Below are 69976 nucleotides of genomic sequence, written 5' to 3' on the forward strand. Positions count from 1 at the left end.
GAGCAAGACCTGGGGACATGGCCCCGTGGGCTTCTCCGATGTCCACCGTGGGGCTGTGGGGCTCTGGCTTGGGGAAGGAGAGCTGTTAACCTCAGCCTGGCGCCTTTTCTCCACATCTTTGTCCTGTTCTTTCGTTAAAGCCCAAAGTGATGCTGAAGGGGCATCAAAGCTAATGGGAGGAGGTGGCAACTGGGGCGCACCTGCAGCAGGAGCGGGGTCAATCTGAAACCCACATCATGGGCTTTAGTCACAACCTGCCTTTTCCCTTATCCTACGGCAAATCACTTGTCTGTGCCTTGGTTTCCCTCAGAGTAAAATAATGGTATGAAGGGGACACAACGAGACATAAATAACTTGGTTTTCTGGTAAGAGGCTTGGGGAGGGGTCAGGGACAAGGTGGCCCCCTCTGACCTGGGCTCCCCCAGCTCCCCCCCTGCATCGCCAGCACTCTGTCCACCCAAAATCAACTCTAACCCTGGCCAGGAGGCAGGAAAGCATCTTCCATCAGCCAAAATCAGATCAGCACTTGGCTCCCAGTGGCAGGAGCACGAGCCGTATGGATGAAGCAATTCCCCCCATCCCTTGATTAATAACAAGGCAGGCCTGCGGAGCGAGGGTGGGGGGGATGCTGTTTAATTGACTCTTGTGTTTTTGAAACAGCAGCTTAATGACTAGGTTCAAATTAGCCACAATCACCTTTTCATCCTGGGGAATTGAAATGAAACGTGGATTGCTCCAGCACTGCCTCCCCCCATGCCAGCCTCTTAAAAATACATCTCCAACTAAAACAGTTGCCTTTCTCACGCTTGGATTTTTCATCTTTATTAAGCAGATAAATTGTTGTTGTTTAAAGCAGCAATGAAATTCCTTCACACCCATGTAAATCTCCTTGTTTTAACTGCAGATCCAAGGATGAGGCTGGGGATGAAACTCAAATGGGAAAGCCTGAGACGCTTGTGCCTGCAATGAAATTATAAATCCACATCCCGGAGCAAACGAGCAGTAGGAGGCAGCCAGAAATCTCCATCGGCAGAAGCGCTGGGCTGCAGCAAGGGATGGAAGTTGCAAGTGGAACCGATAAGGCACCCAAGCCGGGAGAGCTGTTGGCATTTCTGGCAGCATCCTGCACAAATGGAGCTAATTTAGGCGAGAACATCTACTAGGGGAGCCCGTGACACTAAATCAGCCTGGGTTTCAGTGCTGTGCCCTACTCCTTACCCCCGATTTCTTCCCTCAGTTTCCCTATCTGTAAAATGGAGGACATGCTGCCAAACCCTGCTTGAAAACAGCTGTCAGGTGCAGAAAATGTAACTGAATCGCTCAGGTGATGCTCGTCGGCTGTCACATAACACATCAAGGGCACAGGACATTCTGCTTCAGCAGCCCACGTCCCCTAAGCTCTGTGACCTGTAAGGCCAATGCCAGCCTGGACCAAGCAGTGATGAATGGAGAGGAGCAACAATTCTGCCCCGGAAGGAAGTCAGCCCTGATGAGGTAATTGGCCTCTCTCCTCCTCAAAGCCTAATTAACCAAATCAGCTGCATTTGTGGGAGGCTTTAGTGGGAGAGGAGAGGAGCAAGAAGAGACCTCCAAGGAGGAACGGTGAGTGGTAAGCACTGTCTCCACGTGGGATGTGGGTGCTGGTAGGGTGTGCCACGTTACCGCCCTGTGAGCTGGGCATCTTCCCAGCCCTGCTGCGGCTGCTCACGAGTTTGGCATTGCTGTGAGGGACAGCGGAGCCCACTGTGGAGGCACGAACGCAGGAGCCCTGGCTGGGTTGGGGGCTGTGCCCATTCCTGGTGTCAGGGTGCTGTTTGTCCCAGTTTCCCTGTTGGATGGGGGGAAATGGCTGTGTGGGTACATACTCACTTCCATGGGGTAAGCCTCAAGCGCAGAGAGGGGAGCTCGCAGTGAGGTGGGCAGCTGGACCCTGTCCCAGGGCAGGCAGGCAGGGTGATATGGGGGGTGTGGGGGGGTGTGTGCAAGCAGGCTGGTGTGGAACTGGGGGAGCCCAGGCAGGGTGATGTGGGGGTACCCGGGCACACAGGCATGGGGTCGGGGGCCCCAGGCAGGGTAGCCCGGGGCTGGGGGACCCCAGGCTGTCCGGGGGGACCCCTCCCCTCTGGGCATGCAAAGCGGGGAGGGGACCCCCGTGCCCTTCCCTGCCTTTTGGGGGGAGCCCAGGCAGGGTGATGTGGGGGTACCCAGGCACACAGACATGGGGTCGGGGACCCCAGGCAGGGTGGCCCGAGGCTGGGGGACCCCAGGCTGTCCGGGGGGACCCCTCCCCTCTGGGCATGCAAAGCGGGGAGGAGACCCCCGTGCCCTTCCCCGCGTTTCGCCGCGGGCTCTGCCCATTCCCCGCCCGCAGCGCAGCCCGGGGCCGCGCATCGTCCCTGTCCCCGTCCCTCCCCCGCGCTGCCGGGGCGGCGCGGCCCGGCGGGGGGGCGTGGGGGGCGGCTCCCACGCCCGCTCCGCCGCACGGCCAGGCGGGCAGCGGGGAGAGGCGCCGCCGCCGCCCCCGGGGACGCGCCGGGGCCGGGCCGGGGTCCGTCCGGAGCCGCCGCCGCGCCGCCCCCGGGGCTGCGGCTCTGCCCGCGCCATGGGCAGCCCGGGAGCCGGAGCCGAGCGGTGAGTGTGCGGGGTCCCGGGGCGGGGGGAGGCAGAGCCCGGCGGGGCGCACACGTGGGTGCGGGGGGCGGCTGCGGAGCGCCCGCCGCCCCTGGACCACCCTCCTCCACCTACCCCCGGCACCCCGAAACCGGCTCCCCGGGGTCTGCGCGGCCGGTGCCCACCGCCCGGGGCTGCAAGGCCCCTCCGCTCCCCGCAGCCTCCGGCTGGTGCCGGGGGAGAGGGGGCTCAGCCCCGGCCGGGGGGGCTTGGCAGAAAGGGCGGTGGCGGGCGGGGCTGTTGCCCCCGCTGCTGGGTTGGCCCCGGGGGTTTAAATGGCCTCGAGCAGGCGGAGAGCTGCGCCGGGAGGTCCAGCCTGAACCTGCCCGGCTCCATCCTCCAGCGCTCGGCCCCACTCTGCCCCCGGCCCCGGCGCGCCGGAGCGGCTGGTCCCTGCAGCCTCCCCGCCGTCAGCGCCGGGGCCGCTGCTCGCAGCCCCGCGGAGCCCTTCCCTGGCTGACCTGAGCGGCTCTGAACATCGCCAGGCGTCGGGAAGGGTCTTCCCCATCTCATATCGCTCCTGTTTCCCCCCCAGCCCTGCAGGTTCTCGCTCCTCGCCACCCCAGGGCCCTGCCTGCCCTCTTCTCTCAGCATCCTTGATTTTTAGGGCTAGGCGGATTCTCCTGTCAAAAATCCCAGGGTTGATTTAAATGCAAATGTTAGCGGGGTTGTGTTTCTCGGGGAAATGGAGCAGGCAGCAATCGCAGCATACACGGCTCCTATCGCTGTTCTGGAATAGCAGCCTGCCTCTTCCCACTCCAGATCCAGAGTACTTTTGTGCCAGTTTCTTAATCCACTTGCAAAGCGGATTGAGCTAAAACCTGACAAAAGGTGCTCTAATTCCTATGGCATTCGCGCAAGGGAGCTATTGCAGAAGAGCAGCTGCTCTTTAAATTTGTGCCCAGCCTCACCCTGAGATGAGGTTTTGGGAAGGAGAAAAGAGCAGACAGGAGGAGAGAGGATAACAGAAGCAGGCAGAGCGCCTGCAAAATAGATCGAGAGCTGCTCGCTGCGTGGATCCGCAGCCTGGCAGCACCCAGAGCGCGAGCCCGTCCCTTCGGAGCGAAGAGCATCTCCCGCGGCAGCTGGAGAGGCTGGATCCCGGGGATGGGACGGGGTTGGGGACGCTCGGTGGCCTGCTGAGGACCAGCCTGGGCCTTCCAAAGAGCTCCCACTTGCTGCTTAGTTTCGTGGCTTGGTCTAGGCTGCCTGTTCTCGCCCTGGCTGGGGATGCGCTGCCTGCGGGCAGGAGGCTGTCCTGCCTGGAGCAGACCGCCCCGGCAGGCGCTGGTTTACCCAGCTCCAGCCCCACTACTGGGGAGACACCATGAGAAAAGCCGCATCCAGAGAGGGAAAGTTCTTACAAACATCACTCTCAATCAGAGAGAATTTCTTTCATTAAGAAATTAAAAAAAAACACCCTGAAAAAGCAGAGTTGCCCAGCAGCCTCCAGCAAGCTTGGCGCGATATATTCACGCGTGGCTTTAAAGCCGGGGCCAGGTTCTGTTGCTGGCCTTAAAAATGCAGACATGCAGGTGGTGAACCCCGCGATAACCCCTTGGTAAAGGGGGTGGCTTGGGGCTTTGCACCCCAAAGCCCTGCTCTTTGCTGCTGCTTCATCATCCCTTACACTGCAGGATGGAGACTGGGGGTAAGGTACCTGCTGCCTGCACCCCCGGGGCATGGCAAGAAACGTGGTGCGTGTCCTTTAAACGGGAGAATAATTCAAGATGTGTTGGGGAGCTGCCAGTTTGACAGCCTGTGATTGATCTGGTTTAATTTGAGCTAATGTATTTATCATTGGCGTTTCTGTGACGCTTGTTAAGGCAGAGGGGAGAGCAGGGTTACTGCCTCTTGCTGCTGGGGGACTGGTAGTGCCGGGTGAGTTTTGGTCAGAGCGGCTGGGAGAGACGGCTTCTGATCCCCCCCCAACGTTTCTCATGGTTTGCAGAGGTTGCAAAAATCCCGCTTGGACGTCTGCAGCCTTTCCCAAAGCCTCCGGTCCTTGGCTGAACTGAGCTTGGGGGAAGATGCTCTCAAACACAGCAATGCCCAGCCTGCAAAACAGCCGGAGAAGCGCCCCGAGAGCAGGGAGCAAACATTCCCACTGTCGCGGGGAAGCAGGAGGCAAAGCAGCTTCATGAAAGAGTTGAGGTTTGGCTTAAACATCAGCAGATTTTGCTTTTATCCTGCCCTGTTGGGAGGAGGGAGCTGGAGAACCAGAGAAACGGGGGCTGAGTTGCGCTTCACCCCTCTTGGGTTGCCCTTCAGAGCTGCCCCTTGGCATCGATGCCACGGGGTGGGAAGCGGCTGTGCCAGGCTGAGTGAGGGACTCGCTGTGGTGGCAGAGCCAGGGCACCTCCCAGGCATGGCCGGATCCTGCACCGCCTCCTGCTGCTGCCAGGCTCGGCCCTTCCCAGGGGATGCGCTTGTACCGATCCCTCGCTGAAGATAGCAGGGCCGGGGGCTTTTTTTCCTATTTTTTTTTTTTAGTGTTTTGAGCTCAGGAATGTCTGCTTTTATTAGCTGTGTTAATCCTGCATCACACGATAACGCATCCCTCGCTCCAAGGCCCTGAGCTAATCGCTGAGCTTTCCCTCCGAGCAACAGCACGGGCTGAATTAAACATGGAATTTGAAGCCCGATGGTACGGATGGACAAGAGCGCTCAGCTGTATTTGTGCTTAGCATTTAAAGGCTTTAAATTGATGTTGGAATTGACTTTTTTTTTTTTCCCCCCAACTGCTCATTGTCGGCTCGCCACTGTTTTCCCCCCTAAGCATCCCGCCAGGGAGCGGGCAGCCCCTCTCCCCTCTTCGGGGAACCGAAGCTGCCATAAGGCAGAAGGAGCAGGCGGTCACAGAGGAGCTGGGCTGCTCCAGCAGATACGAGCCACGTTGCTGCTATGCTCGCATCCCCAGGATGGGAGCAAGCTGTTGCTCTACCCCTGGAAATAACGTTGGGAATGTAAAGCACGTGGTCGGATGCGTTTCACGTGGGCAGCGATAATTCCCACGCCACCGGCTCACTGCAGTGTGGGCAGCCTGGGTGGGACACCCATCACTGGCAGCGCCTCCCCAAGAGCCAAATCCCACATCTCAGAGTGACGGGACCTGGGGACCGAGCGAGGCCGTCCTTGAGCTTGTCCCCTGCCGTGCTGAATCACCAGGTGGCTATAAAACATGCATCCCGTGCCTCAGTTTCCCTGTCTGTAAATGGATGTAGTCCAGAGGCCTGGCTTTGTAGGTTCATATTTTCTCTCAGACAGCCAAAATCCTGCTGCCTGTCTGTGTCTGCAGCTGTAAAGCGATGATTGAATTGTCTGAGAAGGGTGGAGGGGGCATCATGCAGCATCTCCCGTCCCCAGGCAGGGGCTGCAGCGCGGGGGCAGAAGGTGCTGCCAATGGAGGTGGTGCTGGAGCCCGAAGGGTTGTTTTGTGAGTGCTGGAAAAACACCAAAATGAACAGGCGAGGGCAGAAATGTTCAGAACAGAGATTTGAGAGAAGATGAAGGAAAACAAGAAAACCCGCGAGAGCATTTGGAAAAGATGCTGAGAGCCGCTCCGGCTTGCCGTGGTAGGGAGACAGATTAGGCTTCAGGCATTATTGGTTGACTTTTCTGGGAGGCTATTTTTGAAGTTTATGTAGGGTTTACCTTGAAAGACAAAGCAAATGCTTCCAGGAGGGTTGGCTCAGGGGCGCAGGAGCAAGGGGGGCTGGACCACAGCATCGCTCGGCCATTGGCAGCGAGTACTGGGCAGCCGTCGGCAATGACATGTGCTGGTTGTTTCTTCTTTTGATCCCTTTGCTTTAAGTTATGATACTTTGGGGCTGTAGCCAGACCCCCATGTTGGCCTGGGGGTGCCCCAGGCCCACAGGGTGTCGGAGGTGGGGGCTGAGGCTGGGCAGGATGTGGGGTCAGGGCTGGTGTGGGTGAGCAGAACGGGGAAATGGCACTTGTCATGGGGGAGCAGAGCCTTCCCGGGTCCTCCCTGGCCCCGAGCGGGGGCTGCCCTTCCCTCTTCTTCATAGAAAATGGGCAAAGTGAGGACAGGCACGAACTCAGCCCAGCGCAGTCAAATAGCAGGGACTTGGGTGGATAATTTGGGCAAGCTGCAAGGAATGGCTTCCCTGTGGATGAGCTTAAAAAAAAAAAAAAAAGCTAACCATGAAGGGTCCTGGGCTGAGATCCCCAGGCTCTTCCCTTGCCTTCCTCCCCCTGAATTTTTCATGCCACCATGAGCTTTGCTGCAGTTCGCAGCCCCATCCATCATATGGGTTTATTTTTTAAAGCTGCGTCCCAGCTCTTCCCGGCTCGGACCTGGAGCGCTGGAGCTTCTTGTTCAGCTCCCGATGTGCCAGCCAAAATAGCAGCGGCCACATACCATAGTGGAGAGGAACAAGTGTCACTGAGAATTCAAAATGACAGATCCCAGCATCAAGGTCTCCGAGGGTTTGTGCTTTATTAAGCAACAGTGAGTTCATGGGAAAGGACTTTCACCCGGAGCACTGGTTGTGTCTAGAAGAAAGGAGAACCAGGGACTATATTTAGGTTCAGCCGTGTGATGGGGAGGCAAGGCCAGGCATCGCGGGGGGTGAGCTGGGCATCCTCGGCCCCGCGAGGGTGAGCCCTGTCCCTGCAGAGCCCGGGGGGGATGTGGGGACCAAGTGATGGGAACAGCTCAGCTTTGGGATGCTGCAGAGGGACAACCCACGGTGCTGCAGGGCAGGAGAGCTGGAGAGTTCCCCTCGCCTGTGCAATGGCCAGTTTGGGGTCTTGCATGTCCAGACCCACCTCAGCTGTGGCCAAGTGCATGTGGCATAGCCAGAAAGCCACTCCGAGCAGGATTCATCCTGTCCGCAACTTGCCTGTGTGCAGCATCTGTCCTGCCACCAGCTTAGGAGAAAAGGGGGGGCTGCGACCCTGAGCACGAGCTGATGTTCGCACCCATGGGTCCCTGCCCGATGCTGCGTGGTCCCTCACGCAGTTCCCTCTCCCTAAAACATGGTTTCGTGATGATGGGGGTGATTTAATAGATGAATGTTTCATCTCTTTGCCTTAGGGTCTCCCTCTTCCCACCGCCCCCTCCTATTAAAAATTCATTGTTTCTCCCAGATACTGTTGCTAGAGGGAGACGGGGAGAAATAAAGGAGGTTCTTGGAAAGGAGGAGGGAAAATATTTAGTAGGAAGAGAATAGAAGAAACACTTGAAACAAATATTGTCCCTCTCTCCCTCTCGCTGCCCTGGGCTCATTCGAGCCCAAGCGCTGCCCCTGTCACATCGCAGGACCCCGATGCTCCCAGCAGACTCGAGGAGGTTGTGTGGGACCTGGGGTGAGCCCGGGCGGTGGGGATGGTCCTGTGCCTGCCTGGGGCCGAGGAACCCATCACCTGGGAGGTGGCAAAGCCCCCGCCAGCTTCAGAGCCAGGAGCGTGGGCACATCGTGGCTGTTTCACACAGCAAATGCAAGCAGATGTGGGAGGGAAGAAGCAGCGATAACGTGGACCTGCAGCGGGGCAGGGGGATGCGCCTGACCTCCGGCTCATCTCCTGTCCTCGGCATCTCCCGAAAAGTCCCCCCGAGGCCTCACTCGCTTTTCCTGCTCGATTTGGATGCTGTTTTAGTCCAGGCAGACGAGAGGGTACATTTGCAGGCTGAAATAATTTAGAGGGGTGTTGATGGGCCGCACGCTGCGGGGCCAACTTACCCGGCCCTGCGACACGAGGAGGTTTGGCTGTAACGCGGAGCCACCGGTCGGCTGTAAAGTAACTGAAGTCAGAGGAACGGCGGCATGCCGCCCGTGGGGATGGACCATGGCTGGACCCGGTAGGACCCTGGTGGGCTCGGGAAGGTGCTTTCCATCTTCAAAAGGCCGCATGAGCACGGTCCTCGCGATGCTCCTCACGGGTCAGTAAGCAGCAGAGGTTTGCAGAGCACTGTCCCGCAGCGCGGAGCAGGGTAACTAAAGCAGCTCTGGCAGAGAATCCCATCCAAACTCCATCAGCCGAGTCTCTGTGGTGACTCTGGTTTATGGATACTATCATAACTCAAATTAGGCGAGTGGTTTTGTTTCCCCTCGGGGGGAGCAGGAGGTATTGCGCTCTGTGCTCGGAGCCGGGCTCTGGCTGCTGTTTTGGACCCGGTCCTGGCGGCGCAGCCAGAGGAGCAAACCGTGAGGGTGGCTGGTGCTTCTGTCCTCTTTTTCCAGAGGGTCACCCGGTCTGACCTTCCCCGTGCTCGAGACAGCTGGGCACCAACTCTTCAATATTGCCAGAATGAGCTATTTTGTATCTTTCCATTTAAATCTCATTTGAAAGAAAGTCCATCTGGTTCCCTTCGTGCTGCCAGAGGAAAAAGGCTGCTCTCAGGTCAGCTTTCTACAAGCACCTCCTCGCTGGAGACCCAGGGGAGGTCGCATGGCCAGGACCTCCACCTCTTCTCCTTTCCATCGCAGCAACAGGGAGGGTGGAGCGGGGCCCCTGTAATTGAACACTAATTGGGGATGGAAAATGAGCAGGACCCTGCAATTGCAAACCGAAGATGAACTGATATGAATGAGATCTAAACTGTGACCTTTTTCCATAAGCAGGAGTATTAACTAAGTGTGACAAACAGAGGGGAAAAAAAATAATCCTGCCTTCATTAGTCCTTGTGCCCAGGGCCGATGTGGAGCTGGAGCCTTTGGTCCGCTCCCGGGGAAGCGCAGCTGATGATGCCGGACATCCCCGCTAGCTGTGCCCGATGCCCCAGCGGCATGTTGCTCCCCGAGTTATTTTGGAGGCTGGACCCTTTCCGTCGTAAGTTCAGGAAGCGGCTTCTCTTCTTGTCTTCAGGGTCACATTTTTGCATCAAGCACCAGCCCCTGGATGGGGATGTCCTTGTGGCAAAGCAATTTCCAGCTTAGGGAGTGTCCCAGGACTGGGGGAGCGCCCACCGCAGCACGCAGTCGTGCCATTGCTGGGGTTTGGCACTGCTGCCTTTCCCCTGCCTTGCTCAGCCTCACACCAACATCTGGCAGCCTCTGGAAATTCAGGCCCAAGTTGTTGGCTGTGGCAGTAGCAAATGGGGTTGTGAATCTGATGGATCAGTCACATCCATTACCAGACGCGCTCCTGTCACGGCCACCAGGTTTTTTTCCCATGAATTTGGCCTGAGGTTCTCTCTGGGTCGCGGCTGTTGCTGGCCTGTGCGTTACGGTTCACGCCGGGACACGGGCAGAGCCGTCCCTGGTGCAGGGACCGCTCGATGCAGGGCTGGGCTCTGACAGTGCTGTTGAGGTCCGGCTCAGCTGTCTCCAGCTTGGTGACTTCCCGCTTTTCCAAGACTCTTAAGAAACAGGTCTTTTTTCCTTTGTTTCATTTCTTAAAAGCTCTGCCCCATCTCTCCATTTCTGTCCCTGGGGTTGTTTCTGGCTGTGCCCCTGCAGAAGCTGGGAGACGCCGTGTCCGTGCTGGGCTGCTACTGTGGATGGGTGGGGCTGAATTTTTCCTGTTTCCCTGATGGTTTTCCAAATTTTCCCATTTACTTTTGCAGAAAGATGCTCTTTGGGGGCACGTCGCTAAGAGAGAGGATTTCAAATGAACAGCCTGTGACACCCCCTCCGCAATAATGTGTTATTTTTGTTGTTCATATTTCAATAACTAAAGGTCAGATGGAAGCCCGGCCGGCTGGGAAGTCTGATGTTAATTACACCAATGAGCAAAAGTCTCTGGCTTACTGCTCCGTGCCCTGCTCTCCGGGATGCTGGGGTGGCGCGAGGCTGGCTGGCCAGACCCTGGGCATCGTCGGGTGTCCTGTGGCCATGAGCGGCAGCGTGGGGGTGTTGAGGGGCTCCTGGGGTTCAGGTCTGATGTGGGTTGGGGGGGGCTGCAGGTCTCTCGTGGGCTGGGATGAGCTGCAGCTTCACTGCTGTGCGGGTCTGCAGGCTCCGGCTGGAAGAGTTGGTATGCGCATCCCAAGGGATGCTCCTGCCCTAGAAGAGCTTGACTCGGGCATCCTGGTCTGGTCGTCTGGAGGTACAAGTGTCTCTGCTGATTTCACAGGACCCCGGGGTCCCATTTGGCCTTTGGCTTTGCTGCCAAATTTCTTCTTCAAGCAGTTCCTATGCGCAGGACTTGCACCGGAGCCTCCTCGATGGAGAGGCAGATCCTGCGTGGTACCCAGGGAGAGGAAAGTCATCCCCCGGCTCCTCCACCGAGTTGCTCTAGAAGAGAGTTGTATAAAATAAAAGTTTTAAGTATATGTGCCTTAAAATACAAGGCACAGGGGCTAGATGGTTGTAAGTGTTCCAGTGGTACGAACCCACGGAGAGAGGGGGAGTTATGCTGGTGGCGTGTGGGACCAGAGGAGGTTTTAGGCCACTTCACCCACGTGCTGGTAGGTCCCATTTCATGGGGATTAAAATGTATTTGCAGACAAAAAACCTGAAGTAACCTGAAACGGAGGTTGCTAAGAGATGCAGGAGCTGCCAAAAACAAATGCCAAGACCATCAGCTGAGACCCTAATTGTTCAGAGGGCTGGGAATGACGGGCTCGTGTAACACGTGCGGGGGTTTGATAAGCCAAGCCCAGCCAGGCTCTAAAGCAAGCTTAGACGACGCGTTCACACCGCACAGGCAGGTCCGGAGGCAAAGCCGCGCCGTGCTTCGCTGCCTGCAAGGAGGGCAGGAGAGGGGCTGGTAAGTGCAGGGAGTTGAGCAGATTTTGGTTACTGCAATTTGGTTTCAGCAGGTTTGCAGTAAACACATGGGCACGTCCAGCTTGCTGGAATTTCTATTAGATTTTGCTTTATTCATCCCCGGTAACCGGAGCCTGGCCTTCAGGATCAGCAAGCCAAGCTGCTCTGTTACAGTTGTACTTAACTTCTGGATGGCGATGCCTCCGAGCATCACCTCCTCCGCCCCTGCCGAAGCGCATGGAGGTGCTGGAGCGTGCGGGGTCGCGCATACATCGCTGCAGCGCAAAACAAATTTGCTTCCCTCCCAATTATCACGTCGCTTGGGCATTAGAGGAGCCCCACCTGCTCTGCAGCTGCCAGCGCTGGGTAGCTGAAACAGATATTTGTGCATCGACACTGTGGAGGCTGTGATCCCTCCAAGCACTTGCACTGGATTGACTCTCTAGACAAAATCCTTGCTGAATGGCACCGCATCATAGTTGCTGGTGGTGCCGCAAACTTCCCCTGTGGGCACTGAGGGAAGGCTGAGGTGTTTCTGGATCGTTTCCCCATAGCAGGGCTTGGTTTGGGTTACTCTCCCCGTTATTTTAAGGATTGTGTCTGAGTGGCTTCCACACACGTGCGCGCATCAGCCACCCATGCTGCCAGGTCCTGCATGGGGATATTCCCCGGCTGAGGAGATGCGATCATGCCTGGGATCTGTGCTGGGCTTGGAGCCAGCCTTGGAGCATGTTCCCTGTCCCTGTTGTCCCAGCCCCGCTGTGCTGCCGTGGCCTCGGGCCAGCCCAGAGAGGCTGGTGCATCCCCTGGCTCTACCAGCAAACCCCGGCACATCCATGACAGGAGATTTCCTTGCTGCATTTGCTAATGGGGCGGATTTTTAGTGCTGCTCCTTCTTTGCTGGCATGCAATCCTGCCGGGGCCCTGTGCAAAGCACAAATTGAATTGTGTGCGTGTGCATCCCTGCCATTGACTGCAGAACGGGAGCAGGGGGAGGATGGGGTGAAGGGCTGGCCGGGGACACGGAGCCCCCGCGCAGCGCCTGCACGGCTGAGCCTGAGCCGGCAGGTTATAGGGGAATCCCTCCATCTTTAGCTTTGGGGTAGTGATGTTTTGCTGGAGGAATTTTAGCTTTTCTGAAGTGCTGTGTGCTGTCAGTTCTCCAGGGACCCCAAAAGTGTGATTTTGCCCACCCACAAGCAGCACCCGGACGGTGCCAGGACTCTCAGGAGTACGTGGGAAGGCTGCAGTGTCCCCACCCTCCTGGGGTCAGCTCTTGGCTCCCTGGTATCACCTGAGCACTTAAGGAGGTGCAAGCCATGTGCCGTCAGGTCCGGCTGCCGCTGCTCCAGCAAATCCAGCTGGTGAGGGGTCGGGAGCACAAGTCTGATGAGGAGCGGCTGAGGGAGCTGGGGGTGTTCAGTCTGGAGAAGAGGAGGCTGAGGGGAGACCTCATCGCTCTCTACAACTGCCTGAAAGGGGGTTGTGGTGAGGTGGGTGTTGGTCTCTTCTCCCAAGTGACAAGTGATAGGACAAGAGGAAATGGCCTCAAGTTGTGCCAGGGGAGGTTCAGGCTGGATATTAGGAAAAATTTCTTTACTGAGAGAGTGGTGAAGCATTGGAACAGGCTGCCCAGGGAGGTGGTGGAGTCACCATCCCTGGAGGTGTTCAAGGAACGTGTGGACGTGGCGCTGCGGGACATGGTTTAGTGGGCATGGTGGGGTTGGGTTGGTGGTTGGATTTGATGGTGTTACAGGTCTTTTCCAACCTTAATGGTTCTGTGATTCTGTGAAATCCCTGCGAGGGAAAGCTCCTTTGGCTAAGGCTCCCCAGCTGCTGCTCCTGCCCTTGGGCAGCCCTGGGGGAGCTCGGCCGGGCAGGAGCCAGGGGCAGAGACAAGTCGGGGTCTGAGCGGGGTCTTGAGCAGAGGTCAGAGCAGCTGCCAAGCTGTAACAGCAGCATCTCTGTGCAGGTGTAGCTGAATAGGACCTGAGTCTGAGACCATTTGTGGTCTGTTAACCAAGGGGAGCTGGATTTCCTCTCAAAAAGGAGCTATTTAAATTCCCTCTTTTCTGTTACAGGCAAATTAAACTTGATCCAGAGAACTCAAAACACTTTAGCAAAACCGTAGCAAATGATTTGTTTGCAGGTCGGTGTCCTGCGTCCCATGCACTGGCCGTCAGGGCTGGGAGCATGTCCCTCAACCTCGTAAAGTACCCATGGGGAGGGGTACAGGACAGGGGGGTCTGGCCAGCAGCACTTCTGCTTCCAAATTTGGGTCGAATCTCCCCAAATGAGACGACTCCTGGAGAGCTGGCCGTGAGCACCCGCTGTGTGGGTGCTGTCTCCTCCTGAAATCCCCCCACGTGATTGCCAGGGAGCGTTGCTGCGTCTCCCCTTGCTCCACCCCAGAGCTGGCCATGGTGGTGCTGGGCTCGGACGCTCTCCTGTTTGTAAGAGGATCCTTCAGGGTGCAAAGTGCTATATAATTTTGTGTATATATATAACCAGGCAAGCTGCCATGGTCAGGTCACACGTCAGGCAGGAGCAAGACTAAGGATGCTTCCCCTCTCTGGGAGGTGCCTGTGTGCCATGTCCTGGGGCTTTCGGGGACATTTATTTGGTATTTCTGTGTTCGACGCTGTGGAAAGGTGATTTACAGTTGTTTCCTTGTGCTGTTTTGTCCAGAAGAGCCGAGGCTGGCTGTGCCGGACACTTTGCCATTTAAATATCCCCGGTCTCAGATGCCACAGCAGACCCAGATGTCGGTGCAGCCCCAGACCTGCAGAACGGTGAGCGCTCCCCAGGCTCGAGCGGGATGAGGGGGGGTCAGCATCATCACCGCCCTTGGACCTGATGGGATTTGTGCACTGGGACGCTTGAAATCCAGCTCATTTTTAGCTCATGGCTATCCCTGCTTGGTGGCATTAGCTCCCTCCTCATCCCCACCCTCCTTTTGCAGTGTGGAGCGTTCCGTACTGGCAAGCCGGAGGTTTATCCCACATAATGGCTGAGAAATCTCTTGCCCATTGCCACGACCCCAAAATGAGCAATAAGTAACTCAAGTGGGGACGTGATGCAAAGCTCAGGGGTGTTAAGCTCTGGTACTCACTCCGAGGTTGCTGGCAGACAGCAGCGGGGACGCCAGCCTTGGCCGCACTGGGATGTGTGCGCAGCGTCGGTTTGAAGAGCGGTGGTTCGGGGTTCAGACAGGTTTCACTGGGAGGGGATGGGGATTCAGGAGTCCACCAGCTCAGCCCTGGGAGAGGGGCTCTGGAGGCTTTGCCCTTGCTCTGCTGTCACGATGCCGGACAGGGAGTTAAGCGATATGGCCCTGCTGTCCCCTTCCCCTCCCGCCACAGAGACTTCTGACTTTCAGGAGCCTTTTTGGGGCTGCGTATGGGAAAGGAGATGCTCTCCTGGTTCCACAGCCACAGCTGATGCCCTGAAGCTGTAGATCTGAGGACTGACGCCAGCATGTCTCGCTCCAAATGTCACCGCTTGCTGCAATCTCCAGCCTGGAGGAGGTGTGGGGGCGGCACAGCTGGACCCCCCCGAGGCCCGGCTGGTCCCCTCCAAAATCTGAGCAGCGAGGCTGGGAAGGATCTGCGCTCCGTAGGGCTCGGGCAGGGCTGGGACTAGTCCCCCGTCCCCCTCCCCTCTAAGAGGCTTATTACAGCGGGGTGGTTTGGTCTCACTCCCGCCTGGCACAACCAGGTATAGATTGCAATGTCAAGCGTTATTTCACCCTGTAATGGCATTTTGCTTTCTTTGCTCGCTGCTCCCATGATCATAATTGGGATGGCAATAAAATTTCCAATGCAGCAGCTGTAGACAGGTCTTAAAAAATGCATTCAGCCCAGGATTGACGCTGAGCAGAGCTGAAAGGCGGAGGGAAGGCTGTTGCTCTGCACTCCCCTTGCCTGGGATTCCCGCTCCGAGCAGGGTTTCCAGCAGATCGGGGGCTCCATATCTGCACCTCTCACCCCTCTGCACCCGCAGTTTTGCTTGCAGAGCTACGAGTTTGTTTTCCTACAGAAAGCCAACAGTCCTGCTGGGACCGGCTTGTTTTCCACCCATGGCTGCCTCTCCCGCCCTGCCCTCGGAGCAGACATCTGTCTGTCAGTCTGGCCTGTCAGTCTGTTCATCCTGCCCAGGAGTCCAGCTGTCCAGTCGAATTAAAGCCTCCCAAATGATGCGTCGCCCTCCCGAGGTGCGGTGCCCATGTGCTGGCAGCAGCCTGGCCCGGGGCTCCAGGCTCCCTCTCCGGAGGGAAGCTGGGCTTGCCGGCATGCCGGGGACCCCTGCACTCCCCCGCCATTGGTGAAGGCACCCCATGGGGCTGAGCCCTCAGGAACAGGGTCCTTTCTGAGGGTCAAGTCTGGAAATGGCTGGCATTTTATCCATGAGCCTCGGGGAGGTGGCCAGGGACTACCTTGCCTTCTTCATTTTGTGCAGCACCTGGCATCAGGGCGCTGCTGGCAGCAGGGCTGGTGGGTGCCACTGCGGTCCAGGTAAGGGATTAAGAGTAGACTTTGCCATCAAAGTCCGGTGCTGGCAGTTATAGGCATCGATCACGGTGTGATTTATGTGCCAGTCCCTCGAGGGGCTCATGCCAGCATCACCGAGATGCTGAGCTTAATGAACATCCTAATCTAACGGGAGCTGGCGTGCTGTACCAGGTGGACAAATGAGGTCGTTTGCTGGGGCAAAGCCTGCGGGGAAGCAGCTGGCACTCAGGCTGCTGCGAAGTCCTCGGCCAGCGGCGCGGGGAGGGCTCTGCCAGGCGCTGCTGGCTGGACGGGGGCTGAGGCCGGGGGGCGGCTGCGCATGTGTCAGCCCGAGTGCTCCGCACGCCCCCGAGCAGCGTCATCAATCAGCTTTCTGAAAGGTGGCTAATTACAGCATATGCTTTTTTTTTATGATTATTAATCATCCTGCTCCTGTACTTCATTTATTACGGAGCTGCCTGGGTTAGAGGAGCAAAGACGCAGGGTCCCTTCATGTGACGAGGTGGCACATTCTCCCTGCTGCTTGGGAGCCCCTTTGGGTGATGCGTCTGCAGGACATGGGTGCTCCCAGCATAGGGGGACAGCGTGGGGTGTCCCCACCACCAGCCCCAGCACAGCCTGTGCTCTGCCTGGGGACGTCCTGCTTGGCTGAGCTCCGGCGAGCTCCCTCCATCCCCTTCCACGTGGCTCCAGCCAAGCATGGCACGCTGGCTTCGGTGCTCTCCTCTGCCGAGGTTTTGCTACAGGGGTGTTCCTCCCAGGCTGTGTTTTGGCAGCCCTGGTGCAGAAGGTAAGTGATGAGCTCGTAAAGCTGCCGCGCGCCCCGGGAGGCAGGAGGAGAAGCAGCTGCAGGAGAAGGAGCAAATTCCCCTCTCTCATTTAATGATCTTTATTTGTGTCTCCGTGGGGGCAGGAGCCATTGCCAGGAGCGTAGCCCTGTTTTCCGAGATGCTTTGCTCATAGCCAGGATATGTGCGCGCCTGACTGTCACGTCTGTGCCAGCTGGGGCTGTTACGGGCTTGTGTTTTGTAAATCTCTCGGCAACATCGTGGCGTGGGCTTTAAAACTGACAGATGCCGGGAGGAGATTTCCCGGGGGCTCAGGTTCCCCGTCCCCGGTGCTTGGCCAGGAAGAAACCTAAGCACGAGCAAACCTTGGGCCTCAGGTTGGTTCAGATGGGATAGATCTGGTTCATATGGAGAGCTTTGCAAAGCCCGGAGCCCCTGGGCTGTATCCTGCCCTTTGGTGGGAGAGGAGGAAGGTAGTTTTACAGGGGGAGCCTCCTAGACCCGGGCTGCCTCTGAGCTCATTGCTGGGTCCTTTCCCAGCTGGGTGGGTGCTCAGGGACAGGGACACCATGGGGGATGTGGCCAGTGGATGATGATGCAGATGGTGACAGATAGTGATGGCAAAACACCTGGGGAAAGTCCTGGGGATGTGGGCTGTCAGCCTGCATTTGCCTTCCAGACCCTCATTGTCCTGCCCGCAACGTTAACGGGCTTTTCTGTACATTGAAAGTTCTCACTGCACAGCAGAAACTTGCTGGCAATCCTCAAAAAGTAACCCCCTGTGCCCATCCAGGGAGCACTGCCAGAGCCTAAAGCCAAGTTCAACTCAAGTGTTTCTGACGGGTGCTAGCGGAACAGCTCGCTTGCAACAAGGCGTCTTTGGGCACAGTTGAAGACGGGGAGTCAAGCTCAGCCTTAGTTCCTGTGTGGTCCAGCAGGTACTGAAGTTGTTGAGGTCTGGGTCAGGTTTCCCCTCAGCCAACGTTTCCCAGCAGCAGCTGAAATTCAGATCTGGCTGGAGGAAAAGGTGGTTCGGTCCAACTGCTTGAGTCGAATTAAGAGTATAGCACCCACTTGTCCTGCTCCCCTTTCCCTTGTTTTAGAGGAGTTATTCACCTTGGTAGAGAAATAAAGATGCTCGTGGAATATTAAATACCTCCCCAAAGTCCCTGTTGCTGATGAGTGGCTTCTGCGCGTCGTTCCCCAGTACATGCAGTGACCTTTTAGAAATGTTGTACATTGTGGTCATATCTAAATGTCTTCTCTCCTGGGAGCATCTTGTGGAGATAGAGATTCAGACATGATGTCTATCAAGAAGAAAAGCAGATTGCGGCCAATCTGTGGCTGCCTGCGCAGTATTGCCTGGGCCACGTGCTCAAGAATCATAAGGTTGTCTCTAAAAATAAGCAGTGGCTTTTTTCAAGTTGTCTCCTTGGCATCTTAGCTCATTAGGGAATCCTCATTTCTGGGTTTTTACAGCATTTGCGAGGGCTGGGAGTTTCCATGTGGGAGTAAAGTGGAGAGTGCTGTGGTCGTGGCTGTTGAGGACTCGGCTAGGACTTAGGATAGGATCACGGAATGGGAAGATGGCTCCATGAAGATATCAGTCATGGCTTTTGCTAGGTAGAAAGGGTAAATCTTGCCTCTACTGAAAGCTCGCGCTGTCTTGCTGCTCCAGCATCATCTTGGCTGGCCCCAAGACCTGGGGCTGTTGAGCAGGGGGAGACGCGTGAGATGCAGCATCTGCCAGTCACCAAAATAACTCCCTTCTATATAAGGTTTTCATGTTTTTCAAGCAGTCCCTTTAAGTCATGCTTCGGGACATTTTCTGCAGTGACCTGGCAGGAGCCTGTCTCCTTGCACAGGCATCTCTCCTTTCACGCCTGCTCTCCCCATTTCTGCGAGTCATCAGGAAAATTTCCTTCTGTTTGAGCAGACTCAAGAGGGACACAAGGGTGACTGTTGGGAGCACAGCGGACGCAGGTCCCAGCTCTGCTGCTGGGCTCTGCCGTTGGCTGTTGGGTGCAGTCACTCACCTGCCCAGTGCCCCGGGGACCCTTGGCCACCAGGTCCTGCAGGCACGAGCCACCGCAGTGTGGGGGAACCTACCGTACAGAGCCTGCTGGGTGCCCTCCGGCTGCTGGGGCTGCCCCATCGCCCACCCAGCCGCTCAGTTCTCCCCTCCGCTCCTGCAGCTCTGCCCTCCTGCCTGCCCCAGCCCAGCTTTGCTGGGAAATAAACTGACCCAGAAAAACGTGCTCTGGGTGCACCGAGAGTGGCAGAGCCAGGAGAATTTGTTTCCCAGACAGACTCTGATGGGATTAGGAATAACTCCCTGCTAGATAATTCTCCATTAGGTCTGGTGATTGATTTTCTTCCTTCCTACCCCCAGCTCTCTCCTCCTCTCCCTGTTTCAGCTGGATTATTCTTATGCTTGGTTTGCTAATTGCCTGATCACTAGAGCCTCGTCGGAGCGAGGCACGGGGACATCACTGGCCTCCTCTGACCCTCCGAGTTTTATGTCTCTTTGTTTATGCCTCAGCTCTGATTTAATCTCCCCCACTCCCCAGCATAAACTGGGTTGTTTCCGCTGCCCTAATCAGAAGGAGAAACCTGCTGGTGTCACTCCTGGAGCCAGGGAGGGTCCTGGAGGTGCCCCTTCAGCTCCACCCCATCACCTCCATCCTCCCAGTGTCCCTCTGGTCTTTTCTGGGGCTTTTCCAAGCTCAGTGTGGCCACAAACCCGCTGGTCTTGCAAACTTGAGACAATGGATAAAATAAAGCCACAGGAGCCACAGGTTTATTTTCGGGTGGTGGCATGAGAAACCCCAGAGACACTGAGCAGCACAGGTCACCTTCGGTCCTCATTTCAGTGCCCCCAAAAAATGTCCCCGGTAACTACGCTCTGCTGTGAGCAAAGCCACCCATAGCAGCGGCTGGAAAAACACAGTTCAAATCCCTGACTTCACATTTGGGTGTGGAATTTTGCTCTGTCAGCTCTGAAAAATGCCTAAAACTGTGGGCCAGAGACCCACATCAGCCCGTGGGTGCTGCAGGTCGATGCCAGCGGTACCACCAGCAAGAGCTGAGCACAAAGCAGACTTCCCAGGGACCCTGTTTTCTCCCTTTGCAGCCCAAAAACCATACGGGGGGGGTTGGTTTTGGTAGTTGTTGCAAGGCGTAATTGAGGGCTCGGGGTTTTCCGGTGGGGATGAAAGAGCAGACATCTGGACGGGCTTTGGCACAGGACTGGGGAGCTGGGCTTGTTTTCTGGTCTTGAAGAGCTCTGTCCCCCAGCGGCTCTGGCTCTGGGCTTCCCTGGAGACCTGGGCCAAGGCTTCCAGCCCAGGGGTAGAGCTTGGGGCCAGGGCTCAGCCTGGCACCCACCTGTGGGAGTTGTTGGCATCTGCATTCAGGGCGCCCGTCCTCTGCTCCAAGCCCATGCCAGCAGCTCTGGATGGTTTGAGTCCCAGATGAGCCATTGAGGCTGCTTGATGCAGCCATATTCCCATTCCTCGTAATCGAGATCTCATCTAGTTGATACCCCGGGACCAGGGAGCGCACAGAGCTTGTGCCGACGGCAAGTCCGGCATTCTCCCCTGAGCAATCCTGGCAACCTGTAAATGCCAGGGAAAATATCGCTCCACTTCGGCACAGGATGCTCAGCCCCTCCGTCCGCCTCCCAAATCCAGCCCAAGCACCAGCGCAGGGGTTGAACGAGGCAATGGTGTCTGCGAGGACACTGGCACGGCCCCCGGCGAGCGCAGAGGTGCTGCCATCTGTGTGGCAGAGCCATGGTTAGCACTGCCTTCTCTGTAGAGCCGCTGGCACGGAGCCTGGTGCAGGCTGGGGAGAGCAGCCAGGGAGCGAGGGCAGCCGTGGGCAGGCAGCTGGGATGCCTCACTGCCAGGGCAGGGCTGGCTGCCGGCTCTCAGGCGGGCAGCAGCAAACGGGCATCACTCGGGGTGTTTCCAGCAGCGTTTGGCTGACGTTGGAGGTGAATGTTTGTAGGAGCCCTCTCCTGTCTTGTGCCAAGTTTGGGACATGCTGGCACTGGCACGAGTCGCTGGCACTGCCACCTCCCTGTCACGTCTGCGTCGGGGTGCTGGTATTACCCCCCAGTCGGTGTTTTGAGCACAAGCCTTTCCAAAATGCATGGGGGTCCCAGCATCACTTTCTGCCCCCTTTGCTCCCTCCCTACCTGGGGGTCCCCACCCTCCCCTGCGGTCCCCTGCGGTCCCCTGCATCCCATGGAAAGGTGGAGCAGCATCCCGTATCCCGAGCACGCGACCTTCCCTGGGTGCTCCTGGCCTCCCAAGGCAGGGCCTGTGAACGAGAGAGAACGCGGGTTTGCCTCGAGCAGCAGCGGTGGGGTTCTTGAAGGAAAAGGTCTCAGCAGGACCATTTTGCATCCTGCAAGTCAATGGAAGAATAAAACAAGATGTTGCTTTGACTGAAGCATTTGTGCTTGTGCAATGCCAAAACAGGGGAACCTAGAAATGTCAACCTTGGCTTATTTTCTGGTCTTTACTCAGAAAAAGGGAGAAATGCCAGCTGAGGAGCAATTGCTCTCGGAGGAGCTGACGGTGCCGAGCATGTGCCACCAAAGCAGGAGCCGTTCAAAGGGGGTGGAAGAGACTTTGCTACCTCCTTTTCTCTAAGAAGTGGTGGTGTGAGGGAGTGAAAACCCACCTACAAGCCGGGTTGGCCAGCAGCTGAGCATCCGAGAGCCGGGCGGTCGGAGAACACTAATTCCTCCACGCTCTGACCTCTGCCCACCGGGAAGCAGCGTCCTGCCGGTGGCTGGGACAAAAGGGGCTTGGTGGCCACATGTCCTGGTGGGGAGGGAGGGAAGGAGGGGGCTGCTCCCAGGGGCTCAGAAGTGGCCAAAGGTGGTCTGCTCTGCTTCCCCCCACCGTGCCGCAGCCTCTCAGCCTAGGGCTTTCCTGGCTCCGTTCCTCAGCCCTGCATGCGGCAGGCGTGTTATTTTTGAAAATAAATTAAATGCGAAGAGCAGCCTCTATCTAGGCCTTCAACTAGAGTCCTAATTGGCCTCGCTCCTCAGGGGCCGGGCAAGCCCCGGAGAACGCCGCGCTATCGGAGTAATGAGCTATTAATAAACGGCGCTGCTCCGTGTGGCTCTGCCCAGGCCAGACAGGGACCGCGGGGCCCCGGTTGTCACTGCAGGGGACACGGGGTCTCCGCAGCTGGGGTGGCTTCTGCGGGATGTCCCAGGGCTGGCAGAGACCCACAGGGGCAGAGCCGGCCTCGGCCACTTCTGCTCCCTGCTCCGGAGCTCCGCCTGGGTTTGCTGGGAGGGGGCTCATCCAGCACCCATTAATCCCCCAGCACGGGGTTTGCGGACGGTGTCGGAGCCGTGCCCAGCTCCACTGAGGCACCCATGGGTGGGGACCTTGGGGCAGCGGGGACAGCCGATGCTCTGCTCCGGCTGCGGAGGGGGAAGGAGAGCCCAAGGCTGCGGCTCCCGCTCCCCGACTGCCAGGTAAAACAACGCCAGCGGGTTCGTACCTTTGCTTAGAGGATCAGGTGGCCAAAGTAGTAACCAAAAGTGGAGTACGGTTACCCTGGGCTCATTCATAATGAACACAGCGGAGAGCCGGCTTGCTCGTGGGCTGCCTCGGCAGGGGAAGGGAAGAGGCCAGATCCCCCCCGCCTCTGTGGGGGAAGGCGATGGTGGGCACAGGGTGCAGCCAAGCATGGGAGACCATTAGCCTGGCAGCGGTGCCTGGGTGTATTTATTTAGTGTAGAGACACTAAATTAAGTGTCACAATAAATTGGGAGGGTTTTTTCCTGCAGGTTTGCAGGTCATACCTGGGCGCATCCTTCCCATCCAGCCCTGCGGCAGAGCAGGAGCGGAGCCTTCTGAACCAGGGGGACCAAGCGAAACTGTCCCCCCCTCACCCTACAGCCGGCTCGCGTTCCGGAGGCCGGCAGCCAGGCAGAGCCGATCGCAAAATGGCTCTTGGCACAGCTGTGAGCAGCCTTCTTGAAGGCAGAGGCTGCCAAGCAGCTCCAGCCGCATCCCCCCTCCGGTGCCCAGGTGGCATTTGGGGACCCCCGGTCACTGGACATGGCAGGGTTGGGACGTGGCAGGGGACGGGTACAATGGGTGGAGCTTGAGCAGTGCTGGAGAGAGGGGCTGTGTGGCTGGTGAGGGGGGAGGAAGGGGCTGGGATTCTTGGCGAGGGCAGCAGTGGGGTCTCCGGTCCCACGCTGCTGCCGTCGGCAAAGAGAGACGATGCTGCATCCTGCCCGGCTGTTAATCCCCTCCCTGCGGCTGTGTGAAAAATGATAACGCTTCCCTCTCAGTTTGATTTGTTGGAAGAAAAAGGGAAATGTGGCAAAATTAAGACACGCATCAAACAAAAAAAAGAAGTCTGTAAAAGATAATCTCCTGCAGCTCTTAAATTGCACCGAGCAATGGGTTTATTGCCAGAGTATTGCTCAGCTTGTATAATAGGATCAGGGCAGGAAATTATCCGTGGAGATTGCATCCTTCCCCACGATGTGAGCACAGAGAGGGTCTGGAGCCCCCCCAGCCCCCTGAGGCCATTCCCACATGCTGCCAGCCCCTCGGGGCTGGGAGAGAGGGTGACGCTGGCCTTTGGTGTCCTTCATGAGCACAGTGGTGCTGGAGACGCTGGGCAGAAGCGCTGGGATGGGCCAGCTCCTGCTGTCCCCGCTCCATCAGTGTCACCTCTCCAGGGGGGATCCGGGGGCCCCGTCACTCATGCCGGCAGTGCTGACCCCACTGCAGGGCTGCTCTGAGCCAAGCGCTCGGAGAGTGCAAAGAAGGATGGGGAAGGGGGTGACAGGGAACGGGAGCACGGCAAAACCTTCAGGCTCCTTCTGGTCTGTCCCACCGAGCCTCCCTGGGGCTGGGGTGCGACCGCTGCAGGAGGGACGGAGCCAGCCGGGACGGGCTCGGGGAACGGGGTGCAGCTGGGGGAGGAAAGGGGGCTGCGGTGCTGCAGGAGAGAGGGGTTTGGGAGGAGAGGGGCTGGCAGGTTTGGGCAAAGGGCAGCAGCTTGGTAGGAAGCAGGGGATGGCTCAGCACCCCGGCATGGGGACCCACGTATCCTGCCCCACCGTCCCCGTGGCACTGGGTGCTCTTTCCTCTGTGGTGCCCCTTAGCAAAGGGGCAGGGATGGGGAATGCAAGGGGACGTGGTGGCTCGTCCTCTCCCCGCTGCGAGCCTGCCCCAGTCCCGGCAGCTCCTACCATCTCTCCTGGTGATGAGCAGCAGCTCCTCCTTTCTTCCTCCATCACCCCCTAAACCAAGCACCAGCCACCTTAAGTCCGGCCTTTTCAGAAGCTTTTGGGCAATGAGGACATGCGGTGGCACCACGATGGACTTGAGCAGCCACAGACATCGTGTCCTGCCGGCCCATCTCATCCCCTTACCCTACACCCTGCCAGGCTCTGACGGACACATTTGGGGTCCCCAATGCACCCAGAGGGACAGAAGGGAGCGTGCGCAGGGGGCTTAGGCAAAAAAAACCCTGAAGCGAGGTCCAGCGCTCCCCAGAGCCACGGCTTGGGCTTCCCCGAAGGCAGAAGGGCTGGAGCCAGCCTGGCTGCCCCTCGAGTAGTGCATGCCAGTTTGCCCTGGTGCTGTGGGGATGATGGGACATGGCCCCCCACGCTGGAGGGGTCAGTGCCCCTCTGCCCCTTCAAGCCATCGGTCTGGCTGTGCTGGGCTGTTGAAAATTTGGAAAACAGTGAAGGCAAGGGTCCGAAGTCTGTGCGAATGGAGATGTCCCATGGACAAGCGGGTTTTCCCGTGAGAAGCAGGGCTGGCGCAGTGAGAGCAGCCGGAGCACAGATAAATGCTGTCGATAGAGAGCAGATGGGGAGATGGATGCTCTTGCCTCCTGCCCATGAGGTGTAGCAGCCAGGAGACACCTGGGAAGGCACAAAGCAAATAAATCCTGGCAGCGAGGAGGTGAAGGACTCGGAGGTGGAAGAGGAGGAGGAGGGCGAGGAGAAAGAGGGGGCTGCCAAGACATGGTGAGCATCTCCCCGTGGAGGCAGGTGTGCCAGGTTGGTGCCCCACGTTTCTTCGGTGGGCACCCTGCTACGCCGCTGGTGGTGATGCTCTGCCCAGCCTCTCGCCCCCGTGCTGCGTCGGGGACTGGGGGTGAGGACCCAACAGCAGGAGATGTTGAACCACTTCGGGTCACATCAGTCAACTCATTTGGGATGTTTTCTCTTTGGGCCTTTCCCCCCCAGCGCAGAACTGAGACCTGCCCCACTCGTTCCACCTCCACAGGGGTGGCTGGAGGGGCTGACTCTGATCTCAGTACCCCCCAAATTGCCTGTGTTCCCTCTCCGGGCCCAGAAACACCCTGCAGTGCCCCTACCGAGCAGCTCTGCCACTTAATTAGGTTAATGACAGTGCTTCATTACAGAGAGGCGGCTGATGAGTTTGCACCGGTGGTGGGAGGTGCGTTTCCAGGCGTGGTGGCAGCCCGGCAGATTTGGGGCGCAGAAGGGGACAGGGAGCAGGGAAGGGGAAGTAGGGAAAAGGGAAAGCGGCAGCGAAGTGCTAATCCCTGGAAAGGAGGGCAGCCAGGGCACCATGTCGTGCAAGGTCGGTGTTAATCCCTCAGCTGCGAAGATTGTGCCTGCAGCCGCCTTAATCTCTGCTCCGAGAGGGAGACGCTGGGGAGGGGGACAGGAGGACTGGTCCCTACGTGCAGTGCCCAGCGTCCCTCGGACTGCGGGACCTCACCAAGCCCGGGGCCTGGGAAGGATTTGTGCCACTGGACGAGACCTCACCGAAGCAGCACAGGGAGCAGAGGGGCTGCAGCGCCCCACCTGTGTCATGAGTTTGCAGGGCCTCTGGCTGCATCTCTTTGCCCCTACGCTGCCCGGGGCCGGGTCTGTGTCCCTCATTATCCCACGGTGCTCGCGCTCACAGTCCCCTACGCCACTGTCAGTGACACGGAGCAGGTGTGAGCCAGCGGGCGGGGGGCAGAAGCTGAGATGTGGGTCTGCAGCCGTGTCTCCTCTCACAAGTATCTCCCCCTGCCTCAGTTTCTCTGCTTTCCTAATGGTGCATGCAGACGGTAAGGCTTGTTTAGCCCAGGTATGCATAAGCACAGTCACCGAGTCACATGTTAGGGGCTGAGAAAGGAGTTCGGAGAGTTTCCTGGGGCAGTGGGGACCTTATCAGGGCCATGGGCCATGGTTTGGGGAGCGTTTTCCAGTCTCAACCCATAGATGGGTGATCTGGTGCTGGGTAGGACTTTGTTAGCCTCTCCTAGGCTTGCCACTGACTCCACATCTCTCGCCCTTCCAGGCGCATGGGAGAATGGTAGTGAGCCCATAAGACCATGCTCTACACAATGACATGTTGGCTCCCGGTCCTGGTCCTCCACCTGGTCCTCCTGAGCCCCCCGCGGGTGGCAGCCTGCCCTGCCCGCTGCGAGTGCGCCCCGCAGATCAAGTCGGTGGTGTGTCACCGCAAGCGGCTCACCTCCATCCCCGAGGGCATCCCCACCGAGACCAAGATCCTGGAGCTCAACAAGAACCGCATCCGCTGCCTGAACCCGGGGGACCTCTCCCCGTACCCGCTGCTGGAGGAGCTGGATTTCAGCGAGAACATCATCTCCAATGTGGAGCCGGGCGCCTTCAGCAACCTGTTCAACCTGCAGACCTTGCGGCTGCGGGGGAACCAGCTCAAGCTCATCCCCCCGGGAGTCTTCACCAAGCTGACCAACCTCACCCTCCTGGACATCAGCGAGAACAAACTCGTCATCCTGCTGGACTACATGTTCCAGGACCTGCGAAACCTGAAGAGCCTGGAGGTGGGTGATAACGACTTGGTGTACATCTCCCAACGGGCCTTCTCGGGGCTGCTCGGCCTGGAGCAGCTGACCATCGAGAAGTGCAACCTGACCTCCATCTCGGCCGAGTCGCTCTCCTACCTCCAGAACCTGGAGGTGCTGCGGCTCCGACACCTCAGCATCTCCGCACTGGAGGACCAAAACTTCAAGAAGCTCTACAACCTCCTGCAGCTGGAGATCGACAACTGGCCGCTGCTGGAAGACGTCTCCCCCACTAGCTTCCAGGGCCTGAACCTCACCTCACTCTCCATCACCTACACCAACATCACAGCCGTGCCCGCCGCTGCCTTGAGGAACCTTGTGTACCTCCGGTACCTGAACCTGTCCTACAACCCCATTAGCACTGTGCTGAAGGGCTCCTTTAAAGACCTCATCCGGCTCCAGGAGCTCCACATCGTGGGCGCTCTCTTGGCGTCCGTGGAGCCACAGGCTTTCTCTGGCCTGAGACAAATCCGTCTGCTCAACCTCTCCAGCAACTTTCTCTCCACACTGGAGGAGAGCACCTTCCACTCCGTCAACACACTGGAGACGCTGCGGGTGGACAGGAACCCCCTGGCTTGCGACTGCCGCCTCCTCTGGATCCTGCAGCGACGGAAGACACTCAACTTCGACGGGCAGCAGCCCATGTGCTCCTCACCACCCGAAATCCAGGGCAACGCCCTGCGTGACTTCCCGGACTCCGTGCTCTTCGAGTACTTCACCTGCCAGAAGCCCAAGATAAGGGATCGGAAGCTGCAGCATGTGACAGCCCGGGAAGGGCAGTCTGTGTCCTTCCTTTGCCGGGCAGATGGGGAGCCGGACCCCTCCATCGCCTGGGTGTCTCCCCAGCACCGCATGATCACCACCCGCAGCACAGGGCGGGCGACCGTGCTGCCCGGGGGCACCCTGGAGATCCGCTTCGCCCAGGTGCAGGACAGCGGCACCTACATCTGCATCGCCAGCAACGCAGGGGGCAACGACACCTACTTCGCCACCCTGACGGTCAAGGGCCGCCCGGGCGATGGATCTCACTACGCGAACCGGACTTTGTACCTCAGTGAGTTCAATGACACCTCCCACAACGACACGCAAGTCTTCTTGAAGTTTACGTTGGACCTCAAGACCATCCTGGTCTCCACGGCCATGGGCTGCATCACCTTCCTGGGCGTGGTGCTCTTCTGCTTCCTCCTCCTCTTCGTCTGGAGCCGGGGCCGAGGGCAGCACAAGAACAACTTCTCGGTGGAGTACTCCTTCCGCAAGGTGGATGGTCCCACCACCACCACAGGCCAAGGAGGAGCCAGGAAGTTCAACATGAAGATGATCTGAGCCTCTCCTGGAGGAGAACAGTTGTCTGCTGCCCGGCCCCGGGCACGGCTGCGGCGGGACGGGGCCAGGGGAGGTGTGGGAGCATCGGCGACGTCCCGGGGCTGGCGGCAGGACCTCGCTGTGCTGGGACGTGGCCAGAGACATGCCGGAGGCTAGCAGGGTCGGCACCGCATGGACCTCGGGGTCGGGGAGCGATGACCCTGGCTGTCCCAGCCCTGCGGTGAGCCCTCGGGATGCAATGGCTCAGGGGTTGTCCGGGCTCCAGGGGCTCCCGATGTAGCCGACTTTTTTGCTACCAACTATGCATTTCTCTAGCCAAGAGATCAGCAGCGTTTAGGCCTGGGAAAAAAACTGCTTCCTTTTTTTCTTCCTCTTTCCCTTTTTTTTTTAAGAGACTCTCTGGTAAACTTTCCTGGTGGTTGTTTGTGGTTCTTCTCTTTTCTTGTTGGTTTTTTTTTTGGTCCAACGATTATTTTTTTTAACAAATTTCCAAGAGAAAAGTCTTCCGGGGCAATGCGGGACTGGGGTGCTGGGGGAGGCTGTGCCGAGCCGGGGGTCTCCCCCAGCCCTTTGGCAAAGCCGGACCCCCGGGGCACAGCCGTGCCTTGAGAGCTTCCCATCGGTGGATTTAAGAAGCAGCAGCTGCAAACGCGGGTGCCTGGGGACACTCCTGCACAAGCAATAATAACCTGCCCAAGGCCGGGCTCTGAGGAGGTGTCAGCAAGAAAAAAAGGGGAAAAAAGGGCAAAATGAGGCCAAGGTCTTTAAAATCAGGAGGAGCACCCCCAGGGCGATGCAAGACCTTGTCTTTGCATCTGCCCCATCCACCACGGCAGCGGTGGTGGGGAAGGGTTGAGGTTTGTACGGGTGAAAAAGGCACTTTTGGGTCCATTTTCGTTGGCTTGGGAAGTCAAAGTCTGTGGGACAGCAGGAGCTGGCTCATCCTGCACGGGGAGGCCGTACAGCCCAGGAAAGAAGAGGAGAGAAAGGCTTGGAACAAGCAGCTCTGGAACCGACGGCAAAAGCAAACACCGGGAGAAGGTCCTGGCTGGCATCACATCCACCCGGATCCTGCACCCTCTGACACTGGGGACCGCGGATCGGTGTCCCGGGCTCCGCTCCCTGCTGCTGCGGGGATGGTCCCCGGCTTCCCCTCCCACCTCTGCCCAGGGCACCGCTGGCTTCGGCTCGGGGCGTAGGTTTTTGGGTGGGAGAAGGAGCAAAGCTGGCACAGCCTAGATGGGACCTAGGCAGGCCAGGGAGCCCATTGCTTCCTCCTCCTCCTCCTCCTCCTCCTCCTCCTCCTCCTCCTCCTCCTCCTCCTCCTCCTCCTCCTCCTCCTCCTCCTCTTTCTCTTCCTCCTGTGTGCACCCCTGGGGGCTGCTGCAGGTCCCATCTCTGCCCCCATTCCTGCGGGCACGTCCCACCATCTGGATGTCCCTTCAGGCTGGGCACACTCGCTTCGGGAGCTGGAGAAGGCAGCTGCCCGCCTCCTGCCAGGCATCCCCCGGCCTTCGGGGCTGCACTGGAGGCTGGAGGTCCCGAGGGGTCGAGGCTGTGCCCCCCCACACCGTGAGAGGCTCCTCGGGTCATCCCCTGCGCCCCGTCCCACTGCCACCATCCTGCTCTTGCACCCATGGGTGCTGGGCGCCCCCTCACCCCCAGCTGAGTCATGGGGGGGAGAAGGACGAAGGAGTTGGCGGGCTCAGCACCCAGCCCTCCTCGCCAGGGTGCTCCCCAGGGTGCAGCAGGTCACTGCCAGGATCTGTCCCCCGACCCTGGGGGGGCATTGCCCATCTCTCCCCATCCATCCCCTGCCATGGGTCCGGCCATCGCCCACGTCCCCTTCGCATGCCCGGTGCCCCCTCGCTCCCCGAGCCATGCATGCTGTGTCGTACTGGGGGGCCCACCGGCCTCACCCGCGCGCCCTTGTTTGGTGTCTGGGTTTTTTACCTGGGGGGTGGCGGGAGGGTGGGGAGGGGGTCAGGCACGGACCCTTGCAGCTGGGAGCAAAGGCAGGTTTGGGCAGTGCAGACCTGGTGCAGTTTTATATGTAATGAGCATGTGAAATGTGTTTGCGGGGGAAAAAGAAAAAAAAAAAAAAGGGACTGTTGTGGCTCATTTGATTTTTTTTCCCCCTTTCCTTCTCCATGTGCCTCAAATAAGAAAAGCCAAAATCAGCGGAGAAAGCCCGAGCAGGGCTGAGTGCGAGCGTGGAGCTGGGCAGGACCCCGAAAGAGCGGTCGGAGCCGCTTGCACCACGTGCAGGATTCGTGCCTTGGGGCTCTCCAGACCTGCTGCAGCCTGCTGCAAGTCTGGGGGTGTCCTGGGGTTCAGGCAGGTGTTAACCCTCGCCCTGAGCTCAGCTGGGATTTGCAGCCCATCAGCCGATCATCACCACCGGCAGCCCTGCAACGCCCTTAATAAACAATGCTAAACCAACTTTGAGAGGGTACTAAAGTCCATATTAATAATTAATAAATTATTAATGTGCATGTGTTAACAAACTGCCACTGCTATTAATCTACTATTAACTATTAATAGAGTGTTTATAAGTATGCCCTTAAGCTGAAGGGTGCAAAGTCAGCACCTCACCTCCTGCTTGCAGAGAAATTGGGGTTGCGGGGGTGGGTGTTAAAAGGATTCACATAACACACAAGAGTGCGCACACACGTGCATGTACACACGTGTGCACACACAGGGCCAAACCCCTCCGATGAGACTGGAGAACCGGGCACTGGGGGTCTGCATTGCAGCTCTCTGGCTGGGGAAACTGAGGCACGGAGGGGCACTGCAGTAGGGCCAAAAGGCAGGAGCTGGTGGTGCTGTGGGGGTGTCCCTCTTCAAGGAAAACTGAAGCGTCCCTCTAAGTCCCCTCTATTGTCCTGCCAGCCCCAGGGGACACCCTGGCCGCACATGAGGCCATCCCTGCCCTTGGCCCAGCTGCTGTCACCATCCCCACGGGGTGCTCGGCCATCCCGGTGTCCCCTTGCCCAGCTGGCTGGGGACCATCTGTCCTTGTGTCCCCAGCAAAGGGGCTGCTACATCTCCCCGAACCCCCCCCCCCGCCCCGTCTCCCTCCTTCCAGGCTCAGTGGCTGGCCTGCCCCCATGCCAGCCGAGAGTTCCAGCTTTCCCAGTATGGGACTGGGATGGGGACTGGGATGGGGACTGGGAGCCTGGTGGGGGTGGAAGCAAAGCAATGCCTCCATCTGCTGGAGAAAAGGGCCCGGGGCCAGTTCCCAGCCTCTGCACCCCAAAACTCCACATCCCGCTGCTCCCCAGGGACCCAGGGAGGCTCCCGGTCCCCACCTCACGGCACGAAGGAGGGTGGCCCTGGTTGCAAAATAACGCGGGTGCTGCCGGCGCCCTGGGCCTCCTGCAGCCCCCGCAGCTGGGGCAAAAGCTCTCATGGGCCTAAAAGAGGAAATTGGGGGTTTTCTCTCATTTCCTGCATGAAAAAAATACTGCATGGCACAAGAGCGCCCGGGAGGTTAAGGGTCGGGGTTACGGTTCGTGCCAGTGCCGAAGGGCCTGGGCGCACCGTGGCCTTGGGGACACCCGTGGGAGCCAGGGCTGAGCCCACCCACTCCTTCGGCAGCTTTTGGGGGATGAGAGCTGCTGGGACCAAAGACGCTGAGAAACCAGCTCAGGTGGTTTCAGTGCCCGCTGTGCCCAGCCAGTGTGCCCACGCCAGCCAAACAGCTACCGCCCCGACCTGTCCTGAGCCAAGAGTCCCCACAGCAGTGATATATTGACAATAACGACAAAAAACCCCATCAAAAAATAAAGACAATTAGAAAAATGCAATTTTCCAGCAGGTACGTTTAAAGATCGTATCTCCTGCTGGGAAGAGAAACCAATTTCCTTGCAAATTAAAAAGACTTTGGCTAAGTAAAACTTCCACGCAGTCCCCAAATCCCACCCATGTGCAGCTCGGGGTGGGGCAAAGGGCTCGGCACCCCCTGGACCAGAGACTGCAATTGCCATCGGTGTCCTGCAGCCGCTTTATCAGCCTGGGACAGGCAGAGGAACCCACCGATGGATTCAGGGGTGCCCCGTAGCTTGGACAAGCATCAGCATTTGCTTACTAGCCCTGGAAAGCTTAGCAGTATAAAATCACAGTCCTTCTTAAGGGCTCAGGTTGCTTTTAGATTTGGCCTTGTCCCCTTTATTGTAATAAGAGGCATCAGGAAATTTGCAGCTAATGCTTCTGCAAAAGGCAACTCCTACCTGCCCCGCTCGTGCCACCTCTCTCTAGCTTGATAGGGTCACATTCATTGCATTAATTCTGTAATTTTATTCTCCTAATGATCTCTGGTTAATGTTGAAGGTAACATTAATCATTAGGGAAAGTATTGATGCTTCTAATAGATTTACTGTTGCTTAAAACAGTTTGTTATACAGTCATTAACATAAATGACTTACTGGGATGAGCTACATGCACTGACCCCATTGCTGAACACCATCAATAAGCCCAGGATCTCACTGAATCTTAAATGCTCCGTTTATATTCTTTATTTTTAAATTATAGCATTATAGTGCTAGGTGATGTGTTGAGGGAGCAACACCAAGCCAAGCCTCGCTGCCGGGCAGGGATGGGCTGCAGTCCCGGCCGGGGCTGGGGCACAGGGACGAGCAGCCCCGGCAGCAAAGCGGGCAGCAGCGTGGGAAGGACCGTGTGGGTACCAATGCAGGTTGCCTCCTCCCAAAGTCTTGCACATCCTCGCTGAGCTAGTGCCGGATTCAAACATGACTCAGCCCCAACACATATTTTTATCAGCTCTAGCATACGGCCTCGGCACGGCAGAAACGGCCCTTGGCAAGCGCCGCGGGCAAGCAGCCACAAACCTACCGGCTTGCTCGGTGTTGGTTGGGAAATACTGATTGCAAAATACACAACGCGGAAACCGCCAAGGCGGGTGGTCTCCTCACTGGGGGCGGCTTCAGGCTCACAGGCACCCACTGAGCCCCAAACCGGCCCCCCAAAGCCCTGGAGAGGTGCCCGGGCCCATGGGCTCCCACCCCGCCACCAGGGATGCATGGTCCAGCTCAAATGGTGGAAACACGGTGGATGTTTCCACTTTCTTCGTGCAAATCCACGTTTCCCCCGAAGCCTGTTTAGCTCCAGCCTGGGTGCACCCAGGAGACATACCTGAAGCTGCCTTCCCACAGCTCTGGGCAGAGGGGCTCATCCTCCCACCCTCGCCAATTGCTAATGAGTGCCATTAGTTATTTGCTAATTAGTTCAAAGACTGAATAGAAGGGAGGCGATATTAAAATATTTGGGGGTTTAGAGTGTTAAAAGAGTGACTTTAGCTTAGAGGGGACAGACACCGATGGTGGGGATTCTTTTTTTTTTTTTCAGCAGCTGAGTCTTGTCGCTTCGTGCTCTCTCAGTGCCTGTAAAGCTCTGGGAGGAAAAAAAGTGGTTTCTAACAACTGGGTTCCTCTTGTGCAACGGCTGCAGAAAAATCTCAACAGAAAAACATCGAAGAAAACAAAAAAATTCCACCTCGCCAATCCACCTAGAGTAACACAACCATGCGAGCAGGGAATTAATTACATGGTTTGGGGGGTTTTACCGCAGAAATCCCCCCCTTCAATACAGCTGCCATCCAGAAAGCAGCCTGGGAGGAAAGTGTGAAGCCTCCGCAAGCAGCTCCGAGGAAGCAAACCCATTGCAACAGGTTGCACCGAAAGCAATGCAATTACTGCAGCCGCAGCAGGAGCCTCCGTGGGCCGTGTGCATCCCCGGAGCAGCGCTGGGGGCTGCCGGGGAGCGAGGCCAAGCCTCCGGCTTCCTTTAGGCTTGCAAGAAGCAGGTTTTGAAAGAACATCCTCCTGCGAGCGCGGTTGCAGTAAGTTGTGCAAGGCGATTCCTGGCAGCGCCATGGCCAGCGCCGGAGGAGCCTGGGATGGGGAACAGGAGCTGCCGCCGAGCTGGGAGATGGACTTGAACCCCCCCAGGCCCCCACCGCTGCCAGGGAAAACTCAGAGGTAAGAAACTGCTCTGCAAATGGGACCCAAAAAGGAGCTTACCAGCAGCTCCCATAGCAAGGCTGCTTCAGCCTGATGCTTTGCCCCATGGCAAGAGGCAGGGCAATAATCCCTGGTTCCCCAGGGCGGGTAATGGGGGCCAAAGAGGGGTAAAGCCTGAAGTTGCACAGCAAGTGATGTTCCCAGCAGAAACCAGAGTTTTTGAGGAAAGCCACCGTGGTTTCGGTACCGCTTGTGGCAGCAGGGTCAGAGCTGCAGGTTTGCACTGAGCCTGGCCAGGACGGGGAAACGAAACCCCAACCGGGGCTGCGGAGGGCTCCTTCCTGTTGCTCTCCTCCTTACAGGCTCTCTGCTTTTCCATCCCTACACACAGACACACACACAGACACACACACTCCCCACCCCGTCCTGCCCACCCAGACCTGGGCCAGGGGTGTCGAAGGTTTTTCCTGCTCTCATCCCACACCTCTCCCACCATCGTGTCCTCCTCGCAGCCACCCAACAGGGACCGGAGGGCAGACGTGACCCCGTGTGTATACACCACCACCACCCCCTGCACCCATGTGGTGTGAACCAACGTGCATCAAGCCCCCAAGGCAGCCCCCACTCCTCGGGAGTGGGAGCAGCCCCAGGACCCCCCAGTGCAGGAACTGGAGTCACTGGGCCACCAAACTCCCTGTCTTTTGTCCCAAAACCATGCAGCCAGGGCTCCCCAGGCCACTGCTTCCCCTTTCTCCTTATTCTTCCCCCGCACCGGCAGCGAAAGGAGCCGGAAACCCTCCGGGGGGGCGAGCGCTGAGTCCCGGCTCTGTGCAGGGCCGCCTTGCAGGCGCGGGGCAGCGTGCACACCCGCTGCAGCAGCCTGGACCTGGGTGCCCCCGGACCACGCACCCCCATGCCGGACACCCCGGGTGGCCACCCGCCTCGACCCCCCGACTCAGCCCTTATCTACAGCAACGTGGGTGAGTGACGCCCTGAGCCCGCTGCCCTCCTGCCCGCTGAGGTGTCAGCTTGGACAGCAGGGACAAACCCTGCTGCCGTCCCCGTCCTCCTCCCACAGCACCCGGCCATGACCCCTCCAGCTGGCGTTGGCATCGCTTTGGGGCTGGAAATATGCAGTGGGGCAACTAACAATGTGCTTGTACCCCTATCCCACTCCATCTCCCACTTTCTCCCCCCGCCTTAGGGAAGTTTCAGCCCTGCCATGTCTGTTCCTCCCTCCCCAGGACAGCTGCGAGCCCACCTCGTCCCCCGCAAGGCTAGCCGAGGGGAAGGAGCCGGGAGACCGCCCTCGCAGCCCGACTGGGACCCCCTGCCTCCCCCATTGCCGAAAAAGCAGCTCCAGCGAGCGGAGTCCCTCCCGGAGCAGGGGCCATCCCAGCACTGTCAGGGTGACCCCACACCATGGGCCGGCAGCATCCTTCACAGCATCCCACCACCCCATCCACGACACGAGGAGGGGGCTCCCAGCTCCATCCCCCCATGTGACAGACCCTCCTGGGGACCCAAGAAGCCCCTGACCAAGTCCCAAAGCCTGGGGGAACCAGTGGCCCAGAGCAGCCCACAAAAAGCCCCATCACCCATCCCAGCAGACCTGACGTTTGGGATGGCGGACGGGGAGCTGGGGCAGCTCCTGCAGCTCCTGGAGAGCCCAGCCGGGGTGTGCGGGGTGCTGTTGGGGTGCCAGGCGGCCGCCCTGGCCCGGCTCTCGGCTCGCATCCAGGAGGAGCTCGTGGGTCCGGAGGAGCAGCAGCAGCTGCTGGAGGCAGAGCTGGCAGGGAAGAGCTGGGCAGCGCTCAGCATCCTGGACCGGGAGCCGTGCTGCGAAAGTGGGGATGCCTGGTATTTCCGAGTGGGCTTCGCTTTTGAGCAAACCCAGCTGGTGTTTGCAGCCAAGGTAAGCAGGGAATTGGGGAAAATGCCCCGGGCGGTGCAGAGGGAGCTGGCTCCTGTAGCAGGCAAGCATGAACAGGGAGCGTTGGTTTTTCCACTGACCCCCATCACACAGGCAGTTCCCCTTTCTACACCTACTTCTGCATTTGCTAAATGAGACGGCGCTGCTGGCATGGGCCAGGGAGGCGAGGGCGACAGCTCCCATGGGTCCAAAGGACACGTCAAAGAGAAGGTCACGCTGGGGGAGAGGCCCTGGCAAGCAGTCTCCAGGGGCCAGCAGACACAAAGTAGAGGCTGGAGCAGAGCTGGCTGCTCAGGCAGTGCAGGATGAGATCCAGCAAAGCAGCTTTGCAGCCCACCTGGGGGTTACACACACACACCCCCCCTTCCTGTTTCTTGCTCAAAGCCATTCCAGCAGGCTCCAGGGGGTTCGGAGGGTGCGGGGGGAGCCCAGCACCGTGCGTGGGTCAGTCAAGGGCTGGTGACCCTGAGCGGAGGCGGTGGCCCAGCCCAGGACAGGGCACCCCGTGGTGCTGTCCTCGCGCAGCTGGCCATGCCCTGTTCTTTCCTTGCAGGTCCCCAAGCTGGGCTGTGCCAGCTTGGGGGTGCAGAGCTCCCTCGGGGTGCACTGCAGCATCCAGCGCCTGATCGGCCGCTTCTCCAACTGCCTCCCTCGGGAGCTGGTGTTCCCGGGAAGCCCTGGGGAGCAGAGTTGGTCCCCTTCTGGAGAGGAGCCAGCCCGTCTTGCCACCCGCCCTGTCCTGCAGGTCCTTATTTCTCCTGAGGTCCCCTATCAGACCCTGGCAAGCTTTGTGAAGGGATCTCACGGTTTGCACAGGACCAGCCCCGGGCACTATGAACGCCTGGCTTGCCTCCTCCTCCTCCAGGTGTGCATGGGGCTGGAGCACCTCCGAGTGCAGAACGTGGGGCAGGGGGACCTCTGCCCCGAGAACCTGCTGCTGGTGCGGTGCCCATGTCCTCCCCAGGGCCAGCAAGGCAAGGAGGCATCCCTGTCCCTTCCAAGGCTGCTCATCAGCAGCTTCTTCAAGGTTAAAGACAAGCGAAGACCTTGTTCTACCAGCCAAGAGCAGGACTGGACCGAGGGGCTTGCTGCACCACCCTCCCCAGTGGCGGATGAACTGAATGTAGGCATGCTGATCTATCGGATCTTGCACGTGGACATGTCTCTGGAAAACGCCTTGGGGTTCAGAAGCAATAGACTTCCTGAAATCCCTTCCCTGTCCATCTATTCCACGGGACTCAAGCGTCTGGCCATGCTGCTTCTCCACAGAGATCCCTGCAAGAGGGTCTCCATCGAACAGGCGAGGAGCATCCTGCAGGTCCTGCTGTGGGGGCCTCGCCAGGAGCTCTTCGCCAGGAGTAAGAAGACCCTCACCCTGCTCCGGAGATGGGTGGAGGTGAAGAGGGCTCTGCTGCTCCTGAAGTTTGCAGAGAATTCGGCTGGGGCAGGGGCGAGCCCTGGCCTCGAGGAGTGGCTGTGCTGCCAGTACTTCAAGGAGGTCACCGAACACACACTCTACCAAGTCACCCAGGCTCTCTACACTCCCTAAAGGCAAGCTGAAGTTCAGCCCACCCAAAAGGTCTCCCCAAAGCTAAAATCCCATGGGGACATGGCCAAATCCACCAGCTGCCATCTCCCGCAAGGAACCCAAGCTGGTCCTGGCTGGAAAAACCCTGTTTGCAAACCTGAAGCCGCTTCCCCCACAGCACATGAATGATGAAGCTGGGACCAAACTCCCACAGCGCAGGGTGTGTTTTTACACCCTCGGCCAATTTTTGTTTGATGCTGTGAGTCCAGTTTATCGGAGCGTCTCAGGAAAAACGGCTGGATGGAAGCCATGGGATCAAGCACCAATTTAGTGGCTGATTATCCCGAGTAAAGTTTATGGGGCTTAGACTTTGCACAAAACCCCCTTACACCCCTCCTGCGGCCACCAGGTTTTCACTGTGTTAAATAACAATGCAAAGCCACCTATTACAGCTCACCTTAATGCACCGTTAGCAAGGGAGAGATACAATAGCTCGTACAGCCTGCTCTTTTTAGAAACAATTTGTGGCATAGTCACAAATATAAATGACATTTTAAAGGGGGAAATACAGCAGCCATGCAGCTTCAATAAAACCCAGAGCTGAGCCTCTTAAATACTGGTCCTTTATGTGCTTCTTTGACAGCATTACACACCCCAGTGAGGTATCCAGAGAGAAACACAAAGCCAAACTTCACTGCCTGGCGGTGGTTAGCCAGAACAGCCTCCGTGGCGTCTAGTAAATAGCTCAGGTTTACGGGTGCTGCGCCCAGGCACCAGGCTGCAGGGTCGGTCTCTTGCTGCACCAAGGCACCGCTGCATCTGTTGCTCGATATAAGACATGCAGCACCATGCGGGATCTGCACCCTGGTCCCCAGATCCATGCGGAATCCAAGTGACCGTCACAGTGGAGCGCCAAGACCGTGCTCAGGTCATTTATATTATTACTAATTAAGTAATTATTAATCCACTTGCAGCTATCAACTTGACAGCAGCAAGAGCAGCCTCCGCGGGCTGTGTACACAGCAGGACAGACCTTCCCGGGCTTCCCCGCGGCTACTGCTGGGGCAGCCCCGGTGTGCCCATGGATGTGGGCAGTGGCACACCAGGCAGCCACCGGAGCTGGTGGCATGGCTGGATCAGGGAGGAGTCCTCCTAGGAGTCCCTGAGCTCAAAATAACCCCTGGTAAACCGGAGCTGTGACCCCCCCCAAGATGAAACCACAGAGCAGCACACTCCCAGCTCCCCCGGTCGGTGGGTTTCTGCCTCCTGCCCTGCCTGCTGAGCGTGGGCAGGCAGCAGCCTCACCATCTGGGCTACAGCGGGGCTGAAGACCCAGCCAGGACCACAGCCCCTCTGTGCGAGGCTCTGTGCACGGTGAGGGGCCATTCTCTCCCGGAGCAGCACCCAAACCCGGCCGTGTGGCCTCCCTGCCGAGGCTGGAGGAGCAAGGCGGGACCCTACAAGCTCCCCGGCCACACAAACCCTGACACCGTCACCACCCAAGCACAGCCGGTCTGCAGAAACGTTGTTCAAACTTCAGTATGGGCTTTTGGGCCAAAAACATGCAGGAGGGGTTGTCCTGGGTGAGCCCCAGCCCAGCAGTCCCCACCACCTCTCCTGTAGTATCTTGCGTGGCTACAAGATGGCAGTAAAGCCCGTGGCACAGCAGCAGCTCGCCCAAAGCCGCCTTGGGCATCTGATCCTGGGAAAACAAAGACAAAACCTGCTTCTGCCAGTGCCTGCAGGCCCACCCCAGCCCCAGGCCGGCTCCTCCGAGAACCCCCTGCACCCCTGTTTCTGGTTTCCACCTTGGCTGACCCCCTCTCCTTCTGCCAGGAGCAGCTTGGAGCACCCAAGGTCAGCGAAACATCTACCCGGGACCACGGCCTTCAAGGCAGGACCACATACATCTCCACCTCCCTGCAGAAAGCAGACCGCAGCACAGGCACAGCATCACACACGAAAACAATAATTTCTCTAGAGAACCAGTTTATGAACTTTAGACCTTTGCCAGGCTGTTGAGTAAAGGAGGAACATCCTCCCCCCGGTCATACGCACCTCCTCTTTGCTGGCCTTTGGCACGCCAGGAAAAGCAAGTTGACAGCTTTCCAAAAAAATCCACAGGAATAGCACGATTATACAGCCACAAAAAAATTGGCAAGAGACCTGTGGGAAGGAGACCTCTCGCATTCACTGGACTGCAGCGCAGCCAGGAGCCTTGGTCCCAGCAGAGGTGACGGCCGTGCTACGTGCCGTACCCCGGGAGCAGAGCACGGCCCAAGCTGGGGCAGCGTTAGCGAGAGGCAGATCGATAGAAATTATCGGGAGCCAATTAAACAGACCATCAAGAACATCCACCTTTCACTGTGTTGCTAATTTAACAACAGACTCTCTGGAACATGGTGCCATGCTGCTGGGTTACTTTGTGCTGCAGATCCCACTACGGGATCTGCTCCCTGCTGCACCTCCGAGAAGACAATTTCGGGGATTAAATTTTGGTGTATTCCATGCAATTCCAGTACTGCTTAGCCCAGAACATCTGCCTAGGGATGACCTGTGGGATGATCCTTAGGCACCCTCACTTGTATACAGCATTTCACAACGTAGAGTTCTTAACGCCAAGCTCCGAGGGGATGTCAGGCCCCTGGCAGAGTACACGCTCGTGAAGATCACATGCTTCTATTCACACTGCCTCAGAGTGTAACAACCTGGTAAAATAACCCATCCCAGGGAGTCACTGCTCTAAGGTTTTACGGAGGAAAGATTAATCAGCTGAACGGGTGCCAAACAAGCCTCCAAAGCTGCAGGTACCGAACAAAACCTGAAATGCAATGCTTTAAAGCACAGCCCTTTGGAGACTTGGCTCTAGTAAGCTTCAGCCCAAGTTTTGTCAATTCTAGTGCTACACGAGCAGCCATTTTCCCCTCTGTTCCATATCCTGCGCACCCCAACACCAGGCACTCCTTGACAACAGACCCTTCTCCTTACACTTCAACCCCCATCTGTCTCTGCAGGCAAGCTCTGGAGGGCACCCAGGCCCCAGGACAGTATTTGGCTATGGAAGTGCCACCAGCCTTCCTAGATCACAGCCAAAGAACGCGTCAGGCCATCCTGCGTGCTTAACACACACTGGTGTAAGACTCCACTGTTCCCCATAACATTGAGACTTCAGGTATCAAAGTCACATATCTGATACTCAGAGACAGTGGAACCTCGAGGCAGCCGTGCACTGGGCTTCTCAGAAAGTCTCAAGTGAAATGCTAACACATGCCCTGAAGTATCCTACAGAACACTGATAGCGCAGGGACGCACTGATCCTAATTACAAGTGGAAATGCCCAGCCTGCTCCTTATTTCACTGAAAGTAGGCTTTTACAGGATTGCTAGAGTATTTCAAGTCCTGGTAGCCATGAGTTCCAGTCCAGCAAAGAATGACCAACGCCTTTCCATACCTGCAGCTTTAATGGTTGGGGCAGTTCCAGAGCCCTCTCTTCTGAGTGCAAGTCTTAAACAGCTTAAACCAGCAATAAAAAGTAAAATATAAATTTTTATTTAGAATTAAAGCAAATACTTCAGTATCACAAACACAATATTAAACTTCAAGAAATATACTGCTAATTTGGAGGGAGCATTTATTTGCACAACCACAACATGCGCACAAATCCAGAAAAAGATGTGGAGTCTGAAATTTTCAACATCTCACCACCAGAGCAGTTGGTCACAACGTTTCATACAGAGTTATTTATACTGTAATAGATGTTGACAAAATTTCTACAGAATCATCTTTATAGACAACAAGAAAGCTCTAAAAGGCAAACATTGCAATCTATTCTTCTTCTGATGAGTCTCTCTCAAACGTGTAGGCCATGAAGCAAGCATCTGGTCTCTTGGGGACAAGGGGATGCCCTGGTCTCACAATCTCAAAGCCCAAAAAGCTGAAAGTACGGAGCAATGCAGCTAGAAAAAAAAAAGCAGAAAACAAGTTTCATCCATTTGATACTGTAACAGTTAAAGCATCCACCAAAACCAACTTCAAATACTGCATTCATATCTCTAGAGAGCGTGCTGTGAGTTAACACCTACCTCTATCATCTCTGTTCTTGTGGAAACAAATGAACACATGATCAACTCGAAGCTGTTCTTCAGCAAACTCTAGAAGAACTGCAAAACTGCAAGACAAATACAAGGCGTTCAATGCACATGAGCAAGCATTTCTTTCAAGGATAGTTCGCAAGGCCCTGCGAGCCAATCTGCACATGAACTCACAGGCGTAAGTAAGAGGCTAGGGTTGGAGAGTCACACCAAGAAGATCCCTGAGCCCTAGGTTTAATTTGAGGACAGAAATCTACGTCTTCAGTAACACAGAAAACACGCTTTTCTATTGCAGCTGAAGGGAGAGCTGCAGTGACAGACTCAGAGCCAGGCTGGTGTTTTCAGTGGCTAAAAGTAGCCACCCAGTACCTGGGAACACAGCTTGAAATCACAGACCTTTTGGGTGGTTCTGCCTGACAAAACAGGTAGAAGCCCTCAAACCGGGATCACTTTGTTGCAGCTTCGTACAAGACAGCATCAAGCACCATAATTAGACTTCAACTTTCAGAACAATGGAAGCAAACATCGACGACAGTAAAGCATTATTCCACCCTACTGATAGGCCCTCAAGATGGAGCCAAGTTAAACCACAGCTGCATTTTATTCTACCCACCTGTCTTTGCTCCCTTCAGGCAGAGCACCACTGGGAATTTCTATATAGAGGTTGTTGTTGTTCAGCACTGCTCTCCAACTAATGTGTTTGGCATCTGTAAGCCTTGACTGGACATTCAGAATTCTTGTCCTGTTATTAGATGTTAGTTCTTCTGTTACATTCAGCCGATTATCCTGTAGCAGCAATATGTGCAAAGTTATTTCCGATTCATTTTAGGAGAAGGGATAGCTGCCATTAATAGGCTTGAGGCAAGAAATGCATTCAAGCTCACCCCAGCAAGCTACTTATTATTATTCATACTCACCGAATAAAATAAATTAGCTGAAAGATTGTGATCCCTCTGACTATTCCCTCGCCCACCTGGGATCTTCAGGGGTGGGTGAGGGACATCAGGAGCACCACCGAGGCCCCGGACCCAGGTTACTACAGCAATTGAAGGGAACCCTGGAACTAGAAAGGAATCACAGTTAGAGAGGTAAACAGGCAGTGTTAGGCAAAGCCCTGTGAATTCCAGGTTTTAAACAGTGATCAGACGGCAAGATTAAAAAAAACCCCAAACCTAGACTAAGGGAACTCCTCCCACTGCAACCTAAGTGGCAAGACAAAGGAACCTCCGGACCAGGGACAGGAACCCTGCCTTGCGCCCAGATCCACAAGCCACTACTGCAGTATTTTGACAGAAAAGACTAACTTGGAGATGAAAATACTCTCGGCTTGAAGTGAGCAAGGTATATTTCTCTAGCAAGGCAGCAGCATGCTTGACTTGATCAAGAGAAGAACCACTCTGCTATCACATACACAAAACCACATACGCAAGATCCCACTTTCTCCCCCACCTTGTTCTCCTAAGTTATCATGAGTAACTGGCCCAGCAAGCTAGGGATCATGTTTTTGCCCTGGGATATACCACCCTAATTACCTTCGACCTTTGCATCAGCACTCTTGGCTTGAGGTTAGAAAATTACATGCAATAGTCTCACAGATGTCACTAACTCAAATGCTTTCACCATGCAGAGCTCAGAAGCAAACTTGCCAGTTTTAACTCTGAGACCACACCTGAATATTTGAAAACCTACAAGCCTTTCTACTGAATTCTTCAGAGCAGTTTTACGCTGCTCGGCAAAGTTCAGTTCTTAATGTTCAGAACGTTATCCTCTTAAGATATGAAACATTATTTCTTGTATGCATGCTAAGTGTCACCCCATCCATAAGCCGGCTTAACCAAATAAGCCTTTTACTGTACCAAGAGCAAACGCTGTGCTGACTGGCCCCTCCCTCTGCACCATCCTTCACCCTGCAGGCTCACTCTCGAGTTGCGTCATCTCAGCAGATGCAGCAATCGAGGCCCTTAGGGAAATTTTCACAATCGTCCTGTCTGTGAGTGCCAGCAGCCATTTGCAAATCAGAATAAACATGTAGAAAATAATCCACCATTTTGCACAGTTCGTATGAGTTTGATTTTTTTTTAATGAGCTTGAAACTTGTGATGAATAATCCATATTAGAAAGGCACTGAATGGCCATATAGGTCAAATATTGTATGCTGGAAGGCATTAGTAAGCACAGCGACTGCGAAGTTTTATTAAAAAAATTTACCTTTGCGCTCTCTCAATTAAAATCCATTATTTTAGGCTCTTTGAAAGAGAGACACTTTTCTTTAGTACTAGCATTAGATACTTATCTCAGAATGGTTGTAGAGCTACACATTCCTAATTACCCTTACAAATAAGCCTTTAAGCGCCCTGTTCAGAAGCGTGCAGTGGCAATCCTGTATACAATTTCACCTTTCGCCCAGCGAAAGGCAGTGCATAATGACGGGTGCCTACACTTTGCAATCGAGAATATATTTTACAGTGATGTTTGTGTGTACTTACTCCTCTTGGAAAAAATAAGCTTTAAAGAGCAGCCAAGTATAAAAACAGCTTTCTGAAAAAAATTTCAGTCCACGTATGAGGTCTAATAATGGCTTCCTTTATACAAGGCAGACTGATGCCCTAAGCTTCCATCACTCTACACCGGTCACTCCGATTCAGATTATTTTCTTCCCAACATCTGTCGGGATTGTTTAATCTTGTGGTTGAGTTTTAAACTAACAGCTCTCCTAACACTCTTATGTTCTACTTCAGGCTCAGTACCCTCGATTAGTTTCCTTAATGGGATAACAGCTTTCAATCCTTTGATATCTTTGCCTGATTGTGGGGTTTTTTCCCCCGGTAGGAAGAAGGCACCTCCAGGCCCTGCCTCCAGCCCGGCTTTTGTCTCCAGGCACCTTTCAGCCCGTTAACTTGCTCGGGAGCGGCTTACGGAGCAGCCACCTCCCCTCAGGGGCCGGTGTCTGCTCTTCAAGGCTTCCTCCCACGGTGTGACAACTCCAGAGATGCGATGGGCGCTCTCCCCGCAGGCAGACGGCAGCTAACGTGGCACATGGCGGGAGGCAGCCGGGCGTCTGAGGCGGCTCTGGGGGTGGCGGCCACGGGCTGCCTCCCCCGCCCCGGGGAGGGGGGACGTGTCGCCCGGCACGGCGGCGAGTCACACCGGACCGAGGGGGAGGGGGGTACAACCGGCGCTACAGCGGGCCGGCGCCGCCTTGGGCGTTCAAAAAAACCCCCTTTTTTCCTTTTTTTCTTATTTTTTCCCCCTTCCCTCCCTCTTTTTCTGCGGGGGAGGAGGCCAGGCCGCAGCGCCCAGCGCTGAGGCGACGGCGCGGGCCGCCCCTCCCCCACCCGCCACGGAGCACCCTCCCCTCCCCCCGGTCACGGGGGAGGCGACCGGCGCTTGAGGGACGAGGAGGAGGAGGATCAGGGCGGGCCCTGAGGGGAAGGGAGGAGGCGGCGAGCGCCCAGCGGTGCGAAGGCTGAGGGAGGCCCCGGCCCCTCACCTGCTCTGTCCGGTACTGAGGCTCAGGACAGCGGGCATGATGGTGCTTTTATTCCCCTCTTTCTCTCTAGCGAAGCAGTGACTGTTGAGTATCCGCTGCAGGGAGGATTTCACCATCCGGCCGCTCTGGTCCGAACCCCGAAACCCTCCGCCGCCTCCCGCCGGCCGCTCTCCAGGCTCTGCTACACAAAATGGCACCGCGGCCGCAGTGGGTCCTTATATACCTTCCCCAGGCCACGCCTCCCGCCACGGCAACGCCCCGCGGAGCGGGCCACGCCCCCAACCGGGAAAGGGCCCCCGTCCGGTGAACGGCCAGATTGTCCCTTAGAAAGTGTCCCTTCCCATTGGCTGAAGGGAGCGCGGGGGGCGGAAGAGCGAGCTCTTTCCTTATTGGCTGGCAGCGTGAGCGGGTTCGGCATTGGTTAGAAGGGCGTCAGGACGGGGAGGGGGGGAAATAGCGGTCTCTGATTGGCTATGCTCGCTGCGGGTGGGCGAGGTCTGGCGGGGTTCGGCCGGGAGGCTTCGGCGCGGCGCCGCAGCCCTCACTCCCCTTAGAGCCGCCGGTTCGAGTCCCGCGTCCGCGCCCCGCCTGGCTGAGGTAAACTGCGGAGGAGGGGAGGGGCCAGCCCCGGCCTCGCGCATGCGCCGGCGGGGGCGGAGCGGGGCAGCGGCGGGCGGGGAGCGTCCCTCCGCGCCGAGCAGATGGGCGTGAGGGGAGGCGAGGGCTGCGCGGGCTGCGGCTGGGGAACTGGGTTCGGGATCTCCGTACGGCCTCGGGACGGCCCGGCTTTACAGCCCCGGGGCTGCCCGCTCGCTGGTGGGGGGAGCCCGGCCTCCCGGCAGCGAGACCTGCTGTGGGGAGCAGCCTGCGCCGGGCCGCGGGCCCTGGGGGGCATCGTCGCCCTCCGGTCTGTCGTGCAAAGCGTTTTTCGGCTCGATGCTGAGAGAAACTTTAATTAAAAAAATCCCCCAAAACAGCCCCAAGTACTGGAGGAGGTCCCTAAAAGGACGGGATGAAGTTGTGACGCGGTTTTGGGGTGCCCGTGCTCCCACCTCCAGTTGCAACATCTGCCAGTTTTCCCTCGGCCTGTGTGTTGTGCTGGGCGGTGCAGTAATTTATAGCTTCGGTTGTCTGGGGAATGGTTGGTGGTAATCTTTTAAACGGGAAAAGGCTTTGTGCTGCGCCTTCATGAGGCAGTGAATAAATCCTGGTTATAGCAGAAGTTGGTCTGCGTCTGCACCCCCATAAAAAACAGCCCACAACGCTCCCCTGACAGCGTAGCGCTCTGCTTTTCATCTCCAGCAAGGATTTTGGAAATCTGAGGCTGGGGGACACGGTTGGGTCTTGCTGCAGCCCCACGGCAAGAACAAGGATGTGAATTTGAAAATCGGACACCCGCTTCTCTTTTAGACAATATTGATGAAAACGCAGATTCATCCCTTGGGGGGGTAGGGGCCGATCTTCAAAATTCGTCTTAAAAGCAGCAAATGTGTACAAAAGGTAAATAGGCTGTAATTTCCACGACAGGAGATCTTTGACTCAGCCATTTCTGAACATCTCAGCCTGTTACATATTAGGTGAGACCGTCCCTCTTCTGAAAACAGAGTCAGAAGCACATCACAAAAGTCAGGGCACATCCTGAACAGTGGATCTTATCCTATATGGAAAGAAAGCCCAAAATAATGGTTTAAATGATGCTGAATCGAGTTTGCAGTCAGGTATGCCTTGTAAATTAAGTGGAAAAAGGTGTTTATAGAGCCAAAGAAAACTACTAAAGGTATGTTGTGATGATTTTCAAAATCATGGTTTTCTAAAAAAAATTGTAGATGGCTGTATTTCTTTTTTCTTCATTCAACTCAGGCTACGACACGCCTCTTTTATTGCCTTCAGGTACCATAGCTGCATTTGGGCATTTTTTTTTAAACTTTCTTTTTACTATCTTGCTTATTTTTATTTGCTTTAAAATATTCCCATCCAGGAGCTCTGAGCACATGGATATTCCATTGATTGGTTCCACTTTGCACAAGGATTAAGTGTCTAAATCCCCACCCACCTTCTGTGTCCTGAAACTGCTCTGATTGACTATGATGGAACAAAGTGTATTGCCGAAAGAAAACACTGTCTGTTCTCCTGCAGCTTAGATGAGAAGCCTAGCCTGGCCAGCAGCCAGTGACTAGTCTGGGAGTCGTGGTAAGTAAGAGGTATGAGAGAAAAGTCCTTTTCCTGCTGCAGGTATCTGCACTTAGCTCCCGGAACACAACATAACTGAGACATTAGTGCTTGCTTTCTCCCCGCTCTCTAGATTGGGCTGTTGATTTATGGAGGGGAAGCTGACTGCCACTTAATGCATTACCCAGAGACCAGCCTGAAACAATGGGATAGCTGCAATTCAGGAATATCGGGACCAAATGAAGCATGTCAGAGAAGATTTAGCAATTCATGTTTTGTGTGTTGTAGTAGAAAGGTTTTCCTGATGAGGCGATGGATCTATTAGTTGATGGAAGGACTGTCTTAGCATTTTGTGATAGGTTTCGTTATTTCTAATAACGGCATTTATTATTTATGTAGTAATGAGACTGTAATTCCTTATAATGGCACTGTGTCAGAGGACATGGTCTTTGCAGCTGCTTTCCTCTTTACTATGGCACTGGAAACAGCTTTGCCCTTTGGATACCTGTCATGTCAACGGACCATTGTTCCATTTTACAGTTGAGTGACCCGGATAACTCTGTGGTGCTCTGTAGTCTGTAAAAAGCCCAATCAACCCATTTTGGTTTTGTGCATTAAATATCATGTGGGATTAGTTCCAGCTGCAGTTTTGCTGAGATAGCCTGACTTCCCAGTTCAGCAGTGACAGCGATTCATAAATCCTCACAGAGAAGCCTCTGACTCACCATTTCAGGATTACCAGCTGAGGCAGCTTGAGGTGTTGCCATCTCCAGCTATTTTTTTACCACTGGTTTGCCATGATTACCCTACCCGTGGCAGCAGAGTAGGCAGAAGTAACTGTGTGTTGCTGTCTCAGTTGTTCCAGCTGCATTCCTAGTTTGGCACCGTAGTCCAAACCCATCTCAGTCCCTGGTATTATCTAATACCCTGGGCAATGAATCCTGCCAGCTGATGTGTGGGCATCCATTCCTACTTGCCCACGTCTGCTGTGGCACAGTAGCTTTCAACACAGAGGCAAGATGGACAATTGCAAATAGAGAATCTATAGAGGCCCTAGTTCATCCCAAGTCCTATGCTGGTGTCTGCAAATACACTATCAAAAGCCCCCTCATTCCGCTGGCTCCCACCTACCACAGCCTTCCCATCTCCAAAAAATACATGTTTCAAAGGACCAGCATAGTCCCCAAAGCAGGAGATGCAGCAGGGAGCTTATATCAGTTCTCTCCTGAACTGCTTACTGAACTCCTCAGAGGAGAGCATGCAGCGAGTCCCAGTTGTTCTGTGGTCTTACACAAGCAGGTCGTAACAATTAGGCTGTATGAAACGACCTGGGAAAATATCTTGTGCAGTCTGAGTTACTCAATAACCAGACCTGTTAATGGAGAAAGTACAGAAGCAGCAGCACAACTGAACTCCACATTAGGAATCTAAGTGGAAATTGTTTCAGGTTGAGGAAAGCCAAGGAGTTTCATTTTCTAGAATTTCCTTTTTTAGTTTGTTTCAGCATGCTTTTCAGCCTCTTTTAACAAAAGAGGTCTCAAACATTAGTCAAAATCACCAGTTAATGATTCTTTGTCAAGCTTTTATAGCTTTTACTTTCTGAAAGATACTAGATTGGAAGAAGAGTTTATGGCAGCACAGGAGTAAATTAAAGTCAAATTCAGAGCTGGTAGCTGATGTAAACAGATGTTAGAGCAAGAAATGGGCAGGATAAGTAACTGAATGTCTTTCCTCTTCGTTGTCCATTTTCAGGTTTGCAAGTGTTTGTGATGAGATGACACGAAACTAGTGCTCAGAAAGATGTACAGGACCTGAAACACTCATAAGACTTGCCGGTTCTGAAATCCTGCACGTTGATACTGTAGTTGTATCACATCTTTTATTTCGAGAAGGAAAGAGAAACTGTTCTGTTGTTCAAGTGATTAAAACATAACTAAATAACACGGCTGCAAATATTAGTGCTTCTGTGTGGTTTTCTGCCACTGACAAGGCTATCGGAGGGCGGGCTGCTGCCAGTTTGGTTGAAGCAGCTCCTGCGTCCACGTTCTAGAGGAGTAACAAAGCTCCAGTGAAGGTGAATGGAACAAACCTGGTGTTTGACATGTCGCAGAAACCCCCGTATATTTTCTGCTTGGCTGCATCATGCTGTCATAGCTCTTCTTGAACGTGGAAATAGATGTTTATGACATTTAGCAGCATCATGGGAACTAATCTATCTCTGATTTGCTGACTGGGGAAGTACAACAGAAAGAAAAACACAAGCTCTCTTTTAAAGCATGTGCAGTCCTTACATAGCATTACACACTTAGTACTCCCCAAAAATGGTTAAAAAAAATAATTAATAAAATAATTGAGCCAGAGTATAAAATCAAATTGTTCTGATTGCCTTTTTACTCTATTTCCACTCCAGCGAGACTCAACTTGTTCTTACAGTTTAAAGAGTTATCTAGAGATGTAGCCAAGCACCAAAACAGGACAGAAACTGAGGCAGCGATGCCCATCATGACGTGTTTTCACAGAAATCATTGTGTGCGATTACTTCAATTCTGTGATTCTCCACCCTGTAATTTAGCTGCTTTTAGTCCCAGAATAAGCTAAATGTTCATCTTGGTCAGCTCTGTGTGGGAACGAAGTACAGCAAAAGCTTGTGAGGTCTTTCTTTATCAAAACACTGGACAGTGTTATTTCTAAACTTTATAAGACCTATAGTTTATAAGTCTTATAAGGCAGGGCTCTTAAGTCTACCCATCTCCTTCCTTAGAACTTCTGTTTCATTTCCTTACAGGTAACAGTTAACTACCAGTTATCTAATTTTAAATACTCCCCCACTAAAACCGCTATTTGGTGTGTGAGAATCTATTCTGATCTTTGTGGGACATGTAATTAGAACACTTTTTCTAGCTAGAAAACTCTCCTCATTTTCATTGTCATCCGTGTGAGAATGATTTGATTTGAAGGTCAGGTTTTCTGCAGACCCACTTGTGCTGGAAGGAGATTCTGCATGCCACTGTGAAGTTAAGCCGGAATTCTTACATGTTTACCAGCACAGGGAAGAATTTATTTTCCAAGATCTTTGTGAGATATTGAACTAGAAGAAAGCAGTCACTAGTTCATCAGGCCAACAAATGTCTGTACTTCTTACTAAAGAAACTTTGGATCTCTGCTTTCTCACTTAAAAACAGCTGGTATGAAGAGGACTATATATTGAATGCAGATGAGGTAACATGCTTAAAATGCTTTAAAGTCTCGTTATCTGATTTAAGGGTGTAATCCAACATAGTGCCGGTCACCTGATAAGTGCTGAGTTGTTTTCTTTAACTTTGCAGGATCAAACTTACCAGACATTGCAGTTCAGTTTCCATATAAAAATAATGTGGCATGAGGGGAAAAGTTTGAAGTGAGAACAGGGAATACAGTCAGCTGGAGAGTGGGTTAGCCAACAGCAAGAGACACGAGATATGGTCAGAGGATGGCACCTTAACATTTCTGGGGAAAGAAGTGTGCTTGAGCAGTTTGTCATTACGGTTCTGTAATTTAAGAATAATGTTCCACAGGCTTGATTTTTTTATTGATTTTTCTCTGGGTGTTGCTGCCAGTTATGAACAAATGGTCATGAGGAATTCAGAGGTAGTTACAAAACAATGAAGTGGAAGACATTGCAACATCCTCCCTTCCACAGTCCATTTTCTGTTTCGTTTATGCCCGGCCAGATGCAGCTCACATCTCCATCCCCTCCTCTTCCTCCGCTCCCCCTCCCCAGGTTAATGAGAGGTGATTAAGGTCCGGTTCTTGCAAAAGGTGCAGTGCCACAGAGGGGAGTTCAACTCGGAGAGGAGACCAAGCGCTTTCCTTCCCGTTAGCACGGGAGAGAGTGGTGGGTGCACAGCACCTGGCAGAGCTGGGTCCTGAGAAAACGAGCCCCCTGTGACCACATGTGATCAGCATTTCAGTGTGCAGCAGCTTTCTGGAATCCTTTCGTGAACATTTTCTTTCTCTGCTGACCCCTTTCCCTTGCTGGAGCGTTTGCGTGGTGGATTTATTTATTTTTTGCTTAGCTTGTCTTTTCTCTTACAGAAGAGTTCAGCACCGTCTGATGTTTCTTTACAGGATGTGCCACTTTCACAGTCTCTGTATCGGGAAGGCGAGCTGGACGGAGTGGCTTATTTTCCTCCAGTTCCTATTGCACTTGGATCAGCCAACCTTAGGGATGAGGAAGTGCACAGTACAGCTCAGCTTTTGTAACTCGTAATTTCGTTTGGAAATGTTATCAAAACAAACAGATGCCAGCAGGATGAGCGTTAAGACCTGTGCAGAATCTGCTCTGTCAGAAACGAGTTCAGAGTCAGTTTTGCCTGCCTAAACATTTCGCCCAGCAGCTCATTAAAATGGATATATTCAAAGGAGAGTTTTCCCCCCCGATTAGATCATTCCTGTGATAAGAGCATTAACGAGCATATTTTCCCATAAATAAAATGAACGAGCCTCGGGGGCAGGGAAGGTTATTTAGCCTGCAATAAGTTATATCCCACACTCGTCCTTTAGAGAGTTGCGAGTAAGGGAACCAGTTCGCCCCTTTGCTGTAGCTGAGAGCAAGCCCGAGAACGGCCTCTGACCAGCAGAATTGGCAAAATGGGATTTCTTCCAGCTGTATGTTTGTGCTGCACGCTGCTTTATTTTGGGTAAAATCCCTGTGGATTCAGCGCTTAGCAAAGTCACTGGCCGGAGCTCACCCGGAGCTGTGCTAACAAGCCAGGGCAGCCCTCAGGATGCTGCAGGAAGGGACAGGGGAGGTCCAGCCCTGGCAGCAGTCACTTTTGCCAGCCTGTTTATTTGAGCTGCGTGCAGGCTGGTGCTTTTGCCCATGAGCTATTTGTGTTTGAACCAGTATTTAGTCACGGTTCTGTGTACCAAGATAGTCAGCAATCCCTCTGAGTGAGAGTGGAGCTGGAACCAGCCATCAGGCCATTAGTGGCTCAGATTGTTTAAATTTTTTTTTAAAATACTCTTGAATTTCAGGCTGGTGAAAGGTGGCAGCTTGACAGGTCTGGTGAGCCTTTACGCATGCACCACATAGAGCGATGGCAATGCAAGCTTCCCCTGCAGCGTACCCTCTCCGACCTGCGCACCCACAGTGCCTCTTCAGCCAGGAAAGCCTCTCTGAGCAGCGGATGAGGCGAAGAGCCCTGACCCGTGCAGGCCTTGTTGTCTCCTCACCACTCGCTCTGTAAGCAACAAACTGAAATCCAAAGATAACCGGTGCTATAGTGATGTTTATAAGGGACTGACAGCAAACTGCTGTCAAATAAGCCACCAGGTTGTCAACCCACTTAGGAATGGAGGCTTTAAAATGAAGGCAGCTCTATTTCATTGCTAGACTTCTCTGTTTTTCCTAAAGGTTTTAATTTATGAAGCCATTCTAGGTACAAATTAACTTACCCTGCCTCCTGTTTGTTATTAACTCTAGAAGAAGCTGAGATTTGAAGGGTTCATTGCTTACCCTGCTGGAAAGGGGTGACTGGGTGCAAAGCACTGCAGCTTTTTCCAGCATCGCTCCCAAGAGCATTGCAATGCCTGTCCCTGTGTTTCCGAAGTAACCAGGCTTTAGGGGAGCTCTTTATTCCTGCATATCCTGCTGCATGTAAGCCCAGTAATCTCATGCAGATCCCCTAACTCGACCCACAGGGCTTCCCACTGCAGAGGCAGGGTAGCCTAATCTTTGGGGAGTGCAGAAGTACACTTCCACGCAGAGCTGAGCATGTGCTTGTAACTCTTAGCAAGACCAACAGATTTCTGAAGGTGCTAGAAGTTAAAGAGGTGGCATAAGGAAGGCAAGAAACCTTGAAATTGCTGTTCTGAATTGGACCAATGACCTCATTAGTTTGATTTCCTGCTTACAGTGACTTTTACCAAGTACATCAGATGACAATCTGAAAACCTACTGCTTCAGAAGTGTATGCAAAGAAAGGGAGCAGTTGTGATTACGGAAAATAAACTGTTTGGCCAGGAGCTGAAAATTAGTTCTGAAATTTGTTTTTTGGGTATTTTAGCTGCTGAAGCAATTACTTCTGTTCCTCTGGGCACCTGATCCCCATATAAATGTTTGTCCTTTCGTGGGTCAGAGAGTTTCCATTTTGGATTGTCTAATGGGTATGTCCTTCCAAATTGCAATGCAGATTTTAATGGTGCCCTGCCTTTCTGGTGTTTCCCCAGACTTTTGTCCTATAGCATATTAATTTCTTAGCTCACGGTTCCTTATTCTCCATGACATTCCCATGTTTGTTTGGCTTCACACACAGACATATCCTCGATCTCAGACTGCCAGCCATCAGGCAGTAGTAGAAGCTAAAGATCATATACTATCCAGTTGTGCAGTCTCAGCCCATCTTCAGACTCATTGAGCTCATTAGGGAGGAAAATGTAATCAGCTATCCTTCAAGGAACAGGATGTGACAGGAAGCTATGAGAGTCAGCAGGTCAGTCGTTAACAGCTGTCAGAACGATGTGCACAGTACGGCAGCTCTGTAGTTCTGCTAAATCAAGTCACGGGCTTAATGGGCTGGAGTCTGCACATTAAAACTGATCCCTGCAGAGATCAGAGTGTGTCGCCGCGGCGGCAGCAGATCCTACACCATCCCTGTGACCACTTGTGTTCATTAGATGGGGAAAACAGGATCTGTGATTTACATGTTTAAGCTTCCAATGCTACCTCTCAGACCTTGCAGCCCTCGTGCTCCCTTCAGAGGCTGTAATTTACTGCAGTTATGCCACTGTGGATTGGGAAACTGAGGCAGGGAGAAAGGACTGGCTGTACAGAGGCAGAGCTGAGATGGGAGCTGAAGAGGTCTCATGCCTCTGCTCCCTTCAGGCTGCCTCCTCTGACATCGAATCCTACAAGACTAGGGGGGTTAGGCCGCTTTTGAAAGTCTATTTACCTCAAAGTACCTTTGAAATAAGCAAAATGTTCTCTTGAACCTAAATTGTCTGTCCTTATCCTGTCTCAACTCTCATTAATAATCCTCTTTGTTGCCATTAAAAGTATTTATGGGAGATTATTCTTTGGCAGTGATGTTTAATTCTCTTTTCTATTACACTGGGCTTTTCTTTCAATGGTTTCCTGATGTCTTGCCGTTTGGTATTGTTAGGTTTATTTGTTGCGGTTTTAAGATTTTAAATGGGTTCAGAAATATGCTTGCTTGTGGTAAATGGATATTTTTCCCCATGAACTGCTACAGAGGTGGCCACAAGATATCAATTTCTACAAAACTATATTTTTTTTATTTTAACGTTCTCATGGTGATGTCAATTGACACAACCACCACCCTGGGCCTCTGCGCGGCTCTGACCACAGTCGCTGCAGCTTGTGTCTTTGTCAAGCAACGGCAAAGCGATGGCACTGAAACTGGTTATTTGCATCACGACTTTTGCATCACTACTCAGTGTCCCTGGGACTTTTAAAACTCTTTGAATTTTAACAACAAGCCTTTTCTGAGCCTCACATGCAAAGCAATGCAAATAAAGTTTAATAATAGATAAGGCTTGATTAAGCCTTCATCGTTCCAATTCAGACTGTAATCCACAGCCTGGGATCGAGGCGTTCAGACCTGCGTTAGGACTGGTGTCTCCAGGTCATTGTGGGATGTGGAGGGCCCGCTGGGTTTGTGCTGATAGCTAGCAGCAATTCTGCATCCAGCCTTGAACATGAGTGATCAGAGGGGACTGTGTTGTCTTCATCTTGGTGCTGAGCTTTGTATCACAGATTATGATAGTTGCCATTTCAGAAGGCCATATAACCCATTCTCCTGCCCCAAAAAAAGAACAGCTTTTCAGGAATCATTCCTGACAGATGTGTCTAACCTGTTCATAAAACCCTTCACTGATAGGGAGGCCAACGTTTCCCTAGGCAATCTTTTCCAATACTTTTCTGTCTCTACTACTACAAAGTGTTTGGGCTTTTCCCCCTTAAATTCATTACTGCTATTCATCTTTCTGTTACCATGGGCAAGAAGACAGTTTCTCTTGAGTCTCTCCTCGGTCTATTCATACAGGACACATTCAAACTCTTTTTCTTTGGCCAAAATACTTCTCACAGCAGTTCCAATGAGACCTTTTTTCCATGACCTCCAGGTATAACAGCTGTGACACATTTGTTTGGAGGAAACTGTAAGATTAGGAAAAACAAGCTGTTCTTAATTTTCCTTGAAAATAAGCTATTGTTGTAGCTCTCCAAGATCCATGCTCATTATAGTACTTTGAAAAGTTACCAATCTCAAGGCACACACAATCCAAGGGAAGTCAGCTCATGTATCTTCTTTGATTGACTTTTCATCTGGGAAGGTTTCAAGAGCTCTCGACACAGCTTTAGGGGGACATTGAGCACTGGGACTTCCCCATGCTGCAAGGTTTAGCTTCCCAGTTCCAGAGACCTATGCGTGGGATGTCTTTACTGATGGAGGCATGGGGCTAGGAGAGACCTTCTGAGTCAAATCCAGACCGGCTGTCCACGCGTGGTTCTAGGATCCCGTTCATAAAGGTACAGTGCTCCACTCTGACAGCCTCCAGCGTGTCCCCTGCAAGGCCATTCCACAAGCTGAGTGCTCTAAGAGTTATGAAGCTCCTTTAATCCCAGTTATATTTATTTGTAGCCAATTTTTTTCCCAATTGGTTTCATGCCAACATTGTCCTTATGCTTAAATAGATGTCTCAGCTCCCTCTTGGGTGCTTTTATGTGTAGCAATCCTACCCCTTCTGGCCTTTGTTTTGTTAGGCTAAGCAAACTGAGATCGTCTTCTGTAAAAGCTTCCTTTCGCCTTGTTATGCTTCTTGTCAAGGAAGTATCTCAGCCATCCAAAATCTTTCCCACGCAAGCTATATATGTAAAGCATCTGTCCGTGACCGCGTTAGTGCCATCACCTCTTCGGTAAAACCCAACTATTTGTAAATGCATTTGCTGGATGTTGGAAAAGGAGCTGAAAAAGCACACACATCCAAGCAGAACAAGGAGCGAACAGCTTGGCACATCTACCTGGGGGGGTTATAATTCGACAAGGGTGTTAGGGCTTATGCTGTTGTGCTTCACAAAAGGGCTGTTGGAGCCTCAGCACTGCGTCCTGTGATTCATTTGGGTCTCTGCTTTGATGTTTCATTGAAAGCCTTCTTCAGTGGTCTGGCAAAGGGATACAAACCGGCATTGGTCTGAACCACTGGCTCGGTAGTATCTAGGTGGAAGGAGTTTGGCAAAACCTTACTCTGCACCACAAAAATGTTGCTTAGAGATCTCCCACCAGTCCGGGCCTGAGTCTGCTTAGCTCCTATGTGCTGATCTTTGATAAGGAACTAAGAAAATATATTTTTTTTGTGAAAACGAGTCGCTTTTCATCTTTCTTCACACTCAGAGCTAGAGGTGCTCTTGACATGATTCCCTCAAGACCGGTGGTATTGCCCCTTCAGCCCTACGTGCTCCCAGCGAGAAGCAGGTTTCTGAGGATGGTGGGTTTAGCAGGCACCACTCGGGGAAGAGCTGCCAAAAGGGGCTCAGAAACGATGCTGTGTCTTGACGTGCAAAAGCAACGAAGTTGCCAGCCACAAACTTGCACCCTGCTGTCCTGCAGGTCTCGGAGTTGGACATTTAAAAGCTCTTTGAGTTGCAAAATCCTGGAGCTCTTACTTTGGGCAGATCTGTGCTGTAAAAAACAGCTTTTCATAGCCATGTGTAGGTTTGACACCTGGGCAGGGGACATCTGAGGGCTCAAACCCCGTCCTCCTTCCTCCTGAGGGGGCTGTGGGTGATGCTTAGAGCCGGGGAACTCCTTGCTAGTGACTGAAGTATGTTCCTCCATCTGAAAGGAGTGGAGATGGGAAGGGAATCGAGGACAAAGAGGGAAAAGTATCATGGCAAGGCTTTGCTTGACTTGGGGATCACCCTGCTGTGCTTCAGAGCTTGGGCTCCACTCCCCAATCTCATGCCCCCAGCCCCAGCAGTGTTCAGCCCCCTTCGGGCTGTGCTGTTGGGGAGATGGTGCTGAGGATGCTCACGTCCCCCTGTTCCCCTCTAAAGCCTCTCAGCACAAATGTGGTACCAGCATCCACCCTCAGCGCGAGCACGGGAGCAATCCCGCTGCCAGCTGGTGTTTGCACGGAGGATAGGGAAGGGTCTCCTGTGTCTGTAGGGTGGTTGGAGACCCTGTGGGAGTGGAGGGGCTGGATGCCAGGAGAAGCCGGTCCAGCGACACGAGGCTGAAGTAAGCACTGCTGCAAAGCGACGTGGCCTCCTTCCTCCCCCAGCCTCCTGTCTGCGTGCAGAAACGATGGTGCCACACCAGCAGCATCGAGCGGTGCTTCCCCCTAAACCCACGCGCTCATTTTCTCTGTGCCAAAGCTGACCCGTCCCCTCTCCCCTCCCCAAACCAGCCCACGTACCTGGGCACGGTTGAGGCTGTGCCGGGGCTGAGTAAGGGTGACTCAGAGCTGGGTTCAGCCATCCCCTGCCCGCGCAGGGAGAGGAGCTGGAGCGGGTCCCACCTCATGGTGTTAGCATCTCTCCCCCACTCCTCCTCCCCGTCACCCCGCACCTCGAGTCCTCACCACCGGCGGGTGGAGCAAGACTAAACTGGTCTCTGCATGCGTATCGCCTTTGTCTGGTGTGGATGAACATAAACTGCTGGAGGGAAGCATTTTAACGATGAAAACCATGCGGGGCTCAATTGTTCCCTGCATCCGTGGAAAATTACTCCTGCTCACTCTCCCCTTTGCTTGAGCAGCTCCAAAACATGCTTGTATGGGAGGGCGAGGAGGAGGGAGGTGGTGTGCCTGTGGGGTCAGAGCTGCTGCTTTTTTTTTTTCCCTGCCTCTAAATGATTTATTCTGAAAGACTCTCGCCTTTGTGTCATTGGGAAAAACGCACAGCAATCAGAAAGCGTTTTGGGGCCAGCCATTTAAATGTCACTGGGAAAAGAATAGAAAGAAATGAATCCCTGACATCCTAGCGATGCAGCCCCATCCCCCATCCCTCCCTCCCCTTCCCATCTGGCACAAGCAAAAACAGATGGGAGAGGTGGCTGTGGTGGGGCCGCGGCAGAGGGTGCTGGTCCCACTGCCCCCGTGGGCTATGGTCCATCGCTGCCAGTCCTGAGCACCCACCAGGGACGAGCTCCCCTGCGGCAGGGGACACTTCCATGGGCAGAGCGGTGGGCAGGAGAATGGGCAGGGCAGGGACATGGGGGCACACGCTCGGGCACGGGGTGACGCAGTGGCCGTGAGCACCACTCTGGTGCTTGGGCTGCCAGTCAGTGTCCTGTGAACCCACCTTGGGAGCTCTGCAGGTCCCTCCGTCCCCTCGCAGCTCTCGTCCTTCGGGACTGACCGGGCACTCTCCTTCTGCCTCTTCCCCGCAGATTCACTTTGCCATCATTCTCCATTTTTCTTTTTTCACCTTTTTCAGAACCTGCCTTTTTTTACCCAAATTTCTGACTCGTTTGCTCACCCACATCCTTGATTCTTTTCCTTCTCCCTTTTATATTTCCCCCCTCCCTCCACTCCCAGCGCTGCCCAGCTTTCCTCTTTATCTCCTGCTCTCGCTCTCACTGTGTTTTCTTTGTGGTCCTGACGACAACGTTCTCAGGTATAAGAAAAGCAAAATCCCAGCGATACGCGGCTGTGAGGCTTTCATTAGCAATCGGGGCTGACAGGGCTGGCTTTTTCATTCCCTGCAAACCGTGCCTTCCATCGCAGCTCTGCGATACCCCTGCCCTCCTTTCCCCAGCTGATCCCTAGTGCTGTGAGACACGCGCCGACCCCACCGGCTGCTTTCAGTTATCTGCACTGCGAGGGTGGAGGTGGGAAGGTTTGGGGCAAAAACTTTCCCGGGGGCTGGCTGTATGCTGGGCCTGGATTTGTCCCCCAAAACAAAGGAAGACGAGAGCAGATGCTGCAGGTCGGCTGAGCAATCGCTGCCGTAGCCAGTCACAAGTGGTGAGCGCTTGAGGGAGGAAGGCAGCGGCATGGATGATGTATTGTGAAAGGGATTAAGCTAAATAAATGGAAATTATAGGCTGGGTGTCGAGGATGATTTCTGGTTGTGGGATGTGGCAAGCAGTGGATCATATCTCGAGATGAGGAACACAAAAAACTGTTGTTTGGATGCTGGAAGCTGAACTGAACAAAGCTCTGGAAGGTAACCGTCGTATAGTTGGGGACGGTGGATTTAGGATTAAACCTTCCAATAAAAATGCAAAGTACTCTAGTAAACTCATCTACGATCTTCTACAACCTTAGTGAATTTATTTATCTTTCTCTGATGTGGGGAGCATGGCAAATATTATTCCCTCTATTTACAGAAAGGGAAGCTGCAGCACTGCGGGGCGGTGGGATTGTCCCCAGTCAGAGCCCACAGCAGGTCCAGACTCGGTGCTTGGCCTCAGCCAGCCTGTGGCTCTGCCCCAGACCCCATCTGCGCATGATTTTCTCCAGTCTGTGCACTTCAGCCCCATCCTGTTGCAGGAATGCACTGAGCTGCCCTGACAGGCTGATCTTCTCTCACCCATGGTGTGAGCTGGTGCTTATCTTCAAACATTCCCCTTGCATAGGTGTTCCTGGCACCTGCAACGCTTTTTGCACCCAAGAGTCTTGGGTTGGGCTTTTTTGCATATATTTTTGCGTTTTCGATTTGTTTTCTTCTGCTTTGAAATCCCTCTTGTGCACCTGGTGTCTTTCTGAAACCCGGTGAGATCCTTCTTCCCGAGGCGGGGATGGAACAGGAGGCAGGCTGGTTTTCATCCCAGGTCCGTAGCTGTGGCGCTGCAGCCATGGGCTGCCCATGGGATGCTCCAGGGATGTGACATGAGCCACCTGATTGCCGTTGCAGTTCCTTTCACTCTCTAGTACCCAAATTCAGGTTTATTGCAAAATCCTGATTCCCACAGGGACCGAGGGAAGGAAGGGAGCTGGAGGCATCCCCCGGTACAATCAGGGAGCCGCTCCTGTCATTCTCCTCTATTTGTTCACCTTTTTTTCCCCAAGACCTTGAGCTGTTTCAGCTTTCTCCACCCTGCCCAAGCCTGGACAGGACAGCAGGGAGCGATCTTTAAAGCATTTGTGAAACTGCAGCTGAACTCAAGTAGCTCTGCAGTGACCTCCTCTCCCTTCTTGGTTTTGAATTCTTCACCTCTCTCTTTTCCACGTAAGTGGAGAGCTGCTCTATTTAGGGACTGGTGAACAACCCATCAAAGGCGTCTCTGGCAACAGGTTTCTGTGGCTCTTAGGTATTGCTCAGGGTCCCAATTCACTGACTTGCTCATGGTTACTAAAAAGGCACCGGAAAGATGGTGTGGGGAGGCAGGGCTGGAGCCGAGCTCATCTTAGGTGTGGCTCCCAAGCCAGTCTCTTTTGCAAGCAGTTGCTCACTGCAGCCTCCCCGCTGCCTTCCCCACAAATCCGGCAGCCTCTCCCTTCGTGGTATTGGAAATTATTTCACTCAGAAATCAAGAATCATGAAACTGAGGTCATGGGACCAGTTAGTTACATGAAGGGAAGCAATCCCACAGCATTTTTTCCATATGAATAATACCAAGAATCCCTTTTTGGGCACACGTTGCATCCCGGCATGGGCATGGTTACACCGAGAGGCATGCACAGGGCAAGAAAGTCGGAGCCCCAGGGAAACTGGAGAAACGTTCCCCGGCAGCGGGTGGGGTGCAGGGGGATGGTACTGGTGTAAATCCAAAGTAATTCTATCAGTTTCACTGGAGTGAGACCAGGAGTTATGGCCATGCGGCTGACATGGCAGCCTTGACGGTTCAACATCTAGGGTTAGAAGCCTGAAGGACACGTGTAATTTAAGCCAATGGGGAATTTTACGGTTGTATAAGACCAGTGACCTTCATGCCAGGAGGCAGAAACCAGGGCAATAGCACAAAGAGCAGCTGGAGCAGAGCGTAGGTTAGATCCTCCCGTCCTGCACTGCCCAGGAGTTTGTTCACTGTTTTCTTGCTACACTCTGCCTTCGTCTCATTTAGTTTGTAAATCACCCTCCCTTTGCACAGCCGTTGTATCCCAAATTGGCAAAGGTTACACGACTTTACCGCTTATGCCATTTTCTGGGCTGTTTATGTCCCGTAAATTAAGTCAATGATGAGCTTGGCATGGGATCTGGAAGTTTTTCACAGCAGGATCATTTTCTCCCCTTTAATTAAACATTACAGGTTCCTCATGAATCATACTTAATGCTGTTAAACTTTTATGAAAAGCTTTAACATAGTAATTTATGGGAAATCTGTTTTGATGTGCAGATCTGTGCCCCTTGGACACAATTGCAAAGCTCCTGTAAATCATCTGACTTTGCTGGATTTTCATCTACCCTGCAACTGAAAGTCAGCGAGCGCAGCCAGGCTGAGCAGGCATGCAGCGGTGCAGCCAGCCGACCGACTTGCTGAACTTGGGCTCTCGAGTCTACACTTGGGCTCTTGAGTCTGATAGCATGGACCCTTCCTCCAGGCAGGTTTTTAAACCCTTTTCCAAAGTATGTCTTCACTTGGCTTCTACCGCGTCCCATAGCAATGAGGACTGTGACTCCCTTACCAGTCTGTGCAAGATGACCTTTGCTGGTTTTCAACCTATCGCTTGCTAATTGCACATGGGACCCCAATTTTTGTGCTTTGTGAATTGAAGAGTAACTCTCTGGAGCTCTCTCAGGTTTTTGTTTCTCTTCCAAGCTGACATTTTCCTCTCTGCAGTCTTTCCTCGTGTGGAAGCTCTGCCCTACCCACCATCTGCTCCCGCACCCAGCCCTTTTTCTCACTTGTCTGTGTCTTTTTGGAGGTGACCAGAGCCACTGGCAGCAGTTGAGACGTGGGTGCACAGGGGATTTCTGCAAACACAGGATGGGTTTTTCTAGCATCATTTCTGTACCACCCGCAGCAGTTCCCTAGGATGCATTTTTACTGTCGTAAGCCCTGAGCTGACATTCGCACAGTTACATCCACAGTGACTGGAAGATCTCTGAGCAGCGTTAGCTCATTTACAGCCTGTTATTGCAGATGGGTTATTGCTTTTTAAAGGACCAATGTGTACGTGATCATGCTATATGGCACCCCACCCCTCTTTCTAATAACCGTAGAAAGCACTGACCAGCAACAGATGAACTGGAAGGAGGGATAAATGTCCCCAGGAAGGATTTTTTTCCTGTTTGAGTGAAAGAGGGAGATGCGGGTCCATACGTCTGTGCATGGGCAGGCAGGCAGAGCCCCGCTGTGCAGCACCCATGCCAGCAGCCAGGCTGTCCCTGCCCACCAGCTCTCCTGCCTGCACCCCAGCTTGTGCCCACCAAGGGACATGAGGGGCGGTGGGGATGGGGGGCAAAGGACAGGAATCCGTGGAAAAGCTCCTCCAGTTCCTCAGGGCACAACAGACGTCATCCCACGTGATGGTTTGAGCAACACCAAATTTCAGCTGCTGTCCTGGTGCCTTGTCCCACGCACCAGCACGATGCTCTGGTCCGGGGACAAGTCAAATCACGTATCGGTGGGGTAGGATGGTTTCAGACAGCTCACCACTCTCATCGGGCACGAGGTGCAATGGGCCACGCTCTCAGAGGGGTGTCCGAAAGTTCTTTTAAAAAAAAATATGCAAAACCCAAAACTCTTTGCAGTGTTAGCTTATGTAAAACATCTGCTGGGCAGAGACAACCACATGTCCAATCCCGACGTGGGTGTCAGATCATTTCCACCCCTTTTCCACATCAAGCTTTTTGCCCGTTATTCCCACTGCTCTGCCTACTTAGTCCTATTTATAGAGCGCCTTTCATTGGAGTCTCTAGGCTTTTAACCTTTATTCTTGGAAAATTATTCACTTCTTGGACCTGCCGTGGAGCAATTACTCACCAGTGCTCCTCCCCAGCCTGACTTTAAAAGAAATTCCCACGAGGCAGCCCAGAGCTTCGAACCTCCCTGTGGCCAAACCCCGGCTCTGCCTTGTGCCGCGACCTGTCTCAGCTTGTCCCGTGGTTCTCAGCCTGGCTCTGTTGTTCATTCACCTGCAAAAAATGGTTTGCTGCCTTTGATGCTTCTCCAATGAGATCATTCACCTCCGAGTATGGGAGCAAAACACTCCAAATGGGATTCTGGCACAGGCCGGTTGGTTTCTGCGAGCTTCTTCCTCATTCTCTTCCTCATCACCTGCTGGGCCACCACAGCTTCTGTCGCTGGTTCTGGTCACTGTAGGACAGAAGAGCCCAGTGGTGACCATGGAGCAATTTGGGGCTGGTTGGTGCCCTGGCTGGGGATAGCTTCTGTGGGCATGAAAGAGGGTGGGTTGCCTCTCCCCGCTCCAGCATTTCTCTAGCACCCTCCTTGCTTTACGTCGGGTCAGAAATAATCAGTGTTAATTAGCTGTTAGAGGTGTGTGTCGCTGCCTGGCTTTCAGGTGCTGTGTGGCATCCATCCGACATCGCACACGGCTGATGGGGATGGAGGGGGCTCTTCCACCCCACATCTCTGGAGGGGCAGAGGTGGTTGAAGGGGAAGTGTCTTGTGTGCTTCTCCCTTTCGCTGTTAAAATCCCCGAATGTCTAGAATATGAAATCAGCTGCTTTGCTGTGGAGACCTGGCTTGGAGACCGTGCTCCACTGTGCTGATGAGACCTGGTTCCTTCCTGAGCTGCAGAGGTCTGAGCTGGCACACGTGGTGTTTGGAGATGGGGGGCTGCTGGTGCCTGACACTCCTGCAGCATTTCCTATGGAAAGAAAACCCTTGTGGTTTTGAATGAATAATTTGGGGCCTAACTTGGGGCTTGAGGAGGAAATTCTTTCAGGCTGTTGTTTGCATTTCACTGGAACAAAAAAAAAAATCCAGCAAAAGGACTCAGCTGGCTTTGCTTTCATACCTCCCAGTGTGAAGCAGGCTGGGCACATATGGGGCGAGGAGGAGGGAGGGGAGCTGATGAAACTATGTTTAAACATTTGTCTTGGAGCTGTGTTGCATCCCTTTAATGGGCTTCACTCCTGCCCCTGAGACACCACCCCAGGGCAGCCGCACTTCAAAGTCAACTGCCTGCCCCAGAGCTGGGAAAAGGACAAGGCAATTCCTGCCCAGTGCCCTGCCAAACCCCCTTCCAGCCGCTGTGCCTGAGTTTTCTTCCTAGGATGGAGCCTGCACCTGGATCCACGTCCCTGGTGCTTTAGTTGAGATGTACGACCCAAGTCACAAAATCTTCAGTGGTCACTTGAGGAGTCCCTAGAGAAGAGATACGAGGGTACAGCCGGGGGACAGAGCCTGGCTGGCGGGGATGCTGAGCACCTTGCTGCTGGGAGAAGGCTGTGGAGCAGCTCATCTCCTGCTCTTCTGCCCACTCATGCACCAGTGTTGCCATTTTTTAATAATTCCATCATCACTTTAAATAACTGTTACTACCAGAGCCCGCAGGCTCCTGCCTCAAGTCCTCGCTGGCTGTGCACGCAAGCAAACATCGGCACGCTGCCATTTCCCGTGCGTGTCTCTGCATCTACCTGCCCCATCCCGGGGCGCATTTCATTACTTTGTGCCTTTTTGCCAAGAAATACCAGACTGGTGTCGTAGACGATCATGGGAACTAAGTCAGTCTGTGCCAAACTCTACTGCTGTGATCCAAGACATGATCATGGAGGGCTACGTCCTCCCCCAAAATACGGCATGGGTTGCTGAAAACAGAGCAAGGATGAGGTGGTTTGGATTCTTCAGGAGGGAAAAGAGAAGGGTCAGTAGTCAGAACAAGCCTCAGCGCTCACATCGCCATGTGGTATTGGTGAGAAAGCAGCATAAAAACCAGGGCAGTGCTCCAGACTGAATGATTGCTTAACTCGGGAGCCACCCGGGGTGGAGGTACTTGTCCAAGTCCCTTTAAAGACCTTCCCCCAGCCAGGTGGGCAGGAACCCGCATTCATTCAAGGTTCATTCTTGAATCTTCTGCTCTGTCATTCATTAAAAAATTCTGCCTAAGCTTGTATTAATCATGGCAAGTTGGTGATTGCAGCCTGGCTTTTCCAGGATATTTGCTTTCTTCCGGTGATGGCAGGGAGCTGTGAATGAGCATCAGTCCTAAAGATGGGCCTTTATGATGCCAAAGAGCCACAGCTCCATAATTTCCTCGTAAATCTAGCATAACCCCATGGATTCAGAGAAGCTGCCTTGGATTTATACCGGCAACACTCCTCCTGGCCTGCAATCCAACGTCTGGAGCGAAGCGTTTGCAATTCAGCAGAGCTCTTGCAGGCTGCGGGTATTAACAGTGACCCGTGAGCACAAAATACAGCAGCATCTCTCCTCTTAGTGCCGCACGGATGAGCCCTGTGCAAGCTGCCGGCCACGGGTGCCGAAAGTGGAGCGACGCTCCTGGAAGGCTTTTGTGTCTGTGCTATGGGGTGGAGGGGAAATTTAATTGCTTGGCTGCTGACCGTCAGCTCCAGCCAAAAACACGCTGGCTCCGGTGTGGCGGAGCCAGCTTCACAGGCTCCGGGTGCTGGGTGGTGTGGGGTCAGCAGAAGCCGGGTTTATGGCAAGGGGGGATGCTCCGTTCTCTGTCCGTCTCTCCGTCTGCCTGTCCTTTGCCTCAACCAGCCACAGCCACAGGTTTCCTGTAGTTTGGTCATGGCTGTGGGGAGTCTCAAGCCTTATTTTAAATACAAATCTTGTTGCATGCTGTTTGAGCAGGGCATAGTTTAGGAACAAATGACCGGCAGAGACATTTTGGGAAAGGACTAGCAAACATTAGAGATCATGAGCTTGAATGTCTTCTAATTTAGCCCAGGAGGATGGGAGCCGAGAGCCCTACAGTTCCTACAGACCTGCAAGCAGGGCAGATGCAAACAATTTATTTGCCTCATTGCAGTGGAATTGCCTGCACTGGACAAAACCTGGTCCGCAGGATGATGTTAAGGATGGTGGGCGAAAAGGAGAGAAAACTGAATAATTAAGAATGTGGCTTTGGGAAAGGGAGTTTGCTGCTATTTTGAGGCCTAAATGGTTTGGTTCTTGCTTGTTGCTATTACATAATGCAATTCAGTTGGCATTACTTTATGCAAGTAGGAAGAGGGAAAGCTCTAGCAGAAGGGGACTTCACTCAAAAACCTCGTCCCCAGGTCCCAGCCCTTTCTGCACTGCTTATAATTAACAGAGCAGTTTGGAGACCAGCTACAATTTTGGAGAAGGAAAGTCATCATCAAAGTTTCCAAACGTCGGAGAGATGACAGAACACATCTGTGGGGACCCCAGCATGTGCCTTACAGGGCAAGCAGCACCAGAGCAGACAGCCCTGGTCTTGTCAAGGGTGGGATTATGAAGAAAGCAAGAACCCAAACCTCTCCAGCCTTCCTCTACTGTCACAAAGAAACCGAGAAATACGTGGTGTGGGGCAGGGAGGAGAGGATAGACAAGCCTGGCGTGTATGAAACTTTTGCCCTTGCTTTTTGAAGTCTGCTGAATTTTAACTTGGGAATTTCTTGTCTGATAACAGAGAAATGGGGAACCGGGTGGGGAGGCACTGGGAAACTGGGAAACCCCAGCTGAGGGTCGGGGAAGGCAGGGGGGGTAGGAAGTTCCTGCTATTTTTGCTGCCACTGCAGTACACTCTGCTGTACTTTGTGGTGGACTTTGTACTTTTATGACCCTCCTAACCCGAAAGACCTGAAGCCTGCCTGGGGCATCTCCTCCCCCTGCCATGTGGCACAGCCGGTGCGAGGGTGCTGGGGCTGAGCCTCCTCGCTGCCGTCCCGCGGCCCCGCAGCTCCCGGCACAGCTGCGGAGGGCTGTGAGCATCCCCCCGCCACGGCAGAGGGACAAAAAGGCATTTCTCTAGAGACGGGCTGATTGCTTTTGAAATGGCTGCTCAGTCCCGCTGGGGCTTCGCAGTGGTGTTAATGGTGTCAGGACAACCTGGAGCCCTGGGAAAGGCGATAAAATGGGCAGGACCTGCTCTCCGGTGGGGTGCCATCGTCCCAAAGAGGCTGGCTGCTGCGAGGAGCCAGGGAACAGCACCTCGCACGGGGCAGCTCCGGCAGCAGAGCCCTCTCGGTCCCAATGCCCTGTGTTGTTTGCAGGGTGCCTGCTTGGAGCCGAGGGAAGTGGCTCCTTCATTGGTGCAATTTGGAAAGGGAGGAACAGGGCTGCATCTGCGGAGCCCACGGTGCCAGCGCGGGGGGACCAAACCTCACCGGATAAAGGCACTGACAAACCTGCCTTCCCGCAGGAAAGTCAAAATGGGGAAGATTTGTGATCATTGGGATATTATTCCCAGGCTGTTCCAGCACTCCTTACCCAAAGCTTCACTTTCCCCTTAATCTCCTTTTGCCTCAGTTTCCCCTGCCATGGCAGCTTCAGACTGATAGAGCAACAACCCCCAGCAGTGGCCGTTCAAGGGACAAACATCGTGGCTGCTTTCCCCATTCCCAAATGGCACTTCCAAGGACAGTTTGTTTGAAATGTCATGTTCAAACACAGTTGCGTACTTGTATTCTCCTTGGAGGTACGAACAGCTGTAAATCTTCAAAGAGAATAATGATTAGCCCTAAGCGGCGCTGGGCTGTGAGAAAACGGATCATGGAACAATTACTGAAAGCAGCCGAGACTAAAAGTAGCATTTAATGGGATCCGGCATCTTCTGTTCCCGCTGACCTGAATGCTGCTCCTTCTGCCAGGCAAAGGGAGCGAAAACCTCTGAGAATTGTAAGTCGGAGTATTTAGGTCACACGTGGATTAGAGTGTGATCAGATTGGCTTTAATGTAGAGCTGCTCTGAATACCTATAGATCATATAGCATGCTGAGGGATCAATGCTTCCAACGGCTTTTAGCAAGGTGTCAAGGCGAGCCCAGTGAAAGGCTCTCTGTCCCGGTGGCACTGCGGTGTTTTGTCCCGGCTGCCGGCAGTGCGGTGGGTTACGGGTGGTACTCGCTCATGTGTGATCCCAGCTGCTGCACTGAGAGCGGTGGGGCCGGGAGCCTTCCCCATGGGTGGGATCGCTGCCTCGCTGCCCGCAGCACATCCCTGTGCTGTGCTCATCCCTGCTCAGACATGGATGTCACGGCATGAGAGGAGGTGCAGAGCAGAATGGGCTTCCTGCGCCCTCTCTGTTGCCTCTTCTGCTCTTCACAGAGACCTAACAAGCTCATTTCATTTAAGAGCACATCTGCACAGCTCTCGACTGGTTACAGATGTGTTCAACATGGTGTTTTCTGTCCCTGCTAGCCTGATCTTTTGTCATGGTGCTGAGTGGCCCAAGCACCAGCCAGTCCTGCAGGGACCAGGACCTGAGGGCAGGACCGCGGCTCCTCCTTGTCCTGCTCAGCTCTGCCAAGCTGAGGCCTGTCCCCAGCACGGTTCCTCCATCACCACTGGGAAAGATTATGAGACAACCCAGACCCTGAACACGATCAGGACACTGCTGCCAAGGGGGTCTGTGTGGCCGGCACAGCCACTGCTCTGTCCGTGGATGGACAACTGGCCGGCTCTAGCTCAGGGCTGGAAAGCCAGAGGTGACGTGGGAGAGTTTCTCTGATGGATGTGATCACCTTTGCTGTTCTCAGCTGGACAAATGTGCCCACAGGTGGTTAAGCTGGTGCTTGGTCTGCAGCACCATGCTGTGCTCCTGAAGACCCCGTGGTGGTGTGTCCTCCCAGCCTGGTCCGTAGGCAGGATGCCCCCTTCCCTTTAAACAAAGACCCGTAGTGTTTCTGGCTTGCCGTCCCACGAGGCTCACGCACAACTAAAAGCTCAGGGTAAGAGGAAGAAGAAGGTCCTCAGAGATGCTGCAAGCTGTGACGCCTTAAAGCAGGAGCTAGCCTGAAATAGTACCTGTCCCGCAGAGCTCCCATCTTCTCCCTCTCCAGTTCCACACCACGTCAAACCCTCGCCCCAGGAGAGGAGGCAGAAGATACCCTCAGCTATGTTTTCCTGGCTAACCAAACACTGAAGCTACAGGGAAGGGCCCAGGTCTGAGTTCCTGCAGCAGTTCTCTGCTGTCAGATGTTTTCCATTAGCTGAACAGAGCCGGGCTGTGACCTGCAAGCAGCCAGCCAGGGCACTGCACCGGCGCGGCAGAGCCCGTCCAGGTACCAGCTGTAGGTATCGGCTTGTGCAGAGAATGCTCCGTCTCTCTCGCTGGCTCCCTCCGACATGGGCAGTGCTACCCAACCCCACTGCAATGCCTGGTGGCATGAAGCCACGGGGACATCCAGCTTCCAAAATGCTTCGGGCTTTCAATTAGCTGCACCTCCACAAGGAGATTGCTCAGCTCAACATATCTAAAATCTCCCGTGATGATAGATCGTGATTTGACAGGAGAAGCACAGCTGGCAGAGAAAAGGCATCTCTTTGCTTCCTGTAACTTCCTGAGCGCTTCTTAATAATGCCAGCACTTGTAAAGGTCTGTGGTTCTTGCAATCACGCAGAGAATAATCTCCCCGGCTGACGCTGATGTGTTGCTACCTCGGGGTAAGGAGGCAGCAGCTGTGTTTCAGCACACAGACATTGCACAACTGTTGAGGATGGGAAGAGCTGATGTATGCTGGATCCAACTGAAAGAGGAATTTTAGGTCAGCAGAATATTGTTGTCAGTGCTGGGACGTGGCCAGGTTGCTATGGGGACACCTGTGCCTTTAGGTTTTTGATCGTGCGAGGAATCAGGATGCTCTTTCACCCGATTTCCCCAAGAAATCAGGCTTCTGTGATCCTCTCTTCCAGCCGCCAGCCCCGCTCCCCCTCTGATTGCATCTCAGCCCAGTGGCAACCTCCAACCACATCTAAGAGAAGGGTGGAGGGCTCCGAGACACAAAGCACCTACAACAAGCCCATGCAACGCCTGGCCTGAGCGCCACGTGCATCTCCGGCAGGTATTTGTTTGGTGCCGGCAGCTAGCAGGCAGCACGTTGCGGCTCAGCCGGCAGCGGTGGGGGGGCACTCACCTGTGTAGCCCCAGATCAGCCGGCACCCACTGCCACCCA

At 54.4% G+C, this 69976-nt stretch overlaps 2 protein-coding genes across 2 annotated transcripts; one reads left to right on the forward strand and one right to left on the reverse strand.

Moving 5' to 3' along the window:
• The first annotated feature begins 26007 nt into the window (after positions 1-26007).
• Positions 26008-27843, forward strand: LINGO3 (leucine rich repeat and Ig domain containing 3). The gene has a single exon (XM_009809667.2). The coding sequence runs from the start codon at positions 26008-26010 to the stop codon at positions 27823-27825; it is 1818 nt and encodes a 605-aa protein (XP_009807969.2). The 3' UTR covers positions 27826-27843.
• A 13032-nt stretch (positions 27844-40875) lies between these two features.
• Positions 40876-45023, reverse strand: OAZ1 (ornithine decarboxylase antizyme 1). The gene is given in 6 exon segments (XM_059831735.1): positions 40876-41223; positions 41350-41435; positions 41972-42144; positions 42276-42362; positions 42364-42421; positions 44849-45023. Coding segments are annotated over 6 exon segments (651 nt in total). The 5' UTR covers positions 44965-45023; the 3' UTR covers positions 40876-41092.
• Positions 45024-69976: the final 24953 nt, after the last annotated feature.

Source organism: Gavia stellata, chromosome 32 (genome assembly GCF_030936135.1).
Source record: "Gavia stellata isolate bGavSte3 chromosome 32, bGavSte3.hap2, whole genome shotgun sequence".
Taxonomy (NCBI): Eukaryota; Metazoa; Chordata; class Aves; order Gaviiformes; family Gaviidae; genus Gavia; species Gavia stellata.

Coding starts and splice junctions, on each gene's coding strand:
- LINGO3 (XM_009809667.2), top strand. CDS start 26,008: ATGCTCTACACAATGACATGTTGGCTCCCGGTCCTGGTCCTCCACCTG.